This window comes from Raphanus sativus, chromosome 8, assembly GCF_000801105.2.
Source record: "Raphanus sativus cultivar WK10039 chromosome 8, ASM80110v3, whole genome shotgun sequence".
Taxonomy (NCBI): Eukaryota; Viridiplantae; Streptophyta; class Magnoliopsida; order Brassicales; family Brassicaceae; genus Raphanus; species Raphanus sativus.
In genome coordinates, this window is record NC_079518.1 from 18,046,715 (window position 1) to 18,098,176 (window position 51,462).

The following is a 51,462-nucleotide window of genomic DNA, read 5'->3' on the forward strand; positions in this document are numbered from 1 at the left end:
TGGATACGACGATTTACGTTTATCTTTACATGACAAGATGAATGCTAAATCGACGGAAGAATAAATGTCAAGTTTCCCGAAGATAAATGTAAAGTTTCCCGATAAACGTGGAGGCCGACGAAAATGGAAAGAAGCCCGCCTTGCGGCCCAGAAGGAGAATAGACCGTCATAAGAAGGAGTATATAAAGGAGCTTTGGGAGAGGAAGAAAGGCAGAGCAAAAAAATCCTAGAGAGAGAGCAGATCCGAAACTTAGGGACTTAGAGAATTCCTGCTAGCTTAGGACTTAGGAGTTTAGACTAGCGGAGCAAAGCTTAGAACGTTTTGACTCCTTTATTTCCGTCGTTTTTCGCTTCAGCGTTTCTCTACTTCCCTTTTTCGGAAGAATATTGTACCATTTATTTAATAAAACGCCTTAGTGCAATTTTTCCGCTACGTTGCTTTGTTCTATCATTTTCGTTTGGTTATCGCAGAGAATCTGAGCCTTCAGGGAAAACTAGGTTTACTTAGTTTTCCTCCGATTTATTTACTTAAAATCGACAGTGCAAATTTCGGTTCCCACAGCAACTACCTTGCTCATTTTAGGAATTGTCTACATTTCTGTATTAAAACCAACTTCACCTAGGATTGATTAATTGAATAGATTTAATTGGTTCCCTAGTTCCTCGTGATTCGATCCCTAAGTACCACAGCTGAACCTCTTATTTGAGAGAGTAAGCTCTATAGGGTAATTTGAGCACTATCAAATTTGGCGCCGTTGCCGGGGAGCTTTGATCGCCATTAGATTTAATTTTATAAATTTTAGGTTTTTCTTTTCTTTACTGATAGTGCTCAAATTACCCAGTAGAGCTTACTCTCTCAAATAAGAGGTACAGATGTAGTACTTAGGGATCGAATCACGAGGAGTTAGGGAATCAATTAAATATAATCAATAATTAATCAATCCTAGGTGAAGTTGGTTTTAATGATGAAAATGTAAATAACAATCCCTAAAATGAGCAAGGTAGTTGCTCTAACTAACAATATGATGGGTGTTCAAATGAAATGAAGAGTGCTAGACTTAAGGCTTTTATTCAGGAATGGAGATTATAATGTCTATAAATGCTTGACAAGTTGTTTGCATGATACTATAGTTCAAACAGATAATTCAAGATATCAAAGATCCTAGTGATCTATATTCTAGTTAGCTACTCTAGAACAAGCTTAGGGTGTAATCTATTTGATGAATATCAGAATTTAACAATTATAGTTTGAGGCTAATCCCACAAACCTATTTAAACCCTAGATCTAACAAGTAGACTACTCAGACATAGCTAAGCAATTCATAACAATAGATAGATGAAAGAATTTCATAGATAGATAAAGAGTAGAATAACAAATGGAGTTCACAAATCTCTCCAATCTCTCAAAACATGTAAAACTCTAGTCTCTCTCTCACACTCTCTGCTTTGCCTCTCAATACTTGTGTAAAGCTTGCTTCTCTCGAAGTTGCCGTCAAAAACACTTAGCAGGGATATTTAAGCATTTCCATTAGGTAAAAAACTCTTCAGGGGCAATCTCGTAATTTGGTGAAATCTTGGTGAAGTAGTCGGCTAGACCATTTCGTCCTCGATATCGATCGACAACACTAAATGTGTATCGATCAACTATAATCTTCTAGTACGCGGATCTTCTCAGCTACATCGATCGACAACTCAGGATGAGTATCGATCGATTCTTATCACAATGTTGACTTCCGTCTTGGTCTTGAATGGTCAACTCGGGTGTATTATCTCTTGTACTCCAAAATGCTCCAAAAATATCACTTTATCATGAAATGCTCCTGAACATGAAAACATACCTAACAGGCTAGAAAACACATTAGATATATAATAAAATACTAGTATACCATGGTAGAAAACGGGTGAAATCCATGGTATATCATTTACCCCCTTTCTGATTAAAACTTTTCTTGTCTTTTCAAGTACATGCCCAGCAGTACCAGAAGCAATAAGGGAAATCAATTATTATTCTCAAAAGATCCTGCACACTTGAAACGTTCAATCCACAAATACCTACGCTCCGCATCGATCGACAGAACCGCAGTACCGTCGACTGATATTCACGTTCAACTGTCGACTGATACTCAGACAGCACCGTCGACCAATACCGTTCGCCGATCCACATCGTTCGAAACTACTCACCGTACATCGATCGATACTAACCCGCGAGGCATGGTTGCGATTGTTATTCTCACGCAGCGAGAATGAAAACTTGTATGACCAAGATGGTCATCTGCGTAATGCAACAGGTCAGAAGCTAGATGCATAGGGAAACATAATCCCTGAGCCAGAAGCTGAGGCTACAAGAGAACCTCAAACACGATCGTTGGCAGACTACAATCGTCCTGATGAGTACTACACCAATAGATCGGCTATTCGACTTCCAGAGATTCAAAAAGCCGAACTTCGAGCTCAAGCCTCAGTACTACTCTCTCGTGTCACCGATACCTTACTCTGGGTTATCACACGAGCATCCTATGGACCATCTGGAGAGGTTCGAGGATCTTATAACTGATATTCGTATGGATGGAGTCCCTGAGGACTACCTACTCTGGAAGCTCTTCAAATACTCACTGATTGGAGTTGCTTCACACTGGCTCAAGCAGCTACCTAGAGGATCACTGACATCCTGGGCCGACATCAAAAACGCCTTCCTGCGTAATTTCTTTGATGAGGCACGCGCTGAAGACTTAAGGAGCAAAATCGCCACTTCCGCGCAAAAGCCTGGTGAGACTTTTAAAGACGCGTGAATCAGATTTAAGTTCTTCCAGCGAGATTGTCCACACCATGGATTCAATGAAGTGCAGCTGCTAAGGACTTTCTATAGAGGTATCGTCTTGAGGTATCAGATGGCTCTTGATACTGCTAGCGAGGGGAACTTCAACACCAGGAATCCAATAGAGGATGTGAGACTTATTGAGAACCTAGCCAACAGCAGCAGCACCAAGAACACTGACTCTGACAAGAAGAAATCGGTTGCAGCCATCGGGGAGAACCAGGTGGATGAAGTCAGAGCTAAGATAGATGCTTTACATGCATTTCTGGGACAGCCAGTCTGCTCAGCTGAAGAATGAGAGGCTAGAGAAGATGATACAGAGGAAGATGTGAACTACATTGGAGGTACTGGATTTCAGAAATATGGAAACCAGAGTGGAAACATAAACTTTTTTGGCGGTGGTCAGAAGAGTAACTACAACCATATTTCACAGTATCAGAAACCCTAAACTGACACCAGGAACTACGACAACTCAGCTTACCAAAACCCACCACCACCCACACAGGAGAGTAAGTTTGATGCCATGATTGATAGAGTTCTTGAAGGACAGCAGAAGCTTACAATAGATTTCAATGGAAAGATTGACTCTGTCTTCAACAATCTGAACATAAGGATATACACCATTTTTACTCAAGTTAAGACGCTTGAGACACAGATTGTCTAAACTGAAGACTCTATAAGGAGAATTGGAACTTCTAAGGAAGTAGGAGAAGGAAGCATGAAACAACACATGAATGCCATTATAGATGATGATTTCTGGCAAGTGGTGAAGTATGAGAAGCTACAACAAGGAGACTTCGAAGTGGAAAGTTCACTAAGTTTCGGAGGATCACAATGGTGTCGATCGACACCAACTAGTCACATCAATCGACACCAACAATTTCATTTCCAGATACGACTGCAGATTGCAACGCGGTTAGGATCTTGACACATGCTGAATTCATCGCTTCTCATCCTCATCCACCCACCCCCACCTACGAAGATATCGACCGACAAGAAAAGCCACTCATCGATCAACACAGAGATGAGACACGCATCGATCGACCCTTTACTCCACCTATCGAGCGACATGCACCTCTCACATACCGAGTGCAACTACCATCGATTGCCAGCAACCGAATCAATGCACTCCGACCCACACCGAAACCACAAGCTAACCCAGCAGAGACTACTAGTAACCCTTCAAACACTACACCAACATCAGAGGGTACTGAAGGAAGAAGGTTAAGGAGTAGGAAGGAGAAAATTCCTAAGAACCTTAAGAGGGAAGCTAATGAGGAGGAGATTGATGGTTTCACTCACTAAGAGATTTATCAGAATCCCACTAGAGAAACCCTTTGAGGGGGTTTACTTCACAAGTATATTGTGGATGTTCTTCAGAGAAACAAGGGAGACTGAAAATGACATTAGGAGAATGTTTGACAATGTCAGAGAAGATATGAGGAAAAGGATCACATTGAAGAAGAAGAGTGATCCTGGGAAGTTTGAAATACCCTGTGTAGTACAAGGGATTGAGTTTCCTCATGCACTATGTGACACTGGTTCTTCAGTCAGCATCTTACAAAGGTTATGGCAGACCATCTGGGTCTGAAAGTAGAGCCTTCACCAGAGATCTTCACATTTGTGGACTACACTCAGAAAAATTATGGAGGCTTGATCAAAGACCTGGAAGTGCAGATTGGTAATGCAATTGTCCCTGTGGATTTTCATGTTCTAGACATCAAGTTAAATTGGAACTCTTCCCTCTTACTTGGAAGAGCATTTATGGCTACAGTAGGAGCTATATGTGACATGAACACCAACATGATGTGCTTGACTATGATAGATCCAGATATCTACTACGACCCTGTCAAACTTGGCAAACCACCAGCCAAAACCGTGGAAAAAGAAGATGATCCTGGTATCATTGCAGTTTGTCATTGTGAAGTGGAGTATGAGACAGAGTACTCGGGATCGATCGACAACATCTCTACATCATCGATCGACACCAGCGAGTTAGAAGAGATCGACACCAACCATGGATTATCGATCGACACTAACCATGGATTATCGATCGACACCAACCATGGATTATCGATCGGCTGAGGCATATTAGATGATGAACTCGACTTACCAGATCATTGCTACCCAAATTTCGCCATCCAACCGAACAGCAAAGAAGATGATTACTCAGTAAGAAGTTGAGCAGATAGCAGATTTCATGAGAGTTTTGCAGTAGATACAGCCAGATCTTCCCACAGTGGAAACCACATTGAAGAATTTGATGAAGATAATTGGGAAGAAAGAGCTTGGGAAAACTACATGGAAAATGATAGATTTGCAAATCGTTTCCCAAAATCGATCGACATCCACCGTCCACCATCTATCGATTATCTACTTCACCCAGCAAAACGATATCGTCCACCGATCGACATCGCCAGCATCACATCGATCGATATTGACCCAAACGACTTAAAGGACAAAATCGGAATTTCACCAATTAGGGCAACATATGGGTATATAAAGTTGTCAACACCAGCCACGAAAATTCAAACCTCAACAACTTATACCCAGCAGCTTCCAGCAACCAGCAACATAACCATAGAGGACTGCAACATCAAGAACAATGCACATAACCAGAGAAGACATAGCAGACATCCTCCAAGTTGCTAATGGACCAGAATACCTGTTCACACAGCAAAGTGGCCATCCAGACATCCTACCTCACGTCCAGGACAACCACCGCGGCACCATGGGAGAGGATACAGTTCCTCAAAGTTTCGGTCAACCTAGGAGTTCACCATCGATCGATATCGTTTCATCACCATCAATCGACGGCGAGTATTCCAGATCGATCGACAGAGCAAGGGTCAGATCGCCCGACAGACGTTTGGAGTTTGGACGACGTGCCTTTGATTCCAACGGATCCAGAAGATTCAAATGGGAAGCGAAGGATGAATTTGGTGTCCACAGAGATGAGTTTGGACATGCTAGGGGAGTTGATGGTGAAATCATCTCTGTCACCAAGGAGCATATAAGAAGAATCCTGGAGAGAGCATCTCTTTTTCACAGGGGTTGCTTACGTCTTCCAGAACATACACGCCATTACCATGCATACAGACCACCACCAGTACCTTACAGTAGAGAGGAGATAGATGATATGGTGACTGATGTATGGAGAGCTCAGGCACACCTTGAGGCAGATTTTCACACATTGGTGGAAGATACTTTCCAACCTTTGGATAGCAGCTATGAAGCTCTGCAAAGTGACATGGCAGTGCTAAGAATGGAGATTGAGAGCATTAGAACCATGCTTGAGAAGGAAGCCACGCCACATGTATCGATCGACACAGCACCTACACCATCGATCGACATCGGCAAGACTACATCCAAAGACCAACCAGAATGTTCATCACCTAAACGAGCTGAATGGAAGATTTCTTACGTCAATACACGGATTGGAGACGTCTACAGCCCTGTCGAATGGTTAAGCAAGAGGATTGATCTTCTACAGAAAGAGTTGGTAAAACAATTCGCGAGAAAGGTCAGGCTCAGAATGCTACTGTTCCATCGATCGACACAAACTCTTCACCATCGATCAACACAAGGTTCGCAGCAATAGAGGATAGGATGAAATCATACGAGGAAAGGCACGATCACTTCAGTTCACCTATCATGCGACCTGGATACACTGTCACAACAGTTGATCGAGTTGCAACACGAAATTGGCATAGTTCAAGATCATCTTGGTCTTTGTGAAAGAAACGCGACATCGATCGACAGGATCAGACCCATATCGATCGACATCGAGCAACCACCAGCGCAGAGAGCATGCACAGCAGCAGAAGTTGATCAGATCAAGCATGAGCTATACGAAGCTATGAATGCTATGGAGGAGAGCCTCAACGGAAGAAGTGATGACATTGACGACACTGTCAACGAATGAGTGAACAGCCTATGCAGAATTACTCGTCAGCTGAAGAACGATATACGTGTTGTACAGTACCAAGGACAACGTTCAAAAACCACTGGATCGACCGACCGACGCACATGTTGTAGCATCGATCGATACCAAATTCTTGGCAGACCGAGATCAGCAGACTCAAGACCAGCATGACACATCACAACATGAAGAACTGTCCGAGCACTCAACAATTGATTTCTACCAACATCAGTTCGACATGGAAGATTTAGAAAGAAGGTTGCAAGTCATCAAAGCAAATTTAGCAAATATACATCATGGATGGACAAGATCGGATGATGCCACAAGAAGTTTCACTGCTACTGTGTCTAAAGATGAAGGAGACGTTTGCCCACCAGCAAACAACTGCTCATGCACCAACTGAGTCACACACCCACCAAAGTCAAGCTAAATGACTATAACAAAGCGCTGAGTAGGAGGCAACCCACTATTAGGTTTTCTTTTATTTTCTTTTAAGTTATTTTTACATTTTTACTTTTATTTTTCGCATTTATTTTTGCAGTTTTTAAAGATCCAAGTAGAATGATGATTCCGTCGACCGACACATTCCATTCACATCGCTCGACACCACACGACCATTACTAACGATCGACGTACATCCCTATGTATCGATCGACACCATATCGGTCAGGTTTAGTCATTCTATCCTGTTACATTCAGTTTTTATGATTTATTTATTCACTTCACTACGGTTGTGTTACACTTGGCAGTGTAATTTAAGTCTGGGGGGAGTTTACTAATATGTGTTTTTATTTTGGTTTTTATTTAAAAATGTTTTTCAAAATTATTTTTCACATAAGTACTAAATGGGGACATTGATATAGATTTATATTTGATTGTCTAACCACTCTTTAGCACCATTCTAGATTTACTGATTGCAGATAGTACTAAAGATGCTAAAGTGGATCAACCTGTCACCTATATACACTAGCTGAGATTGTTTGAAGGAACCAAAGCTGACCTCCAACACTAATACTGACTTTATTTGCTTGTCTTGGGGCTTGATAATCACTGGATAGGAATCCTCTTACAAGTCTGGAAGGTAAAAAGTCTGTGTGTTTCTGGTTCCCTTCCTTCTCTCTCTTTGGCATCTCAAAGATCTAAGTTTTATGTTATAAGAGATTGAAATGATTTCTTGAGAGGTAGAGGGGTAGGAGTGTCTCCTGCGACCCCAGTATTCTAAATCTCAGGGATGATCACACATTGTGGAAACGAGGGATAGGTATTACCGGAGACCCCAGTATTCGCTACACTTTGTCAAAATTTATGAGTTACAAATGCAAATGTCAATGAGATAGACTACATGACCTTTGTGGCATCGAAACCTGTTGAAATTGAAACTAATAAGAGATTCAGAGAAGACTACATGTGTGTTCAGATACTTGTTTGAGTTGAATCCATGTGTCCTTTGATCGATACTCCCAAGGTAAAGCATGCACTTTTATTTTATGTTAAGAAATAAGGTTAGTAGAGGGGAATGTCAGATAAGATTTGCCAAGTTGTGGACTAGATTAATTTGGTTGCTAAGCTAGGATAAGGCATAATGAACTTCCGTGATTAGGATGTTTAGATATGAATTGCAAACCCATAGAGTGATGACTTCAATATTTTGAATTTTTGAGTCTCTACTGTTTTCAAACATTTTCCAAAGACTACTGGTTTTTGCTTGAGGACAAGCAAAGGAGTAAGTCTGGGGGAGTTATTATACCTTGAATTTCACCCATTTTCTACCATGGTATACTAGTATTTTATTATATAACTAATGTGTTTTCTAGCCTGTTAGCTATGTTTTCAGGTTCAGAAACGTTTCATGATAAAGTGATGTTTTTGGAGCATTTTGGAGTACAAGAGATAATACACCCGAGTTGACCATTCAAGACCAAGTCGAAAGTCAACATTGTGATAAGAATCGATCGATACACATCTTTTCTTGTCGATCGATATCGAGGACGAAATGGTTTAACCGACTACTTCACCAAGACTTCACCAAATTACGAGATTACCCTGACGAGTTTTTAACCTAATGGAAATGCTTAAATATTCATGTTAAGTGTTTTGACGGCAACAAGCTATGACAAGTCTAAGCAAGCAACAAATCTTGAGAGGCAAAGCAGAGAGTGTGAGAGAAAGACAAGAGTTTTATATGTTTTGAGAGATTGGAGAGATCATTGAGAGATTTGTGAACTCCATTTGTTTTATATTCCCTATCTACGCAATTCTTTTATCTATCTTATATTATGAATTGCTAAGTTGTGATATTCATCAAATAGATTGCACCCTAAGTTTGTTCTAGAGTAGCTAACTAGAGCATATATCACTAGGATCTTTGATATCTTGAATTATCTGTTTGAACTAGTGTCTCCTTGGAGAAGAGCTAACCGCCCTCCTTGAGATCTAGTGTTCATTATCGGCTCGCGCCTAGGCATATCTAGAAGCCGTCGATCGATATCCCGACAGGTGAATCGATCGGCGCTGCGAAAGGTGTATCGCTCGATGTCTCTAAAGGATATCGATCGACTCTTTTTCTGGTCAACATACGACAGTTGAGGCCAGGGATCTAGATTATTTAACCAGTGAGACATCACTATGAGTGAAGCGGCTGAGTTGTTGTGGGCAAGATCTCAAACTGGCCGGCTGGTTGGATTAGAGAGAGAGTGGGCGGCCGGATAGAGACAGAGGTGATGCTTGGTTTGTACCTGAAACAAAGAGAGATTTTTATGAGTTTTCTTATGAGTTTAAAAGAAAGAACAGAAAGTAAACTAATAAGAAAAATAAGAACAGAAGCAAATATTATTTTATGGGATTTTCATATGCAGAATAAATGATATGAAAACTGAAATAAAATGAAATAAAAATCAAGAACAAAGATAGAGAGATTGTGGATGGATTCAAGTTGCTGGACTGAAGTCTCTCTCAACAAGAACAGTGGATGGAGATGGATAGATGTGGGATTTGCTTGCTGGACTGAAGTCTCTCTCAAGGCAAATCGATGGGTGATGATGGAGTGTTGAATCGCCACAAACTTTGACGGAGAAAAGCTTGATAAGATCCTGAAATGCTCTCTGGCTGCTTCTCACAAACTAGAAAGACTTTAGGGTTTTTGTTTTGTTTCAGCAAAGAAATTTCATAATAAGACTTAGTGCCAAAAATCGGCCAGTACATGGAGTTATATAGGGAACTCCTTATTGGACTCAAAAACATAAAAGGCTTAAGCAAGAAATAAAAGAAAAACACAAGGCCAACAATTACCCAAGTCTTTAACCGAAATCTAATTAAAAATAAAAGGTAAACCAGCTCGGTTGAGATTGCCTTGACCAGAGCTAATAGCATGCTTGCATGTTGCCTTATTAAAACCTTACCAAGAAAAACCCAATGGGACAAAAACCTGGTGAGGAAAAAAAGTACAACACATGCTACTCACTCTGATGGTTGGCTGAATCTCTTAACCGGAAATAGATTGGTTGGATAGATTGAGAGTTGAATCTGAACCGAGATTGAATGTGGAGAGGATGAGGCCGGTTCGGTTATGGACGATAGAAGAGAACTGAATCGGACCGGGCTGATCTTGAACCTCTATGGAGCCGGTCGGGTCTTCAATCTTCAAACCAGACATCTCTTGAATCAATAGCTGTTTGAGACCTTGATCAATCAGTTCTTGAACCGCCTTGGTGAAACCATTCCTTAACCTTGCTGAACCTGATCTTGTAGTCGGACCCTTATGCACTTGGGGAACGTCAGCTTGAGTGACCACAACATCCCCTCCCCCTTGAGAAGGTTCTGTCCTCAGAACTTCTTCTTCATCTTCAAGATAGGGGGCTAAATCAGCAACATTGAACATTGGGGAAACCTTGAACTCTCCTGGCAGCTCTAGCTTGTAAGCATTGTCGTTGATCTTCTCCAACACCCTGAAAGGACCATCTCCCCTAGGCGACAACTTCGACTTCCTCTCTGCAGGGAACCGTTCTAGTCACATGTGAAGCCACACCCAATCACCTGGTTTGAAAAGTACCTCCTTGCGATTTTTGTTGAGCTTGACCCGGTTCCTCTCAGCCTTAGTCTCAAGTGTCTTCTAAACCTGCTGGTGCATGCTCTTGACGAATTCAGCCATGTCCACACCACTTTGACTAACTTGCATGTCCGGTGGCAATGGTTTGAAGTCCAACGGAATCTCTGGGTTAAAGCCATAAACAACCTCAAAAGGGGATTGGTTAGTGATAGAATGCTTGGCATGGTTATAAGGAAATTCAATAAAAGGCAAGCAACTTAACCAGTTTCTCAAATTCTTACCCACCGTAGCTCTCAACAGTTGAGAGAGAGTACGGTTTACTACCTCGGTTTGACCATCGGTTTGGGGGTGGCAAGTGGTGGAGTAAAGAAGTTTAGTACCGAGTTTCTTCCACAATGTCCGCCAGAAATGGCTAAGGAACTTGGTATCACGGTCAGACACAATGGTTTTGGGCACTCCATGTAGGCGCACCACTTCCTTGAAAAACAAGTTGGCGGTTTGGCTAGCATCATTAGACTTGTCACAAGGTATGAAGTGTGCCATCTTGGAGAACCTGTCTACAACAACAAAAATGGAGTCTTTGTTTTCTATCTTGGGCAAGCCCAGAACAAAGTCCATAGAAATGTCCACCCATGGTGCGTTAGGAATAGGTAAAGGCATATGTAAACCATAAGGGTGAGATCGAGACTTAGTCTTTATGCAGACAGTGCATTCGCATAGGCTCTCGACATAGCGACTCATTCTCGGCCAGTAGAAGTGATCAGTGAGAACATCTAGAGTTTTGGTCCGGCCAAAGTGTCCCATCATGCCGCCACTATGTGCTTCCCGGGTCAGTAAGTCTCGCATGGTTCCTTGAGGAATGCAAAGCCTCTTTTCCTTGAATAGAAACCCATCATGTTGGTAGAATGGACCTACAACACCTCTAGTGGTACTAGCATAGAGTTCTGAAAAATCAGGGTCAGTAGCATAAGCAAGTTTAACATGTTCAAAACCCAAAATCTTAGCCTCCATGGTAGTGATGAGCGTGTGGCGTCTGGAGAGGGCGTCGGCTACTACGTTGTCCTTTCCCTTCTTGTACTTGATGATATAGGGAAATGTCTCCACGAATTCTAACCACCTAGCATGCCTCTTCTTGAGTGTGGTTTGGCCTCTCAAGTGTTTAAGGGTTTCATGATCTGTATGAATAACAAACTCCTTAGACAAAAGATAATGTTGCCAAGTTTCGAGAGACCTCACGAGAGCATAGAGCTCTTTGTCGTAGGTAGAATAGTTGAGGACAGCTCCACTCAATTTCTCACTGAAGAAGGCTACAGGTCGGCCACCTTGAGTAAGCACAGCTCCTATGCCCGTACCTGATGCATCACGCTCAATCTCAAAAGTTTTATCGAAGTTAGGCAGAGTAAGGACTGGTGCATGAGTCAAACTATATTTAAGTTGATTAAAAGATTCTTCTTGGGCAGGTCCCTAAGTAAAGGATACATTCTTCTTGATCACTGATGTCATGGGAGCAGCAATGGTACTGAAATCCTTGACAAACCGTCGATAAAAACTGGCCAGACCATGGAAACTGCGGACATGTCCAATCGTGGTCGGGGTGGGCCAATCTTGTATCGCATTGATCTTCTCCTCATCGGCCTTCAGTCCCTGTGAATTCACAACAAAGCCTAAGAACACTAACTGGTCAGTACAAAACACACACTTCTTGAGATTGGCATAAAGCCCTTCTTGCCTCAAAGCCTTTAGCACATGTTCTAAATGGTCAAGGTGGTCCGATAAGCACTGACTGTAAATCAAGATATCATCAAAGTAAACAACCACAAACTTACTGATGTAAGGCCTTAGAACCTCGTTCATAAGCCTCATGAAAGTGCTAGGGGCGTTGGTAAGGCCAAATGGCATCACAAGCCACTCATACAAACCTTGTTTCGTTTTGAAGGCGGTCTTCCACTCATCACCTTCCTTCATTCGAACTTGGTGGTATCCGCTCCTAAGGTCAATCTTAGAAAACACAGTAGAACCACTTAGTTCATCCAACATATCATCAAGTCTAGGAATAGGGTACCGATATTTGATGGTTATGTTGTTGATGGCTCGGCAGTCCACACACATTCGCCATGTGCCATCTTTCTTTGGGACTAGAAGGACCGGAACCGCGAATGGACTGACGCTCTCACGAATATAGCCTTTGTCCATAAGGTCTTGGACCTTCCTCTCCAACACCTTGGCCTCCTCGGGATTAACTCGGTACGCAGCTCGGTTTGGTAAGGGTGCGCCTGGTACAAAGTCAATCTGATGTTCTATTCCGCGGATGGGGGGGTAAACCGGCTGGTATCTCATCAGGGAAGACGTCCTTGTACTGGTCCATAAGGACTTGTACCTCAGCTGGTACGTCTTGGACCTCAAAACCTGCAAAACAACCTTCCTTAAAGATTATTAGTAGCACCTGCGTCTCATGATGTAAAGATTTAAGCACTTGACCAGAAGTAATATAAAGGTTAGTCTTACTTACCTTGCTGGACTGGTCCATTGCCTTTTGCATATCATGAACCTCTTGTGGACTGAGTGGTGCTAGGCTATGCTTCTTGTTGTTGTGGTTGAAGCTGTAGATGTTGGTCCGGCCATGATGGATGGTCTCTTTGTCAAATTGCCACACCCTCCCTAGGAGAATATGGCCGGCTTGCATGGGGACTACATCACACTTCACCTGGTCTTGGTACTTACCAATACTAAAAGACACAACAACTTGTTCGGCTATTTTAAGCTCAGTCTCATCATTAAGCCATTTGAGCCTGTATGGTCGAGGGTGGGGCGTCTTGACCAAGCCTAGCTTATCAACAAGATACTTGCTAGCCACATTAGTACAAGAACCACCATCAATGATTAGGCTACATACCTTTTGTTCCACAGTACATCTTGTGTGAAAGATGTTTTCTCTTTGGACGGTTTCAGGATCAAAGAGGGCACTGAGGGATCGTCTGGTCACAAGTAACTCTCAGTATCAGCATAGTCTACTATCTCGTCACCAGATTCAACCGTCTCCAACTCGGCCTCATCCTGCGACTCGTACTCACCATCGGCCTTAAGGACCTTCACACGCTTGTTTGGGCAATCCCTAGCGTAATGTCCCTTTCCCTGACACTTAAAACAAGTAATTTCACGGGTTCTCTGATTTTGAACTTGACCCTTACCTTGGTCAGATGAACCGGCTTTAGTTGTGTCAGCTTGGTTCTTTTTGAACCGGTTCTCCACTTCTATGGATTTGTTCCTTTCAGCACCTTTGGACCTGGTTGAGACCACACAGGTTTGCTCCGGCTAGTGGCCGCATTCTCTCTCTTGATATGGCTCTCAGCCTGGACGACATAGTGCATGAGGTCGTTGAAGTCCTCATATTGCTGGTGCTCCACCTTCCGTGCGATCCGATCGTTCAGTCCCTCCAAGAACTGAGACATCATGGACGCCTTAGACTCGTCCACTTCCAATCGGTTCCTTAGGGCCTCAAACTCTTCAAAGTACTCCTCCACGGACTTAGTTCCCTGAGACAACTTACGAAAATGTTTTAGTAAATCTCTAGGATAGTGTGATGGAATGTACCTTGCTCGGAGTTTAGTTCGCATCTCAATCCAGCTTTGGGCTCTCCATGTTGGACCGGACTTAGCAACATCTCGATCCCACCAAGATAGAGCATTATCAGTAATGTGGGCCGCGGCTAGAGCTATCTTCTTTGCATCAGAATACTTATAGTACTCAAAGATATACTCCATGCGTTTCTCCCATGTGATGTAAGTGTCCAGATTGACCTTTCCCGCGAACGTAGGTGGTTTCAGTTTGATGTCCTTGCCTCCTTGGAAGGCCGCATCATCGTTCCGGTCTCGACCTCTCCTCCGGTTCAAGCTTCCGTCCTGCCTCTGGTACGGGCTTACATCTCTCTGTCTGATCGGACTTCCATCTCCTTGGATCCGATACTCACGTCTCCCACCTCGTGCGGCTTGGTTAGCACCTCCACGATCTGGTGGTTCATACTCAGAATCATCTTCCTCCGACTCGGACTGCGGCCGGTTGAGGTAAGGACCGAACCCTCTTGCGGTCGGATGGCCATTGGGTTGGTTTTGGTTTCCCTGACCCATGAGATTCATTTGTGCAGTCAAGGCGTTAAGGGTTTCCGCGAGCTGAGCTTGTCCAGCCTGCAAGGCTTGGAGTTGGGCGTTGATCTCAGCTGCCAGCTGGTCGAATTAGAGAGAGAGTGGGCGGCCGGATAGAGACAGAGGTGATGCTTGGTTTGTACCTGAAACAAAGAGATATTTTTATGAGTTTTCTTATGAGTTTAAAAAAAAAGAACAGAAAGTAAACTAATAAGAAAAATAAGAACAGAAGCAAATATGATTTTTATGGGATTTTCAGATGCAGAATAAATGATATGAAAACTGAAATAAAAATCAAGAACAAAGAAAGAGAGATGGTGGATGGATTCAAGTTGCTGGACTGAAGTCTCTCTCAACAAGAACAGTGGATGGAGATGGATAGATGTGGGATTTGCTTGCTGGACTGAAGTCTCTCTCAAGGCAAATCGATGGGTGATGATGGAGTGTTGAATCGCCACAAACTTTGATGGAGAAAATCTTGATAAGATCCTGAAATGCTCTATGGCTGCTTCTCATAAACTAGAAAGACTTTAGGATTTTTGTTTTGCTTCAGCAAAGAACTTTCATAATAAGACTTAGTGCCAAAAATTGGCCAGTACATGGAGTTATATAGGGAACTCCTTATTGGACTCAAAAACATAAAAGGCTTAAGCAAGAAATAAAAGAAAAACACAAGGCCAACAATTGCCCAAGTCTTTAACCGAAATCTAATTCAAAATAAAAGGTAAACCGGCTCGGTTGAGATTGCCTTGACCAGAGCTAATAGCATGCTTGCATGTTGCCTCATTAAAACCTTACCAAGAAAAACCCAATGGGACAAAAACCTGGTGAGGAAAAAAAGTACAACACATGCTACTCACTCTGATGGTTGGCTGAATCTCTTAACCGGAAATAGATTGGTTGGATGGATTGAGAGTTGAATCTGAACCGAGATTAAATGTGGAGAGGATGAGGCCGGTTCGGTTATGGACGATAGAAGAGAACTGAATCGGACCGGGATCTTAACCTCTATGGAGCCGGTCGGGTCTTCAATCTTCAAACCAGACATCTCTTGAATCAATAGCTGTTTGAGACCTTGATCAATCAGTTCTTGAACCGCCTTGGTGAAACCATTTCTTAACCTTGCTGAACCTGATCTTTTAGTCGGACCCTTATGCACTTGGGGAACCTCAGCTTGAGTGACCACAACATGAGTTCTATAGTATCATGCAAGCAACTTGTTAGGCATTTATAGATATTATAATCTCCATTCCTGAATAAAAGCCCTAAGTCTAGCACTCTTCATTATCATTTAAACAACCATCATATTGTTAGTTAGAGCAACTACCTTACTCATCTTAGGAATTGTCATTTACATTTCTTTATTAAAACCAACTTCACCTATGATTGATTAATTGATTAGATTTAACGATCCCTAAGTAATACAGCTGAACCTCTTATTTGAGAGAGTAAATTCTATAGGGTAATTTGAGCACTATCAACGTCATGTCCCCTGCATGTATTTAGCTCGTAGCAACTTTAATGCAGGGTTTAGGTAGCACTAGTACGGTGGTCCCCACGTAACTTTTGGTCTTATGGCCTTTACGCAGGGCCCGAGGTGCAGACAATGTAATAGGGTTGATCAGACTTGTTCCTTATATGTCGTACACCCATGTGAGTAGTCTCACTAGTATATGGGGTTTGCTAAGATCTAAGGTCCCTTAGGGCCTGACCTAGCTAGTATGCCCCTTTAAGTACATTGGAGTTCCTATAACCCCTTTAGCCGTAACTAATAATGAATTTCATAAGCTTAGTCCGGAGACGTTATCGCTTACATAGGAGTAGGAAACCAGTGTACTTAAATATAATAATAGTAGTATATATAAAGCTTGATCCGGGGACCTTACTTTAGAAGTGATAGAATTTGTGTTGCAAGGCGTTCCAGCAGTTGGGTTGGACCTTACCGTCGCTGCCTTCCAGCTTATAGGCTCCTGCCCCTTGCACCTCTATTACCTTATAGGGACCCTCCCATCCAGGAGCGAGTTTTCCAGCTGATTTGTCCCTTGTGTGGTCACAGACTCGCCTTAGGACCCAGTCCCCTTTCTGGAAGGTTCTGGATCTGACCTTCTTGTTATAGCTCTTGGCTACTTTCAACTGGTAGGACGCATTTCTAAGGCGGGCCACCTCTCTCTTTTCACCGAGTAGGTCTAGACTCAGGGACATTAGCTCGTTGTTCTCTTCCTGGGAGAGGAATTCAGAGACTGTGGTCCTTACGTGCACCTCCGTGGGTATTACCGCTTCAGCACCATAGACAAGCGAGAAGGGAGTCTCCTGGGTGGCCGTCTTCGGAGTGGTCCGATAAGCCCAGAGTACTCTGTGTAACTCTTCTGTCTATCGCCCATGGGCGTCTTCTAGGCGCTTCTTGAGCATATTCACCACCGTCTTGTTAGTGGACTCGGCTTGACTGTTTGATTGGGGATGCCGCGGTGCTGAATAGGAGAGTTTGATGTTCCAGTCCTTGCAGAACTTTCGGAAGTTGTAGCTCGTGAACTGGGGTCTGTTGTCTGTGACGATTTCATGACAGGTTCTGAAGCGTGTGATCACGTTGGTCCATAGGAATTTCCTGATCTGGAGATCCGTTATCTTGGCTAGTGCTTCAGCTTCCACCCATTTTGTGAAGTAATCGGTCACGACTAGGAGGAAGATCTTTTTCCCCGGTGTCACGGAAAATTTCCCCACGATGTCCATGCCCCACTTTCGAAAGGGCTAAGGAGCGCTTAGAGATTTGAGGTTCTCTGGTGGAAGATTGGATACTGGCGCGTGCTTCTGGCATTGGTTACATAGTTTAGCTTGTTTGAGGGAGTCCCTTGCCATGGTTGGCCAGTAGTACCCAGCCCTTCTGGCTCTGAGTACCAAGCTTCGACCACTGGAGTGAGAACCACACTCTCCCTCGTGGAGTTCTTCTAGTATCTTGGCGGCTTCTCTAGGGGTAAGACATCGTAGATAAGGTCCTGAAAAGGATCTTCGGTATAGTTTCCCTTCGGAAAGGCAGTACCTGGCGGCTTACCTCCTTATTTTCCGACTTTCGTCTCGATCTGCAGGCAAGGTGTCGTATCTCAGGTAGCTAATGATGGGAGTCATCCAGGTCTCTCCTTCATCTACTACGAATACTTCCTCAGGCTCCGTCTCCTTTTTTTTGCGGGCCATTGGAGTACTAGTAGTGGGATGCTCATATGACTCGTGGTTTCTAGGGCGGACCCTAGATTAGCTAGAGCGTCGGCTTGGGAATTGTGCTCCGTAGGGATCTGGGTGAGCTTACATTGTCAGAACCTGTTGAGTAGTCGTTTATCCACTGATAGGTACCTGATCATACTCGGATCTTTCGCCTGGTAGTCTCCTTGGACCTGGCTTATGATCAATTGTGAGTCGCTGAAGACCTGGATGTCTTATACTCCCATCTGTTTAGCGAGTGTCAGCCCTGCTATTAGAGTTTTGTACACAGCCTCGTTGTTTGTTTCTTTAAAGTTGCATCGTACGGCCCTTGAGGCTGATTCCCCTGTAGGGGAAGTTAGGACTACTCCCACGCTTGTACCCCTTACGTTACTAGACCCATCAATGTACAGCGTCCATTCGCCTTTCTCTCCTTCGCTATCACGAAGCTTTACCTCTTGTTCCAGGGCTGGAAGCATGGCAGGAGAGAATTCGGCTACAAAATCTGCTAGGACTTGTGATTTGATGGCCGTTGCAGGTCGGAAGATCACATCGTACTCTCCCAGCTCTATGGCCCATTTTGCTAGTCGTCCAGACACTTCCGGCTTGTGAAGGACTGCTTTGATGGGGAAAGAGGTGACCACCACGATTTGATGAGCCTGGAAGTAGGGGCGTAGCTTTCGAACCGCATTAACTAAAGCGAAGACCAGCTTCTCAGGGTGACTATAGCGGGTCTCCGCGTCTAGCAGCGATTTTCTCACATAGTAGATATGATGTTGCTTCCTTCCTTCCTCCCTTACCAGGACCGCACTGACTGCATGCTCTGATACTGCCAAATATAGCAATAGGACTTCCCCTTCCAAGGCTTTGAGAGGAGAGGCGGAGTAGTGAGATAGGCCTTGAGATCGGATAGGGCTCACTCACATTTATCGGTCCATTGGAAGTCCTTGGGGTCCTTCAAGGTTTCGAAGAAGGCGTGCGACTTGTCGGACAATCTGGAGATGAACCTACTCAGGGCAGTCATCCTCCCTGTTAGTCTTTGAACCTTCTTGACATTACGAGGGGAAGGTATCACCTGGATTGCTCTTACCTGCTCCGGGTTTACTTCAATGCCCCTGTGGGTGACTATATACCCCAGGAACTTCCCAGAGCTTACCCCAAATGAGCACTTTGAAGGGTTAAGCTTCATGTTGTACCTCCTGAGAGTGGTGAAGGCTTGTTGAAGGTGTGAGATATGGTCCTCAGCGTCTAGGGATTTCACCAGCATATCATCAATATAGACCTCCATGGTCTGTCCTATCTGGTCGGCGAACATCATGTTGACAAGCCTTTGATAGGTCGAACCTGCATTCTTTAATCCGAAAGGCATGACCTTGTAACAATACATGCCCCTTGAGGTCATAAACAAGGTCTTCTATTGATCGTCAGGATGCATTAGGATCTGGTTATATCCGGAGAATGCATCCATGAAACTCATCAGCTGATGACCAGCAGTTGCATCGACTAGCTTGTCGATGTGAGGCAAGGAAAAAGGGTCTTTAGGACAGGATTTGTTGAGGTCCGTGAGGTCGATACAGACTCTCCACTTCCCATTCTTCTTCCTAACGACCACTACATTAGCCAGCCATTCTGGATATTGCACCTCTCGTATGAATCCGGCATCCAGTAGATTTTTGACCTCTTAGTTGATTATTTCGTCCCTTTCGAGGGCGAACTTCCTCTTCTTCTGTCTGACAGGGGGATGCATTGGATCTACTTGAAGTTGATGCATGATGACGCCGGGATCAATTCTAGGCATGTCCTCATGGGACCAGGCGAAGCAATCAGAATTGGATCTCAAGAAGTCGACCAATCTCCTTCTTAGCCCTTCTGGAAGCTTGGAGCCTATCTTCAAGTTTCGACCCAAGTTCCCTTCTACGAGTGGAACCTCATCCATCTCCTCCACTTCCGGCTCTTCAGTATGCGGGGCCGGAAGCTTCTTCTGTAATTGCTATAAGACCTGGGTCTTTCCCTTTAGGGTAGTCTGATAGCAGGACCTGGCATTTTCTGATCTCCCTTGACCCCTTTAATGCCCCAGGGAGTTGGAAACTTGACCAGTTGATGCAGAGTCGAAGGTACGGCTCCCATGTCGTGGATCCAAGGCCTTCCTAGTATCACGTTATACGATGAAGGGCAGTCTGACGAAAAAGGTGTATTAAATTGTCAATGGATCGCAATTACAGAGATATTTATAGGATGTGAGATTAGGGTTTCAAGTTCGAATCTCAAAAAAGGAATCAATGAGTAGATCCGATAAACATATTAAGGAAAGGATTTCAGGAAGGATATTTAGGGAGGATGAGATTTTTGAAAAGCGTTGCTAAGATTTCGCAGAGAGAATGTATGTGTATCGAGTGTAATCGAGAAATGATAACAAAATAGATTAGGGTTTTAAAACAAATGGGGTTTCCGGTGTAACCAATCGAGTGTTTGGTTTTCACCCGACCCGAACCGATACCCATTCTACCAAATTATTTGACCCGATTGGTTTTTTAAGAGGATCTGAAACGATTTAATCGGACCGGGTTCGGTTCGGGTTATCGGGTATCAAATTATTTGCCCAGGTCTAGTTTGGATAGTAATCAATAAACCTTTTGGTCCAAAAAAAAGATGAATTTCCACCGCTAAGGCACTAACAAACAGATCAGATTCGATAATTTGTTTGAGTAGATCAAAAGTTAATCTCGCATTAACTGTTTTGTATTTGTTTCTTCTGTCACGCATTAAAATTGTATTCAATCTAATCCTTTCCACTTTTTCCTTTCAAGTTTTAACAAAAAAAAAAGAAACGTTTACATTTCGGTCAAAATGAATCTGTTCAGCTTTGTTGGCTAGATGCACTTTGGAAACCCCATTGTCTTCATCAAGCCTCTATTAAAGATTTGAGACGATGCACTAGTAAATCTAAATCCTAATGCTACCGGCTATTAGCAGTTAAGACGGTCACCGTAATTATTAGCAACACCGAGAAAGCGTCCAGATTCATAGTTTGCAAAAAAGGGCGTATCCGGTAATCTCCTCAAAAGTCATTTTCCACAAAACTCGTTTATTTGTTCGTTCTTCGTCCTTGCTTTCTTATCAAACACCACAGAAAACAGAAAACAAAAAGCGAAACATAATCGCCTTCTCCATTAAAGCTCTCTCTTTCTCTCCCTGTAAGATTCGTGTTCCAATTTGTATGGATTTGAGTGGTTCTGATTCTAAATTTTCATTTGGGTTTGGTTGTTCCCACGCATCATCAATGTCTCCGACTCCGAGAATCCCGATTGCTGACGATTCGATTAACCTACAAGTCGATCCGAGTTTCCGATCATCGCCGGCCACTTTCTCTCCGATCCCGTTGCAGTTACTCGAACAGAAAGTGGCGGTGCAGAAGGAGGAGGAGGAGACACCAAAAAAGAAAGATGAAAAGGAGGACGAGCACTTCAGAATCTTAGGCCACCACATGTGTCTCAAACGGCAACGAGACTGTCCGCTTCTCCTAGCTCAATCCAAACATCCGAGGAGAACAATCGCCGGAGGAGACACGGATCTCGAATCGAGACGTGCTGCTGTTCGTGCTTGGGGAGACCAGCCTCTTCATCTGGCGGACCCGGACATCCACGAGATCATGGACAAGGAGAAGCAAAGGCAAACGAAAGGAATCGAGCTGATTGCTTCCGAGAACTTCGTGTGTCGAGCTGTCATGGAAGCTTTGGGAAGTCACTTGACCAACAAGTACTCCGAAGGCATGCCTGGAGCCAGATACTACACTGGGAATCAATACATCGACCAGATTGAGAATCTCTGTATCTCAAGAGCTCTTAACGCCTTTGGTCTTGAATCTGATAAATGGGGTGTTAATGTTCAGCCTTATTCTTGTACCTCTGCCAATTTCGCCGTCTACACCGCTCTTTTGCTTCCCGGTGAGCGCATCATGAGTTATTCGGATACTACTTTTTGGAACGGATCCAGTTCGGTTATTCGGATTCGGATTTTTTTGTCCAGGCCTAATTCACACCCATACTTCCATGTGAGTCACAAAAAGATCCAACCAAAGACCAAATAATTAAGAAACAATGATGATCTAATCCAAAAAAAAAAAAAATCTGTAGAAACACATAATACTCTGGATACATGGAACTAAATATGATACCCTGTGAATGTGATCTAGCTAATAAGACAATGAATACATGAAACTAAATATGATATGCGATTGTTCTACGAGTATTAAACGGATGAAAAAAGGAGATCATAGCCAGAATTCAGATTATTTTATGGTTTCGTAAGAGATTCAACCTACAATTTGTCTAGATATTACACTTTTAAGACAGTGTAAGGAAAAAAAAAACAAACGTTCGAGTACAAAATAATGAAGTCACTTAATCAAAGCACGAAAATTAACCTATAAATCCCAACACATTACCCGAATTCAGAATTGAAAAACTAAGTAGTCAGAAGAAGACTAAATACTAAATACCTCTGATAAATTACTTTCTGACGAAGAAGGTGTACTGGATTGTCAATGGATCGCAATTGCGGAGACATGGAGGTAGGATTAGGGTTTCAAGTTCGAATCTGAGAAAAGAATCAATGAGTAGATCCGATAAACAGATTAATAAAATGATTCCGGGAAGGATATTTAGGGAGGATGAGATTTTTGAAAAGTATTGCTAAGATTTTGCAGAGAGAATCTATGTGTATCGAATGTAATCGGGAAATAATAACAAAAAGGATTAGGGTTTTTTTTAAATGGGGTTTTGGGTGTAACCAATCGGGTGTTCATTTGGTTTTTTAAGAGGACATCCATTCTACCAAATTATTTGACCCAATCGATTTTTTAAGAGGATCCAAACCCGATCCGAACCGGTTTAATTGTATCAGATTCGGTTTGGGTTATCGAATATCAGATTATTTGCCAAGGCCAGTTTGGATAGTAGTCAATAAATCTTTTGGTTGACAGACTAACACGCGGTGCGAGACGTTCCCGTTCTACTATGATTTATGTCGATTCTAGGCTTCCGATTGGTTTTCTGAATCGAAAGAGCCTACATCATAGTTACTTACATTGTTGTAAAAAAAAAACCTTTTGGTCGAAAAATATGAATTTCCAGCACTAAGGCACTAACAAACAGATCAGATTCGATAATTTGTTTGAGTAGATCAAAAGTTAATCTCGCATTAACTGTTTTGTATTTGTTTCTTCTGTCACGCATTAAAATTGTATTCAATCTAATCCTTTCCACTTTTTCCTTTCAAGTTTTAACAAAAAAAAAAGAAACGTTTACATTTCGGTCAAAATGAATCTGTTCAGCTTTGTTGGCTAGATGCACTTTGGAAACCCCATTGTCTTCATCAAGCCTCTATTAAAGATTTGAGACGATGCACTAGTAAATCTAAATCCTAATGCTACCGGCTATTAGCAGTTAAGACGGTCACCGTAATTATTAGCAACACCGAGAAAGCGTCCAGATTCATAGTTTGCAAAAAAGGGCGTATCCGGTAATCTCCTCAAAAGTCATTTTCCACAAAACTCGTTTATTTGTTCGTTCTTCGTCCTTGCTTTCTTATCAAACACCACAGAAAACAGAAAACAAAAAGCGAAACATAATCGCCTTCTCCATTAAAGCTCTCTCTTTCTCTCCCTGTAAGATTCGTGTTCCAATTTTGTATGGATTTGAGTGGTTCTGATTCTAAATTTTCATTTGGGTTTGGTTGTTCGCACGCATCATCAATGTCTCCGACCCCGAGAATCCCGATTGCTGACGATTCGATTAACCTACAAGTCGATCCGAGTTTCCGATCATCGCCGGCCACGTTCTCCCCGATCCCGTTGCAGTTACTCGAACAGAAAGTGGCGGTGCAGAAGGAGGAGGAGGAGACACCAAAAAAGAAAGATGAAAAGGAGGATGAGCACTTCAGAATCTTAGGTCACCACATGTGTCTCAAACGGCAACGAGACTGTCCGCTTCTCCTAGCTCAATCCAAACATCCGAGGAGAACAATCGTAGACACGGATCTTGAATCGAGACGTGCTGCTGTTCGTGCTTGGGGAGACCAGCCTCTTCATCTGGCGGACCCGGACATCCACGAGATCATGGACAAGGAGAAGCAAAGGCAGACGAAAGGAATCGAGCTGATTGCTTCCGAGAACTTCGTGTGTCGAGCTGTCATGGAAGCTTTGGGAAGTCACTTGACCAACAAATACTCCGAAGGCATGCCTGGTGCCAGATACTACACTGGGAATCAATACATCGACCAGATTGAGAATCTCTGTATCTCAAGAGCTCTTAACGCCTTTGGTCTTGAATCTGATAAATGGGGTGTTAATGTTCAGCCCTATTCTTGTACCTCTGCCAATTTCGCCGTCTACACCGCGCTTTTGCTTCCCGGTGAGCGGATCATGGGGCTCGATTCTCCTTCCGGTGGACACATGAGTCACGGCTATTGTACTCCTGGTGGGAAGAAGATCTCCGCTACGTCAATCTTCTTTGAGAGCTTTCCTTATAAAGTGAACCCCCAAACTGGGTTTATTGATTACGATAAGCTTGAGGATAAGGCTCTTGATTACCGCCCCAAGATTCTTATTTGTGGAGGCAGCTCCTACCCTAGGGACTGGGATTTTTCAAGGGTTAGACAGATTGCTGACAAGTGTGGAGCTGTTTTGATGTGTGATATGGCTCATATTAGCGGTCTTGTTGCCACTAAGGTTTGTATCTTCTACTTTCTTTCTTGTTTATTTGTTCATTAGCTCTTAGGTTTTACATTTGATTGTCTTGCTCTTGAATCGTAAAATTTGTGGTTCAAAAGCTTTAGATGGTTGACTACTTTTCTAATCAAAGTCCTCTTCTGTAATGAATTTGAATGTTAGAGTATTTTGAAGCTAAGTTTAAATTTAAGGAAATAATAACTGTATGTTTGTGTGTCACTGTCACGTAAGGATATGGTTTGAAACTAATCCAGTGTAATTTATTTCTCACTTTTATTTGTTTTGTTTGTCATCAACAGGAATGTTCTAATCCATTTGATCACTGCGACATAGTTACCTCCACTACCCACAAAGGTCTACGTGGTCCCAGAGGAGGCATCATTTTCTACAGGAGAGGACCTAAGATAAGAAAGCAAGGCCATCACGCTAGTCATTGCGACAGTTCCACGCACTATGATTTAGAGGAGAAGATCAACTTTGCTGTTTTTCCCTCGCTACAAGGAGGTCCTCACAACAACCATATCGCAGCTCTCGCCATTGCCTTGAAACAAGTGGCTACTCCAGAGTACAAAGCTTACGTACAACAGATGAAGAAAAACGCTCAAGCTTTAGCATCAGCTCTGCTTCGAAGAAAATGCAGACTGGTTACAGGTGGCACAGACAACCATTTGTTGCTCTGGGATCTCACTCCTTTGGGCTTAACTGGTACGATAAGTCATTCAACCTTACCACACACTGATCCTAATGTTAGAGTTTTGTCTGATTTGTTTTTAATGCGGCTGATTTGCAGGGAAAGTCTACGAAAAGGTTTGTGAGATGTGCCATATAACCTTGAACAAGACTGCTATATTTGGTGACAATGGTACAATATCTCCTGGCGGTGTAAGGATAGGTAAGCTCACAGATTTATTTCACATTTCTCACATTCTTATTTATTACTATATAGCTTCTTTGCCTGAACTTGAGGGGTTTTAACCAATAGGGACACCGGCGATGACAACTCGAGGCTGTATAGAGTCTGATTTCGAGACAATAGCGGATTTTCTGATGAAAGCGGCTCAGATAACGAGTGCGTTGCAGAGAGAACATGGCAAGTCACACAAGGAGTTTGTGAAGAGTCTATGCTCTAACAAAGACATATGTGATCTGAGAAACCGAGTTGAAGCATTTGCTCTGCAGTATGAGATGCCTGCTGCTTCTCAGATGTGAATTGAAATGAAGGAAAATTCTACCGAACCGCTTTGTTTGATTTTCTCCCGGGGCATTTTTTGAGTTATATCCTGTAAATTAGAGTAATTATATATATATATATATATATATATATATATATATATATATATTTGTCTTGATATTTGATTGCACAATTTCTTTATTGTAATTCTAGACATGTTTCTACACAGTTGGTTTTCCTAACCTTATTAGGGAAACATAAAATTTCCAACTAAATTTAGTTAAAGTTGACAAAAAAAAAACTAAATTTAGTTAAACTATTAGGTAAAGCACCAGGTAATCTTACTGTCTTGCGTCTAACCTGATGCAACAACCTACTGAACCATGTCTCCAAGAAAATTCTACGCTGCTGAGAAAAGAAAAGGAATCGCCCACACTGGAAAGGAAGCACCGCGCAAAAGAATCTGTGCATCTAGCTTTGGTAGAGATGCTCAACTTCAGATAACCATGCCTAGAACATTTGGTTGTATGATGATTTAACCACAATTTAGTTGTATCTACAATTGAATGATGAGGTCCTGTTGAATTGTTGAAGCAGATTTAGTCACAAGTTGACTGGATATTTTCTTGCCATAAGACAAATACTCATGAGTTCTAACAGTGAAACCGAAGAATGTAAAAACACCATATACATGTACATACACATGTAACAAAAAGTAAAAAACCAACAAGAGCTTAGGATCTTTAAAATCTCGATCACATATACTTCTTCTCAACAACTTGCTTGAGTTGTTCAATTTTGGCAATAAGCTCAGGATGCATAAGGTCCTTGGCTTCCTTCACTAAACTCCCTTCTCTACTGAAATGATACGCCTCCAGCACCGTCTTTATCAAGCTCTGCAAATGCTCAGGCGTCCTACACAGAAACATCCTCAGATTCCATTTCTATAGTATGAAAACTCAGTTCTAGTTTTCTGTGTCCTTACGTGTATAAGTAGTCAACATCAGTCCCTTCAAGCTCATCCCCAGGGGTAAAAGCGTCTTGTAGAGCGCTCACCTGTTCCTCAGGATCCTCTATGGATAGCAGATACTTGAGTATTCGCACCTCTTTAGGCATAAGCCTCTGCAGATTCCCTCTGGCCGTAACGTACAAATGATACAATATGTCTTTCACCTGTCAAGAAACAAATAAATACCAGATGACTTCAAAGTAAGATTTCATCCAATGAAAAAATGTAAAATCATCACATTTAGTACCTCATCTTTCATCATGTTGGATTCCTTTGCAGCAGACCAAGCTTTTGTGATCATAAGAACCAAAGCCGAGTCGAGCTGATTCTTCTCAGCCAAACTGTCAATCTTTCTGCAGGCAGCATCAAGAGAAGGTGAATTGATTATGTCATTCAGCTTCATTTCCGCGGCGTTTAGTGCATCAATACTTTCTGTTGAAGTGTCATAAGCTTGTACAGCCGCTATACACAATTTCCCCAGTGATGCAAGAGCTTTCAGAAAAAAAAAACAAAAATCAGTACACGCTGTTTCAACCAAAAACAAACAGGTAAAAAAAAGGAATTTTACCAGTCTGCTCATCCGGATTGTCATAGTAGGACTCGGCAACAGTGTGCAAATGGTCGAAAAACTCGTTAGTGAAATCTTTACGTCGCCTGGCAACAAGTTGGCCAATGTCAGCAGGTGACGTCGTCTTGATGACATTTAAAAGCTCATTGTGCCTTTGAATGTCTTCATCAACCTCCTTGAGCTTTCTTGCGAGACGAAGAACCTTGTGCTTCATCTCAGGGTTATCATCCTCGGAATCAGCTCGTTCCCGACACCTTTTGTAGAAATTGGGACGGATGCTATCCCACTCTTTGCTGAAAGCTAGCAGCTTTCGCCAATCAGATGGCGAGGGCTTGTCAACCATGAAAACCTCAATCAGCTTGTCGCAAACTTTGACCATCTTCTGCTCATCTACCACCACCACACTTTCGTCTTTCTTCTCTTTAGGCGTTACAACACTTTTATCATCCACAACAGCCGAAACGGCGAACCGGTGAGGTCTTTTATTCTTCGAGTTTAGGATATAACCTACCAAGTGTGGTAGCAAACAAGGCCATATAAAATTATCTAATCTCCCAATAACATTGATTGCATCGAAAATCTTGGGATTTTTAAGCAATCGAAACAAGAATTGGTATAGATAAACCCTTAAGAATGAAGTACATAGAAAAACTTATACGGCTTACCTTGTCCGATTTGAAGCGCACGAGTAGTGAGTCGCACATGACTTCCGGCACAAAAGGAAGGAGCTCCAAATTCTACGGAGCGAAAGCTAGAAACCGCAAAAGAGCAAGTAACAGAAACCATTTTCTTTCAGAGATGGATAGAGAGGGTTTTAGCTGGATGGAGATGGGAAAGAAAAAAAAAGAATGGTTCCCTTTTGGTCTACTGGTTTTGATTACCAGAAATAAAAAGAAAAAAAAGAGATGGTAAAGAAGTGAGCATTATTGACAATGACGTCTATGAAATATTCTTTCAACTTCGTGTGGGTCTTTCTTGATACACTTCACTTTCTACACTCAGCCCAATCAGACGGCCCAACTGGATCAATGCTAGTTTTTTTTTTGTCAACGGATCAATGCTAGATAATATCTCAAAAGACAAAATCTATCAACTATCTTAGATAAAAAATATTACTAAATTAATTCACATCAAAAACTCATAACTCAACTTAGTATAGAAAGACACTGAACCAACAAAATAAAGTTATTTACCTCTATGACATTCTTTTTAGTAAATAATACTCCTTTGCTCTGATAAAATAAATGTTTAGCAAAAAAATTATTTCACAAAAATAGATTTTTTATGTTTTCTACGAAGAAACTTTTAATTTGAAGAAAATTAATTAAATCTATTGAATTACTATTGTTTAAAAATTATTAAAATTGATACATACATATATAAGACAATATATTTATTAGAATGATTTAATGTAATTTCTTAATATGTGTGAAAACACTAAAATTTTGTTTTTATGGAATGGAGGTAGTAAATAAACTTTAGTTCCAAACTAAATTAATTGGAAATTATCCAAAAATGATCCAAAATTAGAATTTGAATGAAAATATATACTTTAAATTCATTCAAATACAAAAGTATCTAAAAGGAAAAGAAGAGAGAGGAGCGAGAAAATGCTCTCAAACAACCCCAAGTGGGTTTAAGTTTGGTTTATTGAGAAGTGTGTACCGAAGACCTTTCTTGGGTTAGTGGGAGTAGTTACAACACGTTTCTAAAAGAATTACAAGCAATCGCCTTCTTTATTAATATATACTCTGCTCTTTCGGTGGGATAATTTAAGAGTTTCTATCTACCTGTTCTTTGTCTTGAATGTTGGGTAGGTGAGAAGAGTGAAAGTTCCAGAAATACAACGATTAAATCCTAGAGTTTGAGATGTCGGTTGCTATGGATAGGGCCTTAATGGCTCTTTCACTTGATGATGAAGAAGAAGCTCTGTTCGTCATGTCGGATCTTCCAGAGTTCAGCTCGGCGGAGGAAAACGCACTAAGCATAATGGGGAGGGCTCTGAATCCAGAATGTCAAAGGATGTCGGGTCTTATCTTAACTATGCAAAGGAAGTGGCAGAAAGAATGAAGGGTAAGAGGTATTGCCCTGTCGAAAGAAAAATTTAAGTTCATCTTCAAGACAGAACACGATCTTCTGGATGTTCTTGAGAAGGGAATTCAAACATACAACGAATGGGCTTTGGTACTGGAAAGGTGGGTGGAAAACTCTCCGGATGATTATCTTCAGTTTGTTCCGATCTGGGTACAAATCAGCCAGATTCCGGTGAATTATTACAATATCAAGGCGCTAACGACGTTGGGGGATTTGGTGGGGAAAACAAAGGTGGTTGATTTTGACCCTTCAAAACAATCACTCAAAAGTTTGTGAGGGTTCAAGTCTTGTTCTTTCTAACCTCCTCAAGAAATCTCGGGTTCTTGACATTGGAGGAGGAAAGACGGCTACTGTCTTATTCCACTACGAAAAAGTACAGAAAAAGTGCTTCTCTTGTCAGCGCCTAAATTATGAGAAGGTGGTCTGTCATATGGAGGTGAGGAAAAGGCAGGAGATCGCGAAACATTGAAGGGAGAATAAGATGGAGGAATTACGCAAAACTGCCCCTCTGATCAACAGAGATGATCCTCTCTTTGGAGTCCTTGAGGAGTCTCAGATTGGGTTGAACCCTCTCACAGGGAGACCGAAAATCGCTAAAGAAGTATTGGAAGGGATGAGATTATACTTGCTGGCTGAGGGGGGAGAAGACAGAGCAGTGAAAGTTGATCGTTTACAAAGAACGATTAAAGAAGCAGAACAAAACCCAGACTCTCGTAAAGCTCTGCTCAGTCTGTAACCGGTTCCGGTGCTTACACTATATCTCAACAAAGGCAAAGATCATGTCTTCGACTACATGGAGAATGATAAGGGAGGACGCGAGCTGGTTCCGTTTGCCAATCCTAACAAGCTGCTAGAAGGAGCGATCAATGCCTATAAGCCCAATTGTGGCTTAAATCTTTCATTCGAGGATGACTGGGGATCTGGAGATAGCTCCTCTGCAAGTATAACAGGATTCCTTTCTGATAATCCTTCGGTATTTAAGACTGGGTCCTTTGGACCTGGCTCTTCCGGGATTATCAAAAAGCGCTGTGCACCACGTAGGAGGCCACCAAAGTTCATCAGGAGAGCCAGAGCACAATTAGGGGAGGCTAGTCTGCAGGAATTGAGCTGGAATTGCCAGGGCTTGGGGCGGCCTCAAGGTCTGACAATTCAACGTCTTCGGGAGATGCGTAAAAAACAGTTTCCGGAGATCATGTTCTTGATGGAGACAAAACACTGTCGTAAGGTTTTAGTAGATCTACAAGTATGGATGGGGTATGATAAGGTTGTTACTGTCGAGCCATGTGGGCTATGTGGTGGTCTTGCTTTATTTTGTAAGAAGAATGTCAGGGTGGATGTAATATTTTCGGATAAAAACTTAATAGACTGTTCTGTTCAGTATGGTGAAAAAAATTTCTTTTTGTCTTGTGTGTATGGTGAACCTTCGAATGATGGCCGGAGTGTTGTTTGGGAAAGGCTTATCAGGAAAGGGGTTAATCGTGCAGGAGCTTGGTGTTTGATAGGGGACTTCAATGAGATTCTCAATAACTCGGAGAAGATTGGAGGTCCTAGAAGAGCTGATTCTTCCTTTCAAGATTTTAACGAGATGCTTAATATTTGCAATATGGAAGAGTTAACCAGCAGGGGAGATCGGTTCGCTTGGAGTGGTCAGAGATGCAAGAAATGGATTCAATGCTGTCTTGATAGAAGCTTTGGAAACAAGGCTTGGTTAAGTGAATTTCCAGCATCTAATAAAACCTTTTTGGATAAACGAGGCTCGGATCATAGACCAGTTTGGTTGAATTTTAGTGCAACTCCAGATGTGTTTAAAGGCCAATTCAGGTTTGATAAGAGGTTTATCCATCAACCGGAGTCCAGACAAGAAGTCATCGTGGAATGGTCTGCGCGGAGGCATGGACCTCCTCTCAATGTCTCGCAAAAAATAAGGAATTGCAGAAATGTGCTGAGCCGATGGAAGAAGAAGAAAACGTTTAATGCCAAAGATAAAATCAATTTATTGCAAGAGAGATTGGAATGGCTTCAGTCGAGGCCTTAGTCGTGCTGGTATATGGTCAACTTGGTTAAGAGAGACTTAGTTCGAGCCTACAAGGAGGAAGACTTATTTTGGAGACAAAGGAGCAGAGAGAAGTGGTTAAATCGTGGTGACCGGTACACTAAGTTCTTCCATTCCTCGGTGAAGATGAATAGATCAAGAAAACAAATTGTTAAGCTGAAAAACAGCAGAGGCCAAGATCAGTGGTCGGAGGGAGCCAAAGCTGAGGTTGCATTGGATTACTTCATGGATCTGTTTCAATCCTCTAACCCAAGATCGTATGGACCTATCTTTCAGAGCATGCTTCCAAGAGGTACAGACGAGATGAATGAGGTGCTCACTTCAGAAGTATCTGCAGAGGAAGTTAGGGAAGCCATGTTCTCGATCAACCCTGATAGTGCCCCCGGGCCAGATGGTATGATGGGATTGTTTTTCCAAACCTTTTGGAAAGACATTGGAGAGCAGGTTACAAAGGAAATTCTGGATGTATTCTTGTCGGGTGTAATGCCTCAAGATTGGAATTTCACATATCTTTGTTTGATTCCAAAGATCCAAAACCCGGAGTTTACGTCAGATTTGAGGCCGATAAGCCTATGCTCTGTGATGTACAAATGTGTCTCTAAGATTTTTGTCAGACGCCTTCAACCCTGGCTGCAGAAGATAGTATCGGTGAATCAGTCGGTTTTTGTCAGCGAGAGGCACATCTCTGACAACATCATCGTTGCCCACGAATCAGTCCATGCTTTGAAATCCCATATCTCCATTGATAAGGAATTCATTGCAGTAAAAACGGACATGTCGAAAGCATATGATCGGGTGGAGTGGTCATATTTGAGAAGCTTACTGTTAGCGCTAGGATTCTGTGAGCAATGGGTAGGCTGGATGATGATGTGTATTTCCTCGGTCTCCTTTGTGGTACTTATGAATGACCAACCCTTCGGTCTCATCACTCCTCACCGGGGTTTGCGTCAGGGGGACCCCTTGTCGCCATTTCTTTTAGTCCTATGCACGGAGGGTCTAACACACCTCCTTGATGTGGCGGAAAGAAATGGAATTCTCAGTGGCTTGCAGTTTTCCGGTGAAGGTCTGGCTATTCATCATCTCTTATTTGCTGATGATAGCTTGTTCATGTGTAAAGCGTTGTTGAATCAAGTGGAGGCTCTCAATAAAATTCTGAAGTTCTATGGTGAGGCGACAGGACATGTCATAAATCTACAAAAATCCTCGATATCTTTTGGAGCTCATATTGAACATGACTTGAAGGAGCAAATTCAGAAGACTTAGGGGATTTACAATTAAGGTGGTGCCAGCAAATATCTTGGTATACCCGAGTGTTTCTCTGGATCAAAATTAGAGCTGTTATCTTACTTGAAGAGGACAAAACACAAGTGAGATTGGAGAGCTGGTATCTACGGCATTTATCACAAGCAGGCAAGGAAGTTCTCCTAAATTCTACGGCTTCTGCACTGTCAGTGTTCCCGATGTCGTGCTTCAAACTGCCGAAAACTCTAATCTCTAAGCTAACTAGTCTCATGTCCAATTTTTGGTGGGGATCGGAGGCTCATCTGAGGAAGATTCATTGGGTTGCTTGGGACAAGATGTGCCTACCGAAGGAAGATGGAGGGTTAGGATTCAGGGATCTTGAATGCTTCAACCAAGCGCTATTGGCGAAAAAAGCAGTGAGCATTCTTCTTAGACCGAATGCCTTGGTCTCCAAGTTTCTGGCTAGTAGATATCTCCCTGACGGGAAATTTCTATCGGCTTCGATGGGAACACAACCTTCTTTTGCTTGGAGAAGTTTGATGCATGGGAGAGACCTCCTAGCTGAAGGTTTGATTCACCGTGTCAGAAATGGGAAAAAAACAAGGGTGTGGATTGACAAATGGATAGATTATCCGGTTGAAGGTTATAGAGTGCCGTGGAGAAAGAATTACTTCTTTGATGTTAACCTTATGGCTGACTCACTCATTGATCAGGCTTCTAGAAGATGGAACTTAAATGTTTTGAATGATCTGTTTGTTCCAGGAGATGTCGAATTGATCTGTCGCCATCAGTCGGTAGTTTGTAAGGAAGATTTTCACTTGTGGAAGTTCAACAAGAATGGTCTCATTACGGTGAAATCAGTCTATTGGTTAGCTTCTTCAAAGAAATCAGAACAGTATCTTAGAGAGGTGATGTGCCTACCGTCGATCAATCCACTCAAAGAGAAAATATGGAAAACCCTTGCTGCTCCAAAAATAAAAATCTTTCTGTGGAAAGTGTTAAGTGATGCTCTGCCGGTTGAAGCACTTATCAGAGGCAGGGGAATTAAAGTGGAAGGACTATGTCAGATATGTGGCTATGAGGATGAAACCATCAATCATCTTCTGTTTAGCTGAACATATGCTAGACATATATGGGGGCTCTCAGATATTCCTAATCCGGAGAATGGGTTCCACCGGTCATCAATATATGTTAACATCAGCTATTTGTTGCAGCTGAAAAAACCAAGAGCTGGATACCCTGATCTGATCAGACAATGGCCCTGGATATTGTGGTCAATATGGAAAGCAAGGAACAAATTTCTGTTTCAGGGTCAAAATTTCTCTCCAATGGAAGTGATGAACAAAGCTAAATAGGATGAGGAAGAATGGAGGATGGCCCAAGAAGTGGAAGTGGATCTTAACCAAATAGAGGTGGAGGCTCGGCCAAAAAAACAAAAACGTTGGAAGCCTCCGCCATCTAATTGGTTGATGTGCAATATTGCTTTTGACTGGTGTGAATCTAGGAATCTGTTGGGGACAGCTTGGGTGCTAAGAAATGAGAGAGGTGTGGTGGTGAGTCACAGCAGGCGTGCCTTCTCGAATATCTTGTCTAAAGATGCTGCCAAATTGCAAGTGATTCTATGGGTGGTAGAAAGTATGTGCAGTATGCGATACAACAGAGTGGTGTTTGCGGGGGGAGTTTGAAGAACTTTTTGGTGCAGTGAATCGACCGGAAGCCTGGCCTTCCTTGTCGTTCCAGGTGGGAGAGATTCTCATGGAAGCTGCAGAAATTAGAGAAACTAGATGGTAAGTGGTTTCTAGAGGTCAAAATAGAGGAGCAACTTTCATAGCGCAAAGTGTTACCAACCAAGGACTGACGCAATCGTACGTTTGCGAGAAGTCAAGTCATCCGAATTGGTTATTTGAACTCTTTGTTAATGAAAGTCGTGGCCGCTAATTCTTTTGGTAGGTTCAGGATGTGGCCTGGTTTGGTATAGGCTTAAGGTCTCTTTTTGGTGCTTTACTGCAGTCTGTGCAGAGCGTATTAGCCTATAGACTAGAATGATCTTGATCTCTCGGTTGTAAATGACTTTTTAATGTTGAAGGAATGAATCAACGATTTCCCGGGGAAAAAAGTATCTAAAAGGATGATGAGATTATAATTACTACATTATGACTAATCAAAAAATCTGTAAATACTTTTTTTATTATATCCCTAAAAATTATTCTACAAACAATGAAATATTCTCCAGAAGACTTATCCATATATTAATCTTAAAATTAAGTTATAAAATGTTGATAAAATATTTTAATGAAAAAATAAATATAAATCATGTATATGAAAATTTTATACCATGTAAATTTAAATTTAATACAACATGTCTCCTATATAAGAAAATGAGAGTTAATAATTAGGATTCTTAACAACAAAACACCGCAAACTAAATTTATTTTGGTTCAAAATTCTTAAATTAATTATTTAACGTAAAATCCTGCAGAACTTACTTTATTAAAGAATTAGACCTTCAATATACAGTCTAGGAGATTTTGCATTAAAAACAACAAAAAGTAATAAATGAATTAAATTTGTTCTTAAATCCACGCTATATATATATATATATATATATATATATATTTTTGGATTTTAACCGAACATCAATGTATATATATATACAATATTTTTGTGAAATGTTACAATATTTTTGGAAATAAAAATAATTATCTAGTTTACCAAACCAGATTTCAAAAGTAAACGAAACACTAATTCAACAAACTAAAATACAAAAAAGAAGATACAATTAGATGTTAAATTTTAAAATTATTAATTTGATGAAAAACAAGAAAATGGAATTATATACTTTTGTTTGAAAAATCCATATACACATTTGCATATATGTGATTATAATATCCATCATTCTTAAAATAAAAACAACATGTCTATGTAAATAAAAATGAAAATTAGCACCTGCGCGGTTGCGCGGATCCAAGCCTAGTAATAATTTAAAATATATTATAAGCCAAGATTACCAATTTTATAAATGTATTTATAATTCTTATAAATGATTTGTAAATCATATATGAACTTACAAGAAAATAATAGTTATTATAATAATTAATATACAAATGTAATGTTTTAAATAAGAATATAAAATCATTATATCGATTTCTGTAAATTGTTTGTCGTTTCTTATTTTACATATTTTATAAATATAATAATTGATCAACATTAATACTCTTTTTATAATTTAATAACTTAGTTACCATAAATCAATGTTAGTAATATTATATAGATTATTTGGCAAGTGATATTAATTGTTTATACACTTACCTTTTTAGAGCTAATTAAAATAAATAAAAATTAAAAATCGTAGACCAATCAAATTATTTGATTTAAAGAGTTCACCAATGATCAACACGTAAACAAAAATCACTTAAGTGATTTCTCAATTAATATATAGAGGGATAGTAGGATAGTGGGATGAAGTTTTAAAATATATTTTATAAACTAATTTATAAGCTTATATAAACGACTCACAACCTCTCATAATAATTTTAAATATATGATAAGCTAAGATAAACAATTTTATAAATGCATTTATAATATTATAAATGATTTGTAAAAAATATATGAAATTTTTTTAAAATATAGTTATTATAATAATTTATATAAAAATATAATATTTTTAATAAGACTATAAAATCATTATATTGATTTATATAAATTGTTTGTCATTTATTATTTTATGTATTTTTATAAATATAAATTGATCAACATTAATATTCTTTCTATAATTTCAAAAATTAGTTACCATAAATCATTGATTGTAATATTATGTAGATTATTTGGCAAGTGATATTAATTGGTTATAGAATTACCTTTTCTTTTTTAGACCTAATGAAAATAAATAAAAATTAAAAATCATCGACCAATCTAATTATAACAATTTTTTAAGATTTCACCTATGATCGACACGTAAACAAAAATCAGTTAAGTGACTTCTTAATTAATATATAGTGGGATTGGTTGATCATTTTTAATTTTTATTTATTTTTAATCCACATAACGTTACAAATAATTATTGTTTATGGTAGTTAATTACTGAAATTATAGAAAGACGTAATAATGTGATCAATTTTTTATATTTATAAACTACATAAAATAACAAACAAAAAAGTTTATTATAATTTATATAATGCTTTTATATTCATATATAAAGCCTTATATTTGTATATAAAGTATTATAATAACTGTTAATGTCTGATATAGTTCATACATGTTTTATAAATTATTTATAAAATTATAAATATATTTTTTAAATTATTTTATTTTATCTTATCTTATCATTTGTTTTAAAATATTATAAGAGATTGTAAGTTAATTTATACAAGCTTATATATTAGTTTATAAAATCTATTTTGAAATTTCATTATATTAAATGAGAACTCACTTAATTGATTTTTCTTAGGTGTCTATGAGTTTAAGAAAAAATATTATAATTTGATTTGAGAAAATGACTAATATAGCACTAAACCAAGTTTTTGTTCCCAAACTAGCATCCAAGATCTAAAATCACAAAAATAGATTTCATTAAAGGAGTCATTTACATTTATGTCCTCTCCTTAGAATAATTAAAAAAATAGAAATTCCAAAATCAATTATCGGAGACTATCTCCGACGTTTGCTTCGCCATCCACTCTCTCTCTCTCTCTCTCTCTCTCTCTCTCTCTCCTCTCTCTCTCTCTCTCTCTCTCTCTCTCTCTCCTCTCTCTCTCTCTCTCTCTCTCTCTCTCTCTCTCTCTCTCTCTCTCTCTCTCTCTCTCTCTCTCTCTCTCTCTCTCTCTCTCTCTCTCTCTCTCTCTCTCTCTCTCTCTCTCTCTCTCTCTCTCTCTCTCTCTCTCTCTCTCTCTTATTCAATCTACTGCTATCGAAGTTTTTGGCTTTTGACTGATTTGATTCTACTTTTTGGCTGATTGCAATCTTTGCGAGGTTGAATTTGAGATCTTTTCAGCTTTTAGCTTGTTTGGATTTAATGTGTTTGGTTTTAGCATGTTCTCTTGTTGAGCCTAGATCTGTGTATGAATCAGAGTTTTAATAGTATGTGTTATCATTTCGGTAGATGACTTACGTTGAGAAGCGAAAGGACCTGGGAACAAGTGCGCCACTGCCCCTATATCTCGAACATCAATCTTCGAAGGACCTGTTTTAAAACAGAAGAAAAAGAAAAAAATATTTAAGTGAGAAATAAGTAAAAGACAAGAAAACCGTAGGAAACTTGACATATTTACGAGTTTTACCTGGTTCTATTCGGCTATAACCGATCTAAATTGAAGAGCGAAACCTAAACCATAAATCATTGATAAATCGAAGAAACCAAACCAAATCAACCTGGTTCAGCTAATTTTGAATCGGTTCCATCCATCTATTTACTTAACCGTTTTCCATAAACCCTTCAGTTTCTTCGATTTCTTTGTGCCGCCTTCTTCCCCCCTTTTCCCCATTTTCGAACCCTAGAAACCCAAATCAATTTTCCGTTCCATTCAACTTGCTCTCTCTTTGGTTGGGAAGTTCCGTAGATCGAAGATGGTTGAAACAAGAGGAGGAGGGAAGAGGAAAGAGATTCCGAGAAAAGAAGCAGAGAGTAAGACAAAGAAGAAAAAAACGGTGAAAACGAAGGAGACAGCGGAAGAATCTTCGACGGCGCCGATGAACTACCTCTTGGAAGCTGCAGCGGCTGTTGTGTCTGAAGGGAACAAAGGTGCGCCGGAAACGGAAACTGAAGTTCTGCCAGTTCCGCCGTCAGTGGAAGAAGAAGAGGAAGCTAATGTGGAAGAAGAAGAGGAAGACGGCGACCCAGACGGCCAGGAAAACGCCGAGGAAGACGGCGAGGAAGACGAGGAAGACGGCGAGGACGACGAGGAAGACGACGATGGTGAGAAAGAAGGCTCCGACGACGAGGAAGACGGCGATGGTGAGAAAGAAGGCTCTGACGAGGAAGACATCGAGGGAACAAAGAACGACGAGGAAGACGGCGATGGTGAGAAAGAAGGCTCCGAGGAGGACAAAGAGGCGCATGAAAGTGGAGAGGACGAGGCGCGTGAAAGCGGAGATGGCAAAGATGCGTCTGCATCGGATGTAAACGGTGACGAGGGTTTAGGAGACAAGGATAAAGACATGGAGGAGGAAACAGCAGCACCAGAGTCCACACCAGAGGTCGAAGAAGAGAGAGAGACGGATGAGGTAAGAATTTAGAATTTAAGAATCGATTATGGTGAAGGAAAACTAGGGAGTTATGAGTATAACTGTATGGAACAACTGTAAAACTAGTAATACTAAAGAATTAAAAACTAGTAATACTAGGGAGTCTAACTTACAACTGCTAGAACTAACATTATTGATAAAACTAGTAATACTTAGGTATACAAAGAAAACTAGGAGTATAAAACTAGTAATACTTAAACTCGAATAAGGAATACTAGGAGTTATGGATATAGGAGTTATGTATAACTTGGTAAAACAATATTGAATCACTGACGTACAACTACATGTTAATTGCAGGAAGTTGAGGAAACCGAGGCAGTCAAGCCAACTAGGATGTTCTTCTATGTATCGGAGTACAAGAAACAAATCAAGCTAGGGACAAGATGTATGATAGCAGACGTTATCGAGACGTTTTTGTCACTGAGCCCAGAGGCAACTAATTCGGAGAGGAGGTGGTTTCAGGAGCATCCACAATTCTGTCACTTGTTCCACAAGCAACTGGATGCAAAAGCCCAAGAAGAGTTCAATAGGAGGAAGAAGAAGAAGAGTTCAAACGACAAGGTTCAGGGAATGTGGATGCTGCTACTGCATACTGCTGATGTTCAGAAGATGAGAGAAGTGTGGTTTGTTGTCAATGGTGTTCCCATCCATTATGGGCTGAGGGAACACGCATTGATATCAGGCCTAAACTGCCGCAACTATCCTCTCGGATACAAGGATTTTGGTGAGAAGAAATTTGCGAAGCGTCATTTCAAGAACGGCAAATCAATAAGGTTGGAGGATGTGAAAGCGAAGCTGTTGGCAATGGGAGGCCACAAAGACAGGCTGAAGATGATGGTTCTGTTCTTTTTAGGAAGTGTTGTTTGTGCCCAAACGAAAGTCGGTCCTGGAGCCAATGATGTATTGGATTTTTTCCAAAGAGCTGTCGATGATCTTGGATACTGCAAGACCTTTCCATGGGGGAGATACTCCTTTGATTATATGGTTAAGGAGATCTCTCACACAATGGATCATTTCGGAGGATTGGTGAAAGAGAAGACGCTATGGCCATTTCCGGGTTTCTGTATTCCACTAGAGGTAAGTAATAAAAAATTAAAAAATTATCTAGCTTTTAGTATTGTTTTTTGACTTTTAATGTGGGTTTTGTAGCGTCTTGCTTTCGAGGCAATACCTCCACTAGGAGTTAAGTCTACAGAACCGGTTGAAGGAGCTGATCCAGAATGTCCGAGGATGTGCCGGTCAAAGTTCAAAAAGACAGAAATGAAAGGGTTTCCTCTATCAAGTGTTAATCAAGAACTGGATAAGATAAAGGTACATGTTCTTCCTCCTACCAAGTTCATTCGTAATCGGGATATAAAGTAGGTGAAACTGGGAGAACTATGTAAAACTAGGTATTCTAGATAGGTAAAACTTGGAGAACTATGTAAAACTAGGTAATCTAGATAGGTAAAACTATGAGAACTGTTTTTAATTAATCTTTGTTGTCAGCCACGGGAAATCTACAGCATCGTGCCTACCTTGAATGATGAAGAAAAGGCTCTTTTGGCTGATGTATGGGAAGAGGATGACGACGACGACAAGCCTGATATTGCTGTGGACAGCTGGATTCAGCGTATCAATGAAGGATACACAGTCTTTTTCAAAGACATGTATGAAGAAGACATGGAAGCTCGGAAAGCAACTGCAGCAGCACATGCAGTCCTTGAAGACGTTGCACCAGTTGAAGAAGTGGCAGAACAGAAGAAGATGTTGGAGGACTTGGTCAAGCTCGTGAAAAGTCTTGGAAATAAGCTGGAGACCGTGTTGGCGAGGCAGAACGTCATTGAGAAAAGGTTGGCCACGGTTGAGGGTAAGAAGAAGGGAAAGAAGGGATGATCTAAGAAGAACTGAAGTAGTTGTTGTTTTTTTATTATGTTAGTGTTGTTTCTTTTTATTATGTTCATCGGATGGAATTATGTACTTTAATTAAGCTGAATGCTTTCGGATTATGTACTTTAATTAATCTTTCGTCTAATGTATTTTATGTACTTTACCTAAAATAGCATAGATCCATAAATTGAAAATGCTCACAAAAAGACAATTTGTATCTTGAGATCCATAAATTGAAGAACAAAAACAAGGAACTAACTATACATCAATTGAAGAACAAAAACAAACTTTACAAAAACAAAAAACAAAAAACAAAAACAAAAACAAACTATCCATCAAGCTTGGCCAAGTGGTTGTTTCCATGCTTTGTGGAAAGAAGAGTGACACCATTCCTCTTGGAACTCCATGAGCATTTACAAATTAGAGAAAGGAATGAAGGAGAGAGAGAGAGAGGAATCCGAGAGAGAAAGGAATGAAGGAGAGAGAGAGAGAGAGAGAGAGAGAGAGAGAGAGAGAGAGAGAGAGAGAGAGAGAGAGAGAGAGAGAGAGAGAGAGAGAGAAGAGAGAGAGAGAGAGAGAGAGAGAGAGAGAAATGAAAGAGAGAGAGGAATGGAAAGGAATCCTCTTGGAACTCTTCAAAATTTTGGTTTGAAAAAAAAAAATATTAGGCACCAAACGAAATATTCATTTCTCTCCCAAAGATTCGTTGTTAGTTATACTAAATATACTGGTGTTACGAACTTTGTTCATAGTTATATTTTGGTGATTTCTAACAAATTTAGTGTTACTAACCCTTTCAAATTGTTTTTAAGTTTTACTTTCGATTTAATTACTTTTAATTTTTAAATGTTACCCAGGATATACTATGTATAAATATTACGGTTGTAATAAAAATTTAAAATGTTATCACATCGGTTTAATGAATCAGGGGCATAGGGGATTATGCAGACCCATAAGGGATTTGCCCATGAGATATAAGGGCAACCAAGCCTTTGTTCCAAGGACCTGAGAGGATGGGATCGATTGGAGAAGAGAGGACGAAGGAGTTTAGGTTTTTTGCAAAGGGTATGTATAAGGAGAGAGGCGATGGAGAAGTTTGGCTTTGATGGAAGTTGTTTTGCTGTTGGTTCGAGCATCTCCGTTATAGGTGGATTTCAAGATTGGAACATCATGTCGAGTGTTTCGCTCATTGATTGTGGATCTCACACAGCTCAAGTCGGTGGCTTCGGTCACGCAGTCATTGACTGCAAGATTTATACAAGCGGAGGATCAGATGGTACTGAAAATATGTCATCTCCCATCGTTTTTGTGTGCTAAAATGTTCTACATACGAGTTGGTGCTAAATCTGTTCTGTTCTTGTTTTGACGATGCAAAAGCATGTCATATGTGTCAGTCAAACATGCCCTTAGATTCTATTCACTGACTTTATAATGCAGGAACTATTGCTCTGATCCCTATGGAATGTTTTTACATGTAAAATCAATCTCCAGCCTCCAAAGTGTGATCTTCTATTTATGTCCTCACACTAGCTGGTTCTTATATGTTTCTTATATTCTTGTGTCCACTGCCCACTACTAACTTGTTTTTTTCTCTCTCCTTTTTAGTAGCCGCAGACTCGTGAAAGAAACCTTCCATCCATAAAAGGTGTGTTTATATTAGCTCTCCTGGAGATCAGAAGATAACTTTTCAGATTGTTTTGTGCACACATGAGTAATCATCAAAGAGAAAAGATACCAAAGCATAATATTGAGATCGTCAAACCTTGGGCCCCTCAAGAAACCATCCATCCAGGTTGGATCACTTAGTGAAATGTTTTTTCTTAACGATGGAGCACAGTCAAAGGATGTCTCTGACTGACACTGACTCTGGTTACTACTATGCAGGCCTTGATTCATGGATCAAACCGACACTATTATTCAATAGCCATCAACTATAGGAAGAACAAGCTCGACGAGAAGATTAAATGTTAAATCTTTAGAAAGTCATTCTACTATTTTACTTTCTAGCATTTTCTTTTTAGTTAATTATTAAATTTTCAGGACACCCTTCCTAAATATGTAACTTGTTATCTTAAATATGATATATATGTATTTTTTGTTAATATATACATTTTAACTTCCTATTTTAACATTTTTTCATTTTAATTAAGTTTTAAATTCTTAAGAAACAATTCTTAAACATTTTACTTTATATCCTAACATTTTCCTTTTTATTAAATATGGTGTATTTTGGCTGAACACACGACATATATAATTGAGACTTTGCTCAAATCCTCTTAAAATATGTTCAGAAAACTCATCCTAAATATGTTACATGCTATCCTAAATATAATTTATCCTAAAAAAATTGATTTTTATTTCTTTGGAAACTCATCCTGAAAGTGCCAAAAGCTATTCAATATAACATATGTGTTTTATAATGATAGCACATTTAACATTTTCTTGATAAAATTATTGAAAATGCTTCAAGCTATCATATTTTAATGTTCTCTGTTTGATGTGTTTTTTATTTTGTAAACAATGAATTCTATTTGGTGATGTCTATAGCCAATGAATTTTCTTATATATTTTGATTAAGTTCCAATTCATGATAGCCATCCATAACAAGAATTGTCTAACATTTCTTACACGCTTTTTGATTGTCTTCGAAAACAGATTTATGTAATAAAACACACTCATTTTATTTTCTGGAACTCATCCTGAAAGTGTCAAAAGCTATCCTAGATAACATGTGTCTTTTATAATCATACCACATTTAACACTTTCTTTATAGAATTACTGAAAATGCTTCAAACAATCATATATCTATGTTCTCTCTTTTATATGTGTTCTCTATTTGGAGATTTCTATAGCCAATAAATTTCTGATTATGTTGTTTTGAAAGAATTACTGAAAATACTTCAAGCTATCATATTTACATGTTCTCTGTTTTATATGTGTCTCTGTTTTGTAGACGATGAACACTATTTGGTGATTTCTATAGGCAATGAATTTTCTTATAGATTTTGATTATATATATATATATTTTTTTGGAAGATTAAGTTTCCAATTCAGGATAGCCATCCAGAACAAGAATTGTGTAACATGCCACAATGTCTGAAACACCAACTATAACAGGAAAATGCAAAAAAACATATTATTGATTACGAAATTATTCAATCAATTCATTCTTTCTGGAAAGCTATCCTGAAAGTTTGAAAATACCTTCAAGCTATCATATTTCCATGTTCTCTCTTTTATATGTGTTCTCTATTTGGAAATTTCTATAGCCAATGAATTTCTGATTATGTGTGTTTGTTTTGGTTGTTCTGAAGATTAAGTTCCAATTCAGGATAGCCATCCAGAACAAGAATTGTATAACATTCTTTACACGCTTTTGATTCTCTTCGAAAACAGATTTATGTAATAAAAAACACTCATTTTTTTTCTGGAAACCCATCCTGAAAGTTCCACAAGCTATCCTACATAAAATGTGTGTTTTATAAACCTACCACATTTAACATTTTTTTTGATAGAATTACTGAAAATACTTCGAGCTATCATATTTACATGTTCTCTGTTTTATATGTGTTCTCTGTTTTGTAGACAATGAATTCTATTTGGAGATTTCTATAGCCAATGAATTTATTATAGATTTTGATTATGTTGTTTTGTTTTGGTGTTCTGGAAGATTAAGTTCCAATTCAGGATAGCCATCCAGAACAAGAATTGTCTAACATTCCTTACACGCTTTTTGATTCTCTTCGAAAACAGATTTATGTAATTAAACACACTCATTTTATTTTCCGGAAACCCATCCTGAAAGTTCCAAAAGTTATCCTAGATAACATGTGTCTTTTATAATCATACCACATTTACACTTTCTTTATAGAATTACTGAAAATGCTTCAAGCTTTCATATTTCCATGTTCGCTCTTTTATATGTGTTCTCTGTTTTGTAAACAATGAATTAAATGCTTCAAGTAAAACGTTTTTTAAATATGTTAGTATAAAAAATATGGAAGCCTTTCCTAGATATTTTACATGTTATCCTATCATTTTTTTTAATTAAATTAACATTTTCAGGAAGTCTTTCCTAACATTTTATTTGTTATCCTATTGTTTTCCTTTTTAATTTAATATTAAATTTTCAGGTAACCTTCCTAAACCTTTTTACTTTTTTTATCATAAATATGATATATATATATATAATATATATATATAATATTTTTTTTTTCACTTGCTATCATAATATTTTTTTCCTTTTTAAATATTAAATTTTCAGGAAACCATTCATAAATATTGTACTTGCTATCCCAACATTGTTTTCTTTTTAAATAAATATAAAAATTTCAAGAACCATTTCCTAAACATTTACTTGATATCCTATTTTTTCCTTTTTAATCTATTATATTAAAACAGAAAGTCATGACTTCTAATTCATGTGTGATTTTTTAAAAAAATGGACTATTTACTAGATTTGGTCACACTGCATTTTTGTCTATTATTAATCTTCATATTAATAATATCATTTAATATCTTAATTTTTATTTAAGATAAAAAATAAATATTAATTTAAAAAAATTCTAAGAAAATCTTTGAAGGATCTTTTCAGAATCCTTTTAAATTTTATTTTCGAAAATTGATTAATTTAAATTTTAGTTGTCAAAAATATAATCAGAAATTTAACTTTAGTTTAGTTTTTGATTTATAAAATAAAATAAAATTATAAAAATATTGTAATGATAATAACAGCCACTTAAATAATTATTTTCAAAAATTCATTTTACAAAGATTTTAAAAAGATTTTGTTGGAAAGCAATATCCATTTCTATTTAATTATATAACATGTATAAAAAATTAACTTATCTTAAAATTTATATATACAATGATTTATTATATAAACTGAATAAACAAAACAAATTACTAAAAGAAATCTACCACTTTGAATGCGGGTCCGGATTATAGTAAATTAAATACAAAATAATCTAAAAGTATGCCATTTCTAACAAATCTAACATTTTAATTAAAATTACTATATTGAACTAAATATGATAAAATTATTTTAAATTGATAAGTTAGTATATTTTATTTTCATAAATAAAAAACATTTATTCTAAAATATAATAATTTGTTTAGAATGGTTTAACATTAATAAACTATATAATACATGTATAAAAAGTTAACTTTTCTTAAACTTTTATATATACAATAATTTATTATATAAACTAAATAAACAAAACAAATTTCTCAAGGAAATCTAGCACTTTGAATTACGGATCGAGATCATAATAAATAAATATAAGATAAATACATAATAAGGTATATTAAACAGAAGTCACAAATTTATTTCAGTGTGATATTTTAAGTTAGACATTATTTAGAAGATTTATAAAATAAACATAACTTAACTATAATATCATTTAGTATCTTCATTTTATTTAAAGTAAAAATAAATATTAATTTACGAAAATTCTAACAAAATCTTTAAAGAAATCTTTTCAGAATCTTTTCAATATTTATTTTCGAAATTAATTTAAATTTTAGTTGTCATAAAATAAAATCAGAAATTTAAATTTAATTTAGTTTTGATTTATAAACAAAAATAAATTATATAAAATATGTAATGCTAATAATAGCCACTAAAATGATTACTTTCCAAAAAATCATTTTACAAAGATTTTAAAAAGATTTTGATGGAAAGAAATATTCATTTCTGTGTAATTATATAACATATATAAAAATTAACTTATCTTAAAATTTTATATATATACAATAATCTATTATAAAACTGAATAAACAAAACAAATTACTAAAAGAAGTCTAGCACTTTGAATTGCGGGTCGGGATTATAGTAAATTAAATATAAAATAATTCTAAAGTATGTCATTTCTAACAAATCTAACATTTTAATTAAAACTACTATATTGAACTAAATATGATAAAATTATTTTAAATCACGGTTCAAAAAAATATTTTAAATTGATAAGTTAGTATATATTTATTTTCATAAATATAAACATTTATTCTAAAAATAATATGTTGTAGAATGGTTTAACATTATAAACTATATAATACATGTATAAAAAGTTAACTTTTCTTAAACTTTATATATATAATAATTATTATATAAAACTGAATAAACAAAACAAAATTTTCAAGGAAATCTAGCACTTTGAATTACGGATCAGGATCATAATAAATTAAATATAAATACATACATATAAGAAGAAAACATATATATATATATAATATATATATATATATGTTATATGTGATCATTTGAAATAGTTAGTTAATTAACAACATGAAAACTATAAAATTATTGTAGTTGAAATAGTGATTTAAACATTTAAATATATGAATAATCTTAGAAATATATACTTAAAATAAACCAAATATATATATAAACATGAAAATAAATACCTGCACAACCAAAATCTAGTTTAATATTAAATTTTCAGATAGCCTTCCTAAACATTTTACTTATTATTATAAATATGATATATATGTAATTTTGTTAATATATACATTTTCACTTGTTATCCTAACATTTATCCTTTTTAAATGTTAAATTTTTAAGAAGTCCTTCCTAAATATTTTACTTGCTATCCTAACATTTTTTTCTTTTTAATTAAATATAAAATTTTCAGTAAGCCCTTCCTAAACATTTTACTTCCTATCCTATTTTTTTCTTTTTAATTTAATATTAAATTTCAGGTAACCACCTGCCTAAACCTTTTTACTTGTTATCATAAATATGATATATGTAAGTTTGTTAACATATACATTTTTCACTTGCTATCTTAATATTTTCATTTTTAAATATTAAATTTTAGGAAACCCTTCATAAATATTTTACTTGTTATCCTAACATTTTTTCTTTTTAATTAAATATAAAATTTTCGGGAACATTTTACTTGCTATCCTAACATTTTTTTTTTGTTTTTAGTTAAATATAGAAGTTCCAGGAACCCCTTCCTAAACATTTTACTTGCTATCCTATTTTTTAATTAACTATAGATTTTGAGGAAGCCCTTCCTAAACATTTACTTGCTATCCTATTTTTTTTCTTTTTAATTAAATATTAAATTTTCATGTAGCTTTCCTTAATATTTTACTTGCTATCATAACATGATATATTTTAGAAAACTTTGTTCAAATTTAGAATAGCCGTCATGAACAAAAATTGCCTTAATATTTCTTTGTAAATTATTTTTGAATTGTTTTGTAAGACTTTTCTCAAATTTAGGATAACAATCTAGAACAAAGATTGTTTTAAGATTTCCTTGTCAGCTTTTTGAATTGTTTTGGAAGGTTTTGTTCAAATTTAGGATAGCCACCCAGAACAAATATTTCCTTAGGATTTCCTTAAGCGTTTATAGAATTGTTTTGGTTTTGATCTTTTTAATAGGTTTTTGACAAATGCTTCAAGTCAACTTGAAAATGTTCAATAACCAACATTATTTACTATAAATGTTCAATACTTACTATCCTAACATTTTTCGTTTTAAAAAAATATATTTTCAGTAAAATCTTATTAGCTATCCTAACTTTTGTTTCTTTTTAATTAAATATTAAATTTTTAGGAAAACTTTCATAAATATTTTATTGATATCCTTACATTTTTTTCCTTTTTAATTAAATATCAAATTTTCAGGATGACATTCCTAAATAGTTTACTTGCTACCGTATATATATGATATATATGTAAGTTTGTTAATATATACATATTTACTTGCTATCCTAACATTTTTCTTATTAAATATTAATTTTCAGGAAGCATTTTCTAATACTTTACTTGCTATCCTAATATTTTTTTAATTAATTATTGAATTTTCAGGAAGTATTTCCTTAATATCTTACTTGCTATCCTACCTTTTATCCTTTCTAGTTAAATATTAAAGTTTAAGAAGCTCTTCCTAAACATTTTACTTGATAACCTAATATTTTATATTAAATTTTCAGTAAGCTATTTCTAAATATGGTACTTGCTATCCAAAATATTTTTCTTTTAATTAAATATTAAATTTTCTAGAAGCTATTCTTAAATATTTACTTGTTATCTTAATATTTTTTCATTTTTAATTAAGTATTAAATTTTTAGGAAGCACTTCCTAAATAATTCAAATTTGAAGGATCTGCACATGAAATTTGAGAAGAAACCAATAAAAAAAAGATACTTAATTTTGGGTAATCATGTCTATATAAATAGGATTTTGCTAGATTACACTCATAATATCTTCTGGAAACTCATCCTAAATATGTTACATGATATCATAAATAAATATATATTTAATAACTGAGACTCTGCTCAAATACCCTTATCAATAAAAAACTACAAACAAGTTAATAAGTGTACTGACAGAAGAACATGAGCAAACAAATGAACAAAGGTCATGAGCAAAGTCATTGGAATATCTTGCTAAACATTTACAAATTCTTCAAATTGTAAATGAAATAAATGTCTATAGAGAGTCACAATATTAGTGATGAAATTCATGAGTATTATTATTATATCAAAGATATAGTTTGACTCATGAGATAGACTTTTTACGAAGCTAGAGGAAAAGACAGGGAAAATTGTCGCTCCAGCTCCCGCACCTCCCGATCTTGCTCGTACATAAATAACACAATGTTTCAGGTCCCTGATGCTTCTAAGCCAGAAGGCACAGTTGCTCATATCTTGAAGGTAAAGTATATGAAGCTTCCCTCTTCTGTTTCTAACCTTGTCATAAAACTTAGCCTCGAACTTCCCAGCACGATGATCAGTGGTTGTAACAACTGATGCATCTTGACCACCTCCAAGCACAACCTACGAGAGAACAGACCAAAAACAGCATTCATGATATGTTGATTTTTCTGGGAACAGAATTCAAACTTCTTGACGTATTATTATTACATACATGGTCAAGAAGTGGAGACGGCATTTACAGGCACCCCTGAAACGTAAGTCTTAAGAAGAGTCAAAGTTCTCATGTCCCACAGCTGTAACAGTTCAAACAAAACCAAATCAGAGTCTTTATCAGAAATATGTATTAGACCGTGCAACTTCGAAACGAAAGATAGAATAGAAGGAACACATGCCTTTGCAGTCTTGTCAAGTGAACCAGTAATGAAGTGAGAATCATCAGCTGCTTTAGTGAGCGACGTGATTGTATTCTTATGCCCCACTTCCGCATCTGACTCCTTGAGCAATTTTCCAGTCTAGTAACAAACAATTGGCAGGCAGCACCACCATAATCATTAGCTTCAAAAAGTGAAACTGATAACAGCATCTTAAGAAAGTGTTGAAATTACCTCAGCATCCCAGATCCTGAGAACAGCATCTTCACCACCACTAACAATGGTTTGGTTCAAGGGTCCCCAAACAGCTCTGTTTATCCTCTTCCTCCCATTAGGGCTCTCAAGGACAAGCACAGACTCACTAATATAACATCCGCTTTCCCCCGATTCCGACCGGGGTTATCGAAAGGGAGTTATAGACACGCGTATACCCTTAAAGGCAACCCGCCGTGTCAGTTACTGGTCCCAAGAGTCGTCGGTCGCATTGCTTTCTTAGAAATTCTGATCCACCCATATCCATACACTTCTACTTACAGTCCTGCGAATAGGGAAATGAAAAGGGAGGGTCTGAGTATTGGGTTACTCAGTGAAGTGACTCTAGACCAGCCTGCCCGCAAGACACTCTACATTACTCTATGCGGGAAACATGACTGACTAGCCACTACAAACAACAATGCATCATAAAACATAACAACATCATTTCTAGCAACCTAACGATCAATCAATACGGTGAACTCAATCATTGCTACACAACACACAATCATAGAATTAGACCGACTCGACAAACACAACTGACTCAACTCCAAAGAAGGACGTATGACCGTTTACGGATGTCCCTACGCGTTCCGGTCTATCCTGGGCGGCGCCTCTTTCGAGCATCCGTACCCGCCCAGCTTCCTAGAGGCTACCCGGATTGCAGCACGTTGGCCCACCGGCTCTGTCTGCCCCCCGGCCATTCATAGCCATACACAGCCACTTTTTGGCTTGACTCGATCCCAAGGCGCCACTACACTTGCTTATTTGTATCCCGCCCTCGCGCGGTTCCTTTCACATCACAACACTTCCTGTGGGTACCTCTTGTTAGGCTACTGTCCCACGGGTCCTAGACTCTAGACGCCCATCCGTTCTCGGTGGTCCAAGCAGGACTACAAACATGATTCGTTGACACTTCCACTTCCACATTCTCATTCTCATTCACATTCACTTACTCATACTTATACTTCCACTTTCACATACTCATTCACTTACACTTAGACTCTTACTTCAAGCCGCCACCCGTTATCGGTGTCCCACACAAGTCATTTAGCACAAGAGTAATATGAACAACCATTAAA

General features: G+C 38.6%; 4 protein-coding genes and 1 long non-coding RNA gene across 6 annotated transcripts; 3 read left to right on the forward strand and 2 right to left on the reverse strand.

The window, feature by feature from the left end:
- Positions 1–11,950: 11,950 nt before the first annotated feature.
- LOC108820277 (uncharacterized) lies at positions 11,951–14,915 on the reverse strand. The gene is made up of 7 exons (XM_056992913.1): positions 14,058–14,915; positions 13,766–13,914; positions 13,292–13,667; positions 12,890–13,188; positions 12,342–12,565; positions 12,014–12,188; positions 11,951–11,957 (listed from the first exon to the last, which is right to left on the reverse strand). The coding sequence occupies exons 1-7, from the start codon at positions 14,913–14,915 to the stop codon at positions 11,951–11,953; spliced, it is 2,088 nt and encodes a 695-aa protein (XP_056848893.1).
- A 6,475-nt stretch (positions 14,916–21,390) lies between these two features.
- LOC130499025 (serine hydroxymethyltransferase 7-like) lies at positions 21,391–22,197 on the forward strand. Its single transcript, XM_056992914.1, has one exon. It carries the CDS (start codon positions 21,391–21,393, stop codon positions 22,195–22,197), a length of 807 nt encoding a protein of 268 aa, XP_056848894.1.
- Positions 22,198–23,682: 1,485 nt separating this feature from the next.
- On the forward strand, positions 23,683–26,255 carry LOC108822376 (serine hydroxymethyltransferase 7). The gene is made up of 4 exons (XM_056992177.1): positions 23,683–24,837; positions 25,137–25,542; positions 25,628–25,729; positions 25,820–26,255. The coding sequence occupies exons 1-4, from the start codon at positions 23,800–23,802 to the stop codon at positions 26,044–26,046; spliced, it is 1,773 nt and encodes a 590-aa protein (XP_056848157.1). The 5' UTR covers positions 23,683–23,799; the 3' UTR covers positions 26,047–26,255.
- Positions 26,256–26,606: 351 nt separating this feature from the next.
- On the reverse strand, positions 26,607–28,472 carry LOC108822377 (uncharacterized protein At4g37920). The gene is made up of 5 exons (XM_018595432.2): positions 28,251–28,472; positions 27,586–28,092; positions 27,265–27,509; positions 26,994–27,181; positions 26,607–26,923 (listed from the first exon to the last, which is right to left on the reverse strand). Exons 1-5 carry the CDS (start codon positions 28,369–28,371, stop codon positions 26,764–26,766), a joined length of 1,221 nt encoding a protein of 406 aa, XP_018450934.1. The 5' UTR covers positions 28,372–28,472; the 3' UTR covers positions 26,607–26,763.
- A 13,560-nt stretch (positions 28,473–42,032) lies between these two features.
- On the forward strand, positions 42,033–43,208 carry LOC108834670 (uncharacterized). 2 transcript variants are annotated; one of them, XR_008937492.1, is made up of 3 exons: positions 42,076–42,359; positions 42,689–42,875; positions 42,968–43,208. It is a non-coding gene; the product is annotated as an uncharacterized LOC108834670 (long non-coding RNA). The 2 variants fall into 2 exon arrangements; XR_001946859.2 differs by having other exon boundaries at positions 42,033–42,875.
- The last annotated feature ends 8,254 nt before the right edge of the window (positions 43,209–51,462 follow it).

Coding starts and splice junctions, on each gene's coding strand:
- LOC108820277 (XM_056992913.1), bottom strand. CDS start 14,915: ATGAATCTCATGGGTCAGGGAAACCAAAACCAACCCAATGGCCATCCG. Junction 13,915..14,057: donor GGTCTCAACCAGGTCCAAAG/GTGCTGAAAGGA, acceptor TTTAAGTGTCAG/GGAAAGGGACATTACGCTAG. Junction 12,189..12,341: donor ACATGTCCGCAGTTTCCATG/GTCTGGCCAGTT, acceptor CTCATGCACCAG/TCCTTACTCTGCCTAACTTC.
- LOC108822376 (XM_056992177.1), top strand. CDS start 23,800: ATGGATTTGAGTGGTTCTGATTCTAAATTTTCATTTGGGTTTGGTTGT. Junction 25,543..25,627: donor CACTCCTTTGGGCTTAACTG/GTACGATAAGTC, acceptor GCTGATTTGCAG/GGAAAGTCTACGAAAAGGTT. Junction 25,730..25,819: donor TCCTGGCGGTGTAAGGATAG/GTAAGCTCACAG, acceptor TTTAACCAATAG/GGACACCGGCGATGACAACT.
- LOC130499025 (XM_056992914.1), top strand. CDS start 21,391: ATGTCTCCGACTCCGAGAATCCCGATTGCTGACGATTCGATTAACCTA.
- LOC108822377 (XM_018595432.2), bottom strand. CDS start 28,371: ATGGTTTCTGTTACTTGCTCTTTTGCGGTTTCTAGCTTTCGCTCCGTA. Junction 27,510..27,585: donor CAATCCGGATGAGCAGACTG/GTAAAATTCCTT, acceptor TTTTTCTGAAAG/CTCTTGCATCACTGGGGAAA. Junction 26,924..26,993: donor GATGTTGACTACTTATACAC/GTAAGGACACAG, acceptor GTTTCTGTGTAG/GACGCCTGAGCATTTGCAGA.